Source organism: Gossypium raimondii, chromosome 8 (assembly GCF_025698545.1).
Source record: "Gossypium raimondii isolate GPD5lz chromosome 8, ASM2569854v1, whole genome shotgun sequence".
Taxonomy (NCBI): Eukaryota; Viridiplantae; Streptophyta; class Magnoliopsida; order Malvales; family Malvaceae; genus Gossypium; species Gossypium raimondii.
Window position 1 is genome coordinate 25,185,927 of NC_068572.1, and position 72,089 is coordinate 25,258,015.

General features: G+C 35.0%; 2 non-coding genes across 2 annotated transcripts; both read left to right on the forward strand.

Moving 5' to 3' along the window:
- Nucleotides 1-25,085: 25,085 nt before the first annotated feature.
- LOC128032303 (small nucleolar RNA R71) lies at nucleotides 25,086-25,193 on the forward strand. Its single transcript, XR_008188430.1, has one exon. It is a non-coding gene; the product is annotated as a small nucleolar RNA R71 (small nucleolar RNA).
- An 18,592-nt stretch (nucleotides 25,194-43,785) lies between these two features.
- Nucleotides 43,786-43,891, forward strand: LOC128032257 (small nucleolar RNA R71). The gene has a single exon (XR_008188385.1). It is a non-coding gene; the product is annotated as a small nucleolar RNA R71 (small nucleolar RNA).
- Nucleotides 43,892-72,089: the final 28,198 nt, after the last annotated feature.

The window sequence follows — 72,089 nt, forward strand, 5'->3', positions numbered from 1 at the left end:
AACTATAGTAAAGATTTCTTTTTAAGTTATCATATAATTGATTTAGGCTTCTGTCAAAGTTCTACTGCATAGTAGAAAGGATGAAACACTTTGTTCCTTCTTTGACCTATCACAACTCCCACGACGAAATCGCTTGCATTACATATCAACTCGAAAGGCATGTTCCAATTAGGTGTAACAATTATTGGGGATAAAATTAACCGATTTTTCAAATTTTCAAAAGCTTCTAAACATGTTTTGTTAAAATAAAAAAAACATATTTTTTTTCTAAAAGCATACATAAAGGTTTAGAAATTTTTGAAAAATCCTTGATAAATCTACTTTAAAAACCGACATGGCCAAAGAAACTTCTAACTCTTTTCACTCTAACTATAGGTGGTAATCTTTTAATTACATCCACCATTGCTTTATCCTCTACAATTCCATTGTTGGAAATTTTCTGCCCTAAGAAAGTTCCCTCTTTAACCATAAAATGGCACTTCTCCAAGTTAAGGACGAGATTCGTCTCCTCACATCTTTTGAGTACCTTAGCTAACTTATTTAAGCAAATATCGTAAGTATTACTATAAACAGAGAGATCATCCATGGAAGCCTCAACATAAGTTTCAAACATATTAGTGAAAATTGCCATCATATATCGCTGAAATGTGACAGTGCATTACATAAGCCGAACGACATTCGCCTAAAAGTAAATGTACCATATGGACAGGTAAAAGTAGTTTTATGTTGATCTTCTAGGTTTACAGCTAGTTGGTTGTATCCAAAATATCCATCTAAAAAGTAATAAAATTCGTTACCTGCCAGTCGATCTAGCATTTGATCCATAAAAGGTAAAGGAAAATGATCCTTACAAGTAGCTTTATTCAATTCTTTGTAGTCAATATAGATTCTCCAACCCGTGATAGTTCTCATCGGGATTAACTCATTTCATTCATTTTTGACAATCTTGAATCCACCTTTCTTCAGTACACATTGTACCGACTTACCCAAGAACTATCTGAGATTGGGTAAATAATTTTTGCATCTAACCACTTAATTACCCTTTCTGAACCACTTCTTTCATGATATCATTAAGCCTCTTTTGCCTATCAATGTTACATATTTCACCTTCCTCTAAAATAAATTTATGCATACAAAAGGAAGGACTTATACCTTATATATCAGCTATGGTCCAACCAATTGCTTTTTTAAATTTCTTTAAAACAACAATCAATTGCTCCTCTTTATGCTCTGTCAAGTCCGTTGAAATAATCACAAGTAAAGTAGAACTATTATTGAGATAAATGTATTTTAAATGAGATGGAAGTACCGTTAGTTTGAGTTTATGCGATTCCTCGATTGACAATTTGGGTTGTATACATTCTCGAACTTCTAACTCTAGTGGTTTAAACCGCGGTGGTTAAATATAACTCCTCAGATAGGCATCCATCAAAAGCAAACATTGATTACCTTTTCATATTCCAATGGTTCAGAATCTAAAGCATTCTCCAACGGTTCTTTTTCAGAATTTCTTCCCATAGAAACTAAGGTTTCTAATTCCTCCACTACTGAACACTCTTTCAATGAATCAAGAAATTTCATTGCCTTCAAAACGTTGAACATTACCTTATTGTCTTGAACTCGCACCGTGAGTTCGCCTTGTTGCACATCTATCCACATTCTTCCCGTGGCTAGGAAAGGTCTCCCCAGGATGATCGAAACTTCCTTGTCTACTTCAAAAACCAAAACAATGAAATTAGTAAGAAAAATGAATTTATCGACTCTTACCAAAACATACTCGACCTTTCCTTTGGGATATGCTAATGATCGATTCGCAAGTTGAAGTGTCACAATAGTGGCTTTTACTTCACCTATTCCCAAAAACTTGAAAATAGATTTGGGCATCAAGTTGATGTTTGCTCGTAAGTCACACAAAGCTTTACAGCAATATGATTCACCGATTTTGCAAGGTATCGTAAAGCTTTTAGGATCTTTCAATTTTAGAGCTAGCTTGTTCTGTAAAAATGCAGTACATTCTTTTGTCAAAGCGACAGTCTCATACTCACTAAGTCATTCCTTCTTGGACAAGATATTCTTCATAAACTTCACATAGTCGGGCATTTACTCTAAAGCCTCTTCCAATGGATGTTGATATCTAATTGTTTTAAAACATCCAAGAAATTTTGGAATTCTACCTCTTGTTTCCACTTATTCTACTGAAGTCTTTGAGGATATGGAACTCTAAGTTGATATGGACAACTTTTCTAAGGAGGTAAATCTGTAAAAGTAGATGTTAGCTTTTTAGAATTCACTAGTTTAGGGTTTACCTTATCAGATTTTTCAACCTCTGATTTTTTTGTTGTAGGAACTACAACTATTGGTTGACTTTCCTCCTTTTCAAGAGGCTCATCTTCAACCACAACCTCCATAGGCTCTAAAATCTTACCACTAGTAATCCTATCACTTTACAATGCTCCTTACCCAAAGTTCTCGAAATTTGTATATCGCTTATGTAACACCTCTAACACGTATCCGTTGTTGGAATAAGGTTACGGAGCATTACGGGATTTTGCATTTCAAAACCATCAAAAATATAAATCACTTCACAACATTAGTCATAGCAAATTCCATCAATAACATACACATTGTCCCTTATACGAGCCCTTGAGGCCCTAAAAACACATTAGAAACAATTCGGGACTAAATTGGAAATATTTAGAATTTTTCGAGAAACGATGGAAATTATAAAACTACAAGGGTCACACGGCCGAGAGACACGACCGTGTCTTAGGCCATGAGGACATTCAAAGTAGGGACACATGGCCGTGTCCCAGCCAATGTAACTCACAGACTTGGGTCACACGGCTAAGCCACACGCCCATGTGCTAGGTCGTGTACAATTTGAAATTACCTCACACGCCCTTGTGCCAGGCTGTGTGCTAGGCCGTGTAACGGCCTGACTTGCAAACCTTTGAAAGCTACAGGGGACACACAGTCTTGTCGCCTAGTTGTGTCACAAACGACTGAGACAGACACCCGTGTCTCTGCCCGTTTGGATAAAAATAGGTCACTGTCAAGACATTTTTCTCATCCAAACATGCATCCACCTACAAAAAAATTTCCACACATAATCAAGCACTGAAAAGTGCACCAAACCATGTTATAACAAGGTATCCAATTAAGGTACATAAGCATACAACCAATGTTCCCAGAAGGCACCTCAATCACAACCATTAAACAAGTATATCCATATGCATAAATTGGCCTAAAGTTCAACTAACTTATAACTAAACTTATGTCATAACTTACCACTTTGTTTACTTATCAAATTTCACACCAAAAGTACCAGATATGCCATTTAACATTTAGCATCATAAGTCATAAATACTAACTACATTTTTTAATACCAAAATGACCATATTCAACTTCCATCATCTAAGCATCATAAAGACTATAAAGACATCCATCAAAAGGCCACATGCATATATCCACACATCAACCAAAACACCTATACATGTGCAAATTTAACCAATTATCACTTAACTTGTTTCCATACCAAAACATAACATAATTAATACATAACCAACATACCATATTAGATTCATGCCATATCTCGTTCAAATACTTTCCAAAGCATACCGTATCTTGTCCATGTTGAGGTCAATTCATCATATATATCACTTTGGCCATTCAAACATGCTTTAACACATTTCAAATTAACACATATCAACAAGGCACCAAATGTACCCAGGCTACATCACCAATAACAACAAATACATGCCAAACACATCAACTAACATTTACCTAATCATCAACCATAAGCTTATCTATACATGCCATTATAACTGTTGGATAGTGTGATAGATCTACGACGAGATTCCATCCCGATCAAGCTTCTGATAATCTGAAAAAGTAAAGGAAAAACAACTACGTAAGCAATGAATGCTTAGTAAGCTCGTATAAACTTTAGTCATATCAATCCATTTCAAATATGAAATTTATACATATCAAGAATAATCCTATACCGATATCACAAGATTCATGAAACCATATTCAATAACTCACAAAGTGATTAAATCCACAGCATCACATATACATATCATCCCTAACAAAGTAGGATTTTAAATAACTGTAAACCCTTACAATTTTTCTTATTTTCATTTGCATTTCATTACTTCTCATTGCATTTACTTTCTTTAGCTTAAATAACAACATCAATTCAACTCATCATTCCTTTTTTCATCATTTTACACTTTAATCATGAACTTACTATTTCATTACATTTCCACACCCGTTTCATATGCATAACACACAAGACATAAGCATATCATCAACCATAGCCATAAGCTAGTGCATTTACACATAGCTCTTTTGGAATTAATCGCATGATAAACCATTTTGTAAGAAATTACATAATTTAAACCTTACCACTCTTTCATGAACTCAAGCATATTTCCATTTGGGCACATACCATTACAATGCATAACCTATAAATTATCAAGGCATGATCCAACGAAAGCTTTGCCAAAGCCTAAGCATTCACACCAACCATGTTAGCATACAAGATATAAATCATAGGCACATTAACATGAATAGCTGTTTAATCTCAACATGTATCACTTGAATCTATTACTCATCTTCACTTACATAATTTCCATGTATCACCATATCAAGGATATTCATATAGTTTCATGTCTTAATTCATATCGTTTCCTTTACCATTTCATTTGCATAACACATAAGCCATAAACATAGCATCACTTAAATCATACTTTTCATAATCATGAATGTTGTTACATGAATCATCGAATAATTGTCGTAGTGAAATCAATCAGAATCCTTACCGGTTCATCCCTTTTCAAGCCCGTAGAACCACTTAGAATAATATTGGATACACAGGAAAGCTTACACAAAGTGTACTAAAGATATAGTCGTAGCTCACAAGAGCTGTAAAATATGTCTGCTCACACAAGTTGTTGATCGGAATGTAAGCTACACGATGCTACTCACATAGGTTGTCGAGTATTCATAACTAATGCCAGACCTCAGCCATTCGTAAAAAATTCAAGACCGGCATCTGAAACATGGTAACCTGGGTCTACTCACACAAGCTTCTAGTCGGAACGTAGCTACACGGTGCTGCTCACACAAGCTATCAAGTAGCCGTAACACATGTTAAAAAATTAGCCACCAGTAGGACATTTAGGACCAGCACCCGAATCATGGTAACCCTAATGACATGTGATTTGTATCCTATATAGTCCTAAGGTTCAAACGAGACTTGATAGCTGTCGTACGTCATTGAATTTCCCTCGTTTCATTGTAAGATAAATTGCATAATAACATATATATATCAATTCATTTTCAATAAAATTCATATAATAACATTCAATTTAATCAACAATATACATTGTATAGTTCGTACGAACATACCTGGCTAAATTACAGAAATACCAAAGTTTAGGGGCATTTTGGTAATTTTCCATATATCTCAATTTTCCACTCGATCTTGATCTAAATTAATAATTTCATCAAATCTATTAATTTAGTCAATAAAAAATTCATTTTATGAAATTTAGTAATTTTTGACATTTTTACAAAATTGGGCCTAAAGTTTTACTTTTATTCAATTTAGTCCTTAAGCCCAAAACATGCAAATTAACCATTTTTACACAAATTTGAGCTTATCCAAATGTTCATGGTATCCAAAAAAAACCTATTGACTGGCAATTTAACGTCACAGTAATAATGTGCAAGCGTACACTATCGATGCAAGTATATTAGACAAATGTAAGTCTGTCGGATATCGATCCCACAATGATGGTAGTCTTTTATCTATTAATATTGGTGCAATAACTAGATATAAATAATATAAATTGTGAGGATAGTTTTCGATGCAATAACTTGAAAACAATAAAATAAAATATGATATTGATAAACTGGGATCCCCAACATGAATCTTTAGCAGAATACTAAATGCTCACAAGGTATAAAAGTGTAGGTGATTGTCGAGGCAATAAAATTAAATGTAAATCTTACCCAGTGTCACTCATCTATTTAATATGAGACTTAAACATGCATATTAACCTCACCTTCCGATGATGGCAATGCGGCAGTATTAAGAACAAATGGACCAAATTCCTCTAATCCTCGCTGAACTTTCGTTGAAATACTTGTTGGCTCAAACTGTTATTGCACTTTCCAGTGTCAGTGACTGCACTATCACTTCCGTGTTAAAAAAATTCAAACCCTAAGATTAAACAATAAAAGCAAAATTAAATAAGATAACATTTCATCAAGAATTCATTAGTACTTCCATAGAACAGAAATCAGAGAGTAATCACTAGCATTTAGAAAGAATCGAGTGGAGAATTCTATTCCTAGACAACTCGACTAAATCTCTCTATCTCGCACTGAGATCTCCTCATCAAGAGCTAGTCTGCATTTGGTTTTCACGTTGGCTCACCCGTGAGAGGCTTAATTGCCATGACCGCAAGCTTCAAGGTAGGATGATGAAGATGACAATGGAGAAAAACAACTCCTTTGTTTTTCTTCTCACGTCCAATTTTTATGTCCTCCTCCAACAATATTGGTGTCCTTTCAACAAAATTATTTTATCCTTGTACGTACAGGTTGGTTATACCATACTAGACACCTCACACAGTTTTGGTTCTTATCTAGACAACTGTCAGGTGCGGCGACAATTCTGGACGTAATCTGTGATTAACTCATGCAGCGACATTAATGCAATAAGATAGCAAGATTAAGGATAAAATAGACTAGGATTCATTCAGTTATAAAATGCAATTTACTAAACAAAAAATGCTAAAATGTATAAGGATAACTAAATGGGAACAATTTAACCAATAAGTAAGGGGGAAAACCTATGTTCTTTCTAGTGTTATCACACCCTCAAACTTGAGTTTTTACTTGTCCTCACGTAAAACAGAAACTAGCAAGGCTACAAAAATTTTACTAAGGCAAATGGCCATTTTCGCAACTTGAACCCTCTAATTTCCCAATGGGTGAATCACATTCAGATGAAAGAATATTGCATCGACAATTGATAAGTATGAATGAATAAGGTTGTAACTTCATCAAAGCTTGCATCATATTTTAATCCTTAAGTTCTATCTACCATTACAACATTTATTGTACAAAACTAAGTATGTATATACATTTTTTTTGGAATAAGGGATATCGTTGCATTATTGTACCCTTGTTCCTGAAAAGTAACGATGGGGTGTAACAAACCCCTAGGGAGTACGTAATTGCACCGACACACACTCATGTAGTGACAACCATTGGCCAGATTTATTTTTCTAACGCTTGTCTTGGAGTGTTCCCTTTTCAACATTCCATATTACACCTACTTTGGAGTGTCTCTACTTTATAACTATATATACATATATAAGCAACTGCAAAAATCAGATTCATTCAAGATTTAAGGAATGATGGCAGTCATCCATTACTAATGCAACCTAATACATTCATCAAAGAATTGAAGCTATAACCATCTATCAAATTTATCCAACTCATTCATTGTTTAATTTACATGATTTAAGAATTAAGCATCGAATGTAACAAAAATTTTGAACAATTTTCATTAACTATAATTAAACCTTCCATGCTTCATTTCTGAAATATTTTTTTGGAAATGTGGGTGCATTTCTAATCCCCATGTGCATTCCCCTAAACTTATAGTTTGCATTGTCCCTAATGCACTAACATAAAATGTAATGAAAATAAAAATGCAATGACAATATATATTTATCAAAATAAAACTTATAGCTATATGCAATACATGAATACTATAACTAAAATTTAAAATAAATTAACTCAGTTATCCATACCCGTCGATGTGGATGCATGATGTTTCTTTCTCCTATTTTTCTCCTCCTCCTTCTTTCATTTTTTATCCTTAGAGTGCTTCCTTTTCTTTTCTTTGGCCTTTGCATAGTCTTCGGATTGCTCCTCATTACCCGGTTCTACCCTATCATCTTCGGTTGTTGCTTGTGTAGGAGAGGCCACTTTGAGTGGTCTAGTGTAGACCACTATTTCTAATGAATTACATTGCTCCTCACTGGTTACCTCAGCAATTTCTGCCGATCTTGCTCCAGTTCACTCCAAATTATCAATATTTGCACCCACGGATTCGAGTGCAGTGACAATCTTCTCAACAGAATCTCTTACTTCTTTTTCTTTCTCATTTTTAGCAACTTATTCTTCAGCAACAACTTCATCTTTGCAGTAGCAACTTCCTTCTCAACAACAATGTCCTCTTGATTAGCAAAAATACCATCCTCAAACAAGCTATCAATCTTTCTCAGGCATTCTTCAATTTCCATGGATTCCTCTTCTTTCCCAGTATTAGAGACCTGCACAATAAGTAGGGATGCCACTAGTCTATCTCGGTCTTCTAAGTCATCATCCAAGGAAGAGGGGTCATAATTTTGAATGATAGGTGGAAACACAGGGAATTTTGATTGTGGGATGGGCTCAGTTGGCCTAATGTGGATACAATAGAACTGTTCCAGGCTCTGGTATAAGCATAACACAAATTTTAGGATTTCTCCATATCTTCTACTATAGCAACAAGCCTAATCTGCCTATTGTTGATGGAATTTACTATTTTTTCGACATCCTTCAGTTTGCGCCATAATGATGTCTCTACATTCAAGTTTGTTAATTTTCTATCAACTTTGGCTTTACCCTTTCTTGTCTTGCTGGTCTCCGCCTCCTTCAGTATAGGTGTGTCCTTGCCTCGAGTCATTCTTTTTACAAAGGCTTCATTGATTGGGCCCTTATTTTCCAAGACTTTCTCACCAACACGGGGCACGATTTTTCTTTCCTGGCACAATAACATCACTAGTGATGGGAAAACCAAGATCCCGGTCTACCTTATGGCGCAATCAGCTATTTTTGGTGAATTATTGCTCTTACATCAATTTTTCTGCCCTTAACAATAGAATGTATCAGACACATTCTGTCTAGGGTTACTGTGGTGTTATGAGTAGAGGGCTTTAGCCTGCAATTGACAAAATGAGACCAAATTTTTCCTTGCAGTGTCAGGAAGTGACGGTGCATTTGTAATTCTTTTGATGGGAACCCGTTCACACTGCTCCCTCGACATACGAGTCTCTCACCAACAGGTCTCATTTTTCATCTGTGATGTCATCCATGAACTCAGAGTGTTCGTCGACATCGACCTTGGTGTTGTACAGCTCGTTGATTGTTATAGCATCCCATAGTATTAAACCTTCTCAAATGAAAGTGAACTCTAACTCATGATCGTAGAGATTAGCAAAAGGTTTCCTATTTTAACTTTAAGATGGTTTTGGAGACTTGCTTACCCAAGTCTTGTTGTGGCGAAAGGAAAATGCCCTGCTTGGGATGGAAGTTTCGCTTCCATATATTATCGTGAAATCGTTCTTTTTCCGTTTTATTCAAAAAGATTACTGTCTTCTTTGACTGCACTGGCCTAGGGGATTTAAATTCAAAAACTGTGGTAGCAGAGGATGCATGTTCTCTAACTATTTGGTGGCTTTCTTGACCGAGCCTCTTGTTTTGGCCATCTTTTATTGAGGGAGAGTAGTTTAAAGCTAACAAATATGATTTTGAGAATAGAAAAGAAATAAAAATGGTTGCTTGACTACGTTACAGTCAGTACAGTAGGAGGGGATTTATAGTGGGCGAAAGAGGAAGATGGAGAGGCACATTGTTTTGTGGAGAGATATAAGGGTGGCAGGAAGAGTTGTGTCTAATAGAAATTGTATCCGCTCAAAAAGATTAAACGGCTGAGTGAGTTTTGATCCAACATTGCAATCTAAATTTCTTTGAATTCTGATAAGCTATAAGTGGTAGTACAGACTTATGGAATGTGTTGATAGTAAGATTTCAATGCGTCGAAAATGGTACCTAATTATTTTGCAAAAAGGAAGGGAAACAAACTTTAACAAAACATAAATAAAACAAACTAAAATTATGGAGTAGTAATTCAAATTTAAACTTTTCGACCAATTTAATGGTCTCTGCCTACTTTTGATCATTGTTGCCAAAATAGGATTTCAGCCTCTATCCATTCACTTTGAACTGGTGTCCATCACGTAAATCTCGAATTATGAGTGCACCATGAGGTAATACGTAGAAAACTTCAAAAGGTTTAGACCAACATAAACGCAATTTACCTGGGTGCCATTTTAGTCGAGAATTTGAATAATAAAACCTATTGACCCGTGATAAATTGTCGCTATAAAATAATCTTGTCATGCCATCGCTTGGTCTTTTCCTTGTAAATTGTATATTTTTCCTAATCCGCGTTAGTCTGTAGAGGCCACCACGAGCGCTCTCGTGGTCTTGGGATATTCTCGGCCTCGTTGGGCCGAAATGGGTTGTGTGGCGCCACTGGGCTTGTTGGCCACATGGATAAAATGTATGTGATGTGGTAAGTATTGTTGGACTGTGACGTTTGCATAGCTGGGGCTGTGTGGGCCTCGATGGGTCGAAATGGGCCGTGTAGGGCCAATGGGCTTGTGGGCCCACATAGGTAAAATCCTCAGTAAGTGATCATTAATAAGTTGGTTTATGAGGCTCACGATGCCATATGTGAATCTGGACTAAATGGGCCACACGAGCATGTGGGCCCACTTGGGCCCAATAGTGAGTTTTGGGCCTATATGCACTATTCTGGCCGTGTAGGTTATTTGAGTCGCTTGAAGCGACGATAGACCTGTTAGGAGGTCCTAATAAGTACCGAGACCCTAATATTTATAAAATGACTGTAATACCCCTATAGGGTAGAATGACCGAAAAACCCCCATAGGGTAAAATGACCGTAATGCCCTCGTAAGGTAAAATGATCGTAATGCTCTTGTAGGGTAAAATGATCGAAAACCCCCATAGGTTAAATTAATCATAATGCCCTCGTAGGGTAAAATGACTGTAATGCCCCCGTAAGGTAAAATGACCATAATGCCCCTATAGGGTAAAATGACCAAAAAACCCCCATAGGATAAAATGAACGTAATGTCACCGTAGGGTAAAATGATCGTAATGCCCCTTTAAGGTAAAATGACCGTAATACCCTTGTAGGGTAAAATGACCAAAAAACCCCCATAGGGTAAAATGATCGTAATGCTCCTAGAGGGTAAATGATTATTTTTCCCCTCGAGTGTAAATGATTGATTTGTCTGTGATGTAAATGACTAATTTTTCTATGATTTAAATGACTAATTTGTCCGTGATGTAAATGATTGATTTGTCTGTGATTGGTATGACTGGTTTGTCTGTGATTTGTATGACTGATTCTGAGCATGGCATTTTGCATACACGACATACTGCATGGGGTTAGGATACTGTTATGGAGGAAGTACTGTACTGGTGGCTCTGCCACAATCACTGTTACTGGTGGCTTGGCCACATATACTATTACGAGCGACTTTGTTGCGATCATCGTTGTCGGCTTTTTTGTGATGCTACTGATGGCTTTGTGCCGATCATATTATCGTTACTGATGGCTTTGTGCCGATCATATTACCGTTACTGATGGCTATGTACCGATCATATCACTGCTACTGATGGCTTTGTGCCAATCATATTACTGTATTTATGGCTTGTAGCTATTCGGTTTATAGCTTATAGCTATCTTATTTACGGCTCTTAGCCATTCTGGTTACTAGCAGCTTTACTGCGATACTGATTATGGATGCAACCGGTGCTGATATTGGTGTGTTGGCTGGGTGGGTCGATTTTATCCCCACATAGTATGTTGGTTGGTACAGGTGGTGTGTTGGCTAAATTAGGATGAGTTGCATAATTGCATTGTTGCATTTCTATTACTGATTCCGTCACTGTATTGGTCTTAGGCCCACATGTATTCTGTTTCTGATTCTGATACTGTAATTGGCTAAGGCCCACACTACACTTTTACTATTTTGGTCTAAAGCCACATTGTTCTGTTACTAAAAAGGGTTCAGGCCCAGACTATTACTGCTTATATTATTGACTGAATGATAGGGGATTACACATTGAGTTTTTGTAAACTCACCCATTCCTTTTAACTGTACAGGTAATCCTCAGCCATAGGCGATTTGGTGCTGCGAGGGACTCGGAGGTGGCCACACAACTGCAGTTGTTCTACACTTACTTTTATTTAAATTTAAAGTTGTGTTAGGTTTTGTTTATGCAATAAGGCCATTTATGTTTGTTTAAATTTTTAATTGAGCTTTTTTTTACTTATTTTGAACTGCTAGTTTAGGAGAAGACGATTTTTCAAAATAATTACTGTTTTCAAAGACACGAAATTTTAAACATTAGAGTTTTCAAAAGCTTCCACGATTTTAGATCAACCTATTATAACAATAGTAGATAAGAAGGCAAACGTTTTGATTAGTTGATTCGTTAAATAATAACAAAAGGTTTTTTAAACTTAGAAACAAAATTTTTACCAACAAGTCTAATTTTTGAAAGACATTTCAAATGTGACATGCCAGATTCAACCATAACGTCTAGGTCGGGTTTGGGGTGTTACAAAAAATGTGGGCGTCTTTGAATAGTGTCAGCCAGTAGAATCCTGGTTTGAGAACTTTAGCAGCAGTTCTCATACCATCGAAATGACCTCCATAAGGAGCATCATGACAATGCTTCAGGATTGAAAGCATCTCCTCTTCTGGAACACAACGTCGAATAATGTTGTCATTGCATACCTTGAATAAATATGACTCGTTCTAATGATACTTCACTACATCACAAAGAAATCTTTCTTTTTTATGGCCTGTGACACCCAATGGAAGTTTTCTACACACTAGATAATTAACAAAATTCGTAAACTCTTCAGAAAGTACTATGCTTTGGTCATTGAATTCTTCCTCGATTAGATAATCTAGCACATCAATAGTATGGCATTGTTATTTGCTTGAATAGATTTAGAAAAACTGAATGTGACTTGCTTATCATTAAGTTGCATGGTTTTTTCACCTTTGTAAACATCAATCAGAGTTTGGTAGGTGGCTAAAAATGGTCGTCTTAAGATTATGGGAACCTTCTTGTCTCCCTCACAGTCAAGTATGATAAAATCAGCCAAAAAACAAATTTATCCACACGAACTAAGATGTCTTTTAATTTCCCTTTAGGTTAAGCCAATGATCGATTAGCTAGTTGTAATATCACTGCAGTAGATTCCATGTGACCAATTCCCAACTTTCTGAAAGTGGATAGTAACATTAGGTTAATGTTAGCTCCCAAGTCGCATAAAGACTTTCCCAAATAATGATTGCCAATTGAACATGGGATGGTAAAGCTCTCATGATCTTTCAATTTAGGGGGCAACTTGTTTGTCAATACAACACTACAGCCTTCTATGAGTGCAATAGTTTCAATATCAATAAGCTTCTTCTTCTTGGACAAGAAGTTTTCATAAATTTCCCATAACTTGGAATTTGTATCAGGGCATCCACTAAAGGAATGTTGATCTGCAATTGCTTGAGTGTGTCTAGGAGCTATTGATACTACTTGTCATGCTCATTCTTCTTGAATCTTTGCGGGAAGGGTTAAGATAGAGATATATTTGCTTGCACCGACACCTTTGATTGCGTCGACAGTTTTGAAGGTTTGAGATTAGGTATATGAGTGACAATTCGTAGAACTTTATTGTCTGATGCATCGACAAATTCTTCAGATTCAACCTGCTCACAAGTGATCACTCCATTCGTATCTTAAGGTGCTATAGTAGAGTCAATAAACAGTTCGCTAGTTTATTTACCACTCCTAAGAGTGATAGCCTTACAATGTTCTTTCCCTTTTGGACTAGGATTTTTTGTGTCACTAGGTAATGAACCTAGTGGGCATGTGTTCAAATTTGAAGCAAGGTGTCCTAGTTGTGCTTCTAATGCTTGAATGGAAGATGAATTCCCTTGTATGATAGCTTCCGTGCGAGTAATATGCTCCCGCATTAACGCTTCAAGAGTTGCTAACTGGTTAGAAGTAAAAGCTTGAGTGTATGGTTGTTGTTGATGTCCTTGAACATGTTGATTTGGTGGTGAAGAGTGTTGTGTCTGCATCAGATTATGGTGTGGATGTGTTTGGCCTTATTGTGGATGCATCTGAGTGTGCTGATTATAGTTCTGCTATTGTTGATTGTAGTTCCCTTGCCTAGGATTATAATTACTCTGAGTAGATGTATTCTCATATCTGAATGTCGCAGCATTTTTTCCAGCATTATGAGTTCCCCAAAACTGTTGGTTGCTTACAGAGTTGTTGTAAGAATTTCCATAAGAATTGTTGCGGATATTACTAATATAACAGGAATTCTTTGCATGTTGCGGACAATCTTCATAGCTATGGTTGTTACTACAAATCTCACAACAAAAGGTAGGAACATCAACTTGCAGAGCGACTTATATAGGTGCAACACCACTAGTCCCTTGCATATTTTTAATCATGTTTTTGAGAGAAGAAACTTGAGCACTTAGTGCGGTTATTGCATCCAATTCAATAACTCCTGGAGAAGTTTTTGCTTGTCTAGTTTCGGAGATAAGGTATTGATAGTCATTCTGAGTAATTCTCTCAAGAATTCTCACAGCATCATTATAAGTAGAATCCAACAAAGGTCTATTGGTTGATGCATCGACAAGATTCCTTGTATGTGAATTCAACCCATAATAAAAATCTCAATTTGTGTTTCTGGTTGAATGTCGTGCATAGAATAGCGTCGAAGTAAAGATTTATAACGTTCCCATGTGGTGTGAAGATTCTTATCATCCAGCTGATGATAAGCAGTAATATCATTTCGAAGACGAGCATTCATTATCGACATGTTAAATAAAAAAACTGTGTTGCTAATGCATCCCAAGAAGTAATTAATCTGGCAGATAGTCTAAAAAACCAAGTACGGGCTCTACCCTGGAAGGAATAAGGAAATAATTGCATCTTCAAGGCATCATCAGGAACGCCTTGTTAACTAAAAGAAGCACAGTTCAATAAAAAGGATTTAAGATGTTCTATCGCATCTTCGTGTGGTAGTCCAACATATTGTCCATTAGAATTCAGCATTTGAAACATTACTGCCTTGAGTTAAAAATTCCAAGCTTGAATTGCTGGCGTAACTAGTCCTTGTTGTCAATCGTCCGAACCAGGTACTATAAAATCTCGTATAGTCCTATTTTGTATGAGGGCATCTTGCGGCAACAATGGGTTATTAACATTTTGCTGTTGCATTGGGGGTAAGCCTGCATTGTTCCCTGGTAGAGCCATACTTCTTTGTTTTTGATGTTTACTCCGAAGAATCCTTTCAATTTTTGGATTAAAATAAGGAAATCTAAATATTATATAAGGAAAATAAAGTACAAAAACACAAAAAAACAAAAACAGAATTCAAACAAATGCCATCTCCGACAACGGTGCCAAAAACTTAATCGGCTGTTTAACGTCACAGCAATAATGTGCAAGCGTACACTGCCGATGCAAGTATACTAGACAGATGTAGGTCTGTCAGATATCGATCCCACATGGATGGTAGTCTTTTATCTATTAATGTCGGTGCAATAACTAGATATAAATAATATAAATTGTGAGGATAGTTGTCGATGCAATAACTCGAAAACAATAAAATAAAATATGATAGTGATAAAATGGGATCCCCAACATGAATCTTCAGCAGAATACTAAATGCTCACAAGGTATAAAAGTGTAGGTGATTCTCGAGGCAATAAAATTCAATGTAAATCTTACCCAGCGTTACTCATCTATTTAATCTAAGACTTAAACATGCATATTAACCTCACCTTCCGATGATGGCAATACGACACTATTAAGAACAAGTGGACTAAATTCCTCTAATCCTCACTCAACTTTCATTGAAATGGTTGTTGGCTCAAAATATCACTGCACTTTCCAGTGTTAGTGACCGCAATAACTCTTCTGTGTTAAAAAACATTCAAACCCCAAGATTAAACAATAAAAGCAAGATTAAATAATATTACATTTCACCAAGAATTCATCAGTACTTCCATACAATCAGAAATCAGAGAGTAATCACCAGCATTTAGAAAGAATTAAGAAAGAATCGAGTGGAGAATTCCATTCCTAGACAACTCGACTAAATCTCTGTATTCCCTCTTGTCTTGCACTTAGATCTCCTCGTCAGGAGCTAGTTTGCATCCAATTTTCACATTGGCTCACTCGTGAGTGGCTTAAGCTGTCATGATTGCAAGATTCAAGGTAGGATGATGAAGATGATGATGGAGAAAAGAAAACTCTTTTTATTTCTTCTCACGTCCATCTTTTATGTCCTCCTCCAAAAGCAAAGGTGCCATTTCCTCAAAATTATTCTGTCTTTGCACGTACAGGTTGGTTATAAGAGACTGGATAACTTACGCAATTTTGGTTATTATCCTGACAGCTGTTAGGTGTGGTGACAATTCTAAACACAATTTGGGATTAACACATGCAACGACATTAATGCAATAAGATAGCAAAATTAAGGATAAAATAGGCTAGGATTCACTGAGTTATAAAATGCAATTTACTAAACCGAAAATGCTAAAATTTATGCTAAGGATAACTAAATGGGAACAATTTAACCAATAAGTAAGGGGGAAAACCTATGTCCTTTCTAGTGCTATAACCCATTCATGCAACAATTTCACATTAAATCCTTGAAATTTAATTATTTTCACAAATTAGTCCCTAATCGATAAATTCATCAAAAATCACATAACAAAATACTTTTAATTATAAATCAACATTCCAAATCCATCAGCTAACATAAAAAATTATAAGATTCATCAATGGCGACATTCAAAATCTTAAACAGTTTCAAAACCGAAGGTACAGGCTAGCTAGACCAAGTTTCAACGATCTCAAAAATATTAAAATTATTAGAAACGGGTAGCTAAAGGACTTTCATGCACACAACGAAACATGGCCGAACCTCACTTCACCATAGCCTTGGCTTTCAGTTGAAACAAAGAAAGCTTAATGTTTAAGATGGCCACTTTTGAATTATTCATACCTCATTAACCTTTTTAGTTAATTAATAATAATAAATTAACTTACAAAACATAAAAAATTAAAAGTTTCAAAGCATCCAACCATCCCACTATCTTAGGTATGGGTAAATTACCCATTAAGGACATTCAACTATAATTCTTTAAGCAATTAACACTTTTAAACTACTAGCGATTGACTTTTTCAACTTTTACAAGTAAGTCCTTTTTAATTAATTAACCATAGAAACGTTAAAATTTTTCAACCTAACTTTAATACCACCTTAGTGACACTCTGTAAATATTTATAAAAATATTTATGGCTTGGTTTATAGAAACGAGGCCCTAATACCTCCTCTTCTAAAACCACTTGACCTTACAGTCATACCAATTGAACTGAATAAATCGCTTATATAACATTATTTATAAATTCAAAAACCTTTTTAAAACCATATATGACTCGTAAATATTAAATAATAATATTTACGAACCTACTCATCGAATTTGGTGGCCCCGAGACCACTATTTCTGACACCACTGAAAAACAGGCTGTTACAACTCTCCTCCCTTACGAAAATTTTGTCCTCAAAATTTCTCACCTGACACAAGCTATCAAGTAAAGTCTTTCTATCACCATATTAATTGTAACTCATAGATAAGTCAATCATAACTCATTTCGATTCAGAACTCGTATCAGAGTCGGATCAAAACTTGATATTAGGTCTGAACTTAACTGAACATCTATGATGTTCTTCTATCATAACTTATCATTAATAGTATAACTACCGAGAAATTCCCAGCGATCGTTTGTCGAAACATAACCGAGAAACCCATATTATCAAAGTCTGACTAATTCTTTTGACATATTTGTATCTGTAACTTTCAACTGATATCTATTCCCCTTTTTCTAGAAAGCGTCAAGCAATATCATTTACACAAGCGCGACAACTTTAACTATCAATACGACTTTAACTCCTAATAATATTTCTCGATTATAGCTTATCTGATACATATATTTCTATGTTATGTCTTCTAGATTATGAATTTTTCATTTAGGCTGTCCGTCTATTTACTCGTAAATCCCAAACTTTATTCCCGGACCTAAAGATAAACTCAAATATGAACAAATTTCCTAACTTTCCAAATGAATAAACCATTTCTGAATAACACAATTGAGTCGATCTATCAATTGAATAATAACATTTCAGAATAATTCTTTCTTCTTGTTGTCAAGATAATCTAGATATATCGTCTATCATAATTCCGTCAGAATACCAATTGAAGATCACCACAAACTGCATTAACTCAAATGAAACATGACATCCCGTTTCAACTCGTTGACATAAATCGAGATTACCTAAGGAATGAAAACCAATATACAAGTTTGAGCTTGATCTTCCATTGTCTACACTTTTGTTGCTGCCTACCCCTCCATCAAAGCTAGAAAGGGAATATAATAAAGCTATTTCCATTATTAACTTCAAAGCTTTGAACCATATCAAGCCACAACCATCAGATAGATTAAAACCATAGTGCAATAATTAGACCGACATTTCAACCGTATAGATTGAACAATACCTCAACATCAATATTGTATTTCAAAACAAAAGAGAAAAACCGAATGAAGTTCCAGTAACAACCAGTGCAGAAACACAACCTCTAAAAACCTGAGATTTGTATCACCGTGCTCCCATGATCGCACCAGGGATCATAACCGTAACAGATATAATTATCTCCGGCCAATGAATATCCTTTACAGATGAACCATGTTTGGTATATTAAACAATAAGAATGATAAGAAAATTGAGATAATGAAATCCAAAATTTGAAGCTATACTAAAATTCTGAGAATACAACCCATATTGAATGAGAAAGAGCTCGATGATTCCTTAGAGGAAATCCAGAAGAGGAACACTGCTCATACACACTGGAATTAGTTGTGACAGAGACAACATAATTTGCATATATATAAAGAGGAGCAACAACCAGTAGAAACAGAATAATAGCATCATATGAGTTTTATCGTCAAATTTTCTATTAAACATAATGGAATAAAATGCCAAACAAAGATACAGTAATGCCAATCATAAATCAACCAGCCTCAAAATTTTTCCGTCTAACATTATGGTTAGCTAGTGTTCTCATATGATAAGAATCACATCTGAAGATGAACATTTGCATATATTTCTGAAAATAAAAGAACATATAAAATACCCCAAAGAGACCGTCATAAGATATTTGACTATAATCACTGCATTCAAATATCTTTTTGATTCAAACATTATTCCACTGACTACTACAGTCATCAATAATCTCACATTATCCCGTTTCACTAAAGAAATCAATTCAGAGAAAAAAATTTAGTTAAACTATTCTTTAGATACCATATCTAAATGAGTCGATTATTCACGAATAAGTTATTCTTTAATGACAAAGTTACGTATCCTGAATGATCTTCAGAAAAATCTAACATCTCTTCTAGAACTCTCTTTACTTGCTAACCAATTCTTGGCTTTGACCATATTAATATTCATTTAGCCATTGAGCTCTTCGATTTCATACTTGTGGACTTAATCACCACACATCTTGTGAATTTCGTTGTATAAAATTTTGAGGATGAGGGGGTGAAGGTCGTAAAGCCTCTAAATTTGGCTCTCATATAAATACACATAACATAAATATCAACATTAGCATACATTATAAAACATTTATTCATACCTTTATGAGTTCCAACTTATCATAAACAACATTTTTACTTAGATGCTTAAGTATCGCATTCAGCATTATCAAAATTAGCTCGGTTGGAAAACATCTCTATCTAAAAATGAAACAAATCTCATCAGCATCGGGAGATATCACACTATCACAGGGTATATAATGGCATGTATTTCTAGACTTTACACATGCTACATTTAGTCTGAGAACTAACTAAACCGTAACTCTGATACCAATAAATGTAACACCCTTAACCCGTATCTATTGCCAGAATAGGGTTACAGAGCATAACCAGAGTTTACTTTTTAAAAATATCAAAAATATAAATCATTTACTTCAAAAAATAAAACATAGCAACTTCCATCAATATCATACAAATTGTCCCTTATACAAGCCCTCTAGGCCCTAAAAACACATTAGAAACAATTTGAGACTAAATTGGAAATATCTCGAATATTTCCGGAAAAGATCAAAATTTTAAAACTGTAGGGCTTACACTGCCGAGAGACATGCTTGTGTCTCAGGCCGTGTGGATATTCGAAGCAGGGACGCACAGCCGTGTCCCAGCTTGTGTCGATGCCCGTGTAACTCACTGACTTGGGTCACACGGCCAAGCCACACACCCATGTGCTAGGCCGTGTACCCTTCGAAATGGCCTCACACACCCGTGTGACAGGCTGTGTGCAAGGCCGTGTAACAGCCTGACTTCCAACCCTTTAAATGTTACGGGGGACCACGGCTGTGTTGCCTTACCGTGTGTCACACATGACTGAGACACACACCCGTGTCTTTGCCCGTATGGACGAAAAATAGGCAACTTTCAAGCCATTTTTCTCATCCAAACATGCATCCACCTACAACTAATTTTCCACATCTAATCAAGCACTCCAAACTACACCAAACCATGCTATAACAAGCGATCCAATTAAGGTACATAAGCATACAACCAATGTGACCAAAATGAACCACAATCACAACCATTAAACATGTACAGCCATATACATAAATTTGCCTAAAGTTCAACTAACTTATAACTAAACTTATGTTATAAATTACCTCTTTGTTTACCTATAAAATTTCACACCAAAAGTACCAAATATGCCATTTAACATTTAGCGTCAAAAGTGATAAATACTAACTAAATTTATTAATACCAAAATGACCATGTTCAACTTCCATCATCTAAGCATCATAAAGACTATAAAGTCATCCATCAAAAGGCCACATTCATATATCCACATAACAACCAAAACACCATACCTGTCTAAATTTAACCAATTATCACTTAACTTGTTTCCATGCCAAAACATAACATAATTAATGCATAACCACCATACCATATTATATCCGTGCCATATCTAGTTCAAAACCTTTCCAAAGCATACCATATCTTGTCCATGTTGAAGTCAATTCATCATATATATCACTTTGGCCATTCAAACATGCTTTAACACATTTCAAATTAACACATATCAACAAGGCACCAAATGTACCAAGGCTACATCACCCAAAACAACAAATACATGCCAAACACAACAACTAACATTTATCTAATCATCAATAATAAGCTCACCTATACATGTCGTTATAATTGTTGGATAGTGTGATAGATCTGCGACGAGCTTCCAACTAGATCAAGCTTCCAATAATCTAAAAAAGTAAAGGAAAAACAACTACATAAGCAATGAAAGCTTAGTAAGCTTATATAAACTTTAGTCATATCAACCCATTTCAAATATGAGCATACTATTTCAATACCTTTCCACACCCATTTCATATGCATAACACACAAGACATAAGCATATCATCAACCATAGCCACAAGCTAGTGCATTTAAACATAGCTCTTTTGTAATTAATCGCATGATAAACCATTTCACAAGAAATTATATAATCTAAACCTTACCATTCTTTCATGAACTCAAACATATATCCATTTGGGCACATACCATTACAATGCATAACCTATAAATTAACATGGCATGGTCCAACCAAATCTTGGCCAAAGTCTAAGCATTCACACCAAACATGTTAGCATACATGATACAAATCATAAGCACATTAACATGAATAGCCATTTAATATCAACATGTATCATTTGAATCTATTACTCATCTTAACTTACATGATTTCCATATATCACCATATTAAGGATATTCATATAGTTTCATGTCTTAAGTCATATCATTTCTTTTACCATTTCATTTGAATAACACATAAGACATAAACATAGCATCAGTTAAATCATACTTTTCATAATCATAAATGTTCTTACTTGAATCATCGATACATCATACCTTTCTATAATTGTTGTAGTGAAATCAATCGAAACCCTTACCGATTCATCCCTTTTCATGCCTGTTGAACCACTTAGAATAATATCGGGTATGTAAGAAATCTTACAGAAAGTGTGCTAAACATATAGTCATAGCCCACACGAGCTGTAAAATGGGTCTGCTCACACAAGCTGTCGGTTGGAATGTAAGCTACACGATGCTGCTCACACAAGCTATCAAGTATCCGCAACTAATGTCCGACCTCAACCCTTAGTAGGACATTTAATACTAGCACCCGAAACACAGTAACTTGGGTCTGCTCAACCCTTAGTAGGACATTTAATACTAGCACCCGAAACATGGTAACTTGGGTATGCTCAAACAAGCTGTCAGTCGGAACATAGCTACACGGTGTTGCTCACACAAGCTGTCAAGTAACCGCAACACATGCCAGAATCTCAGCCATCGGTAGGACGTTCAGGACTAACACCCGAAACATGGTAACCTTAATGACATGTCATTTGTATCCTATATATTCCTAAGGTTCAAACGGGACTTGGTAGTCGTCGTACGTCGTTGAATTTCCATCGTTTCATTACAAGATAAATTGTATAATAAGATATATATATATCTATCGATTCATTTCCAATAAAATTCATATAATAACATTCAATTTAATCAACAGTATACATAGTACAGTTCATACGAACTTACCTAGCTAAATTGCAGAAATACCAAAGTTCAGGGGCATAATTGCAGAAATACCAAATATTTTCCACCCGATCTTGATCTAAATTAATAAGTTCATTCAATCTATTAATTTAGAAAATAAACAATTAATTTTATGCAAATTAGTTGTTTTTGACATTTTAAAAAAATTTCCCATAAAATTTTACTATTATTCAATTTAGTCCCTAAGTCCAAAACATGCAAATTAACAATTTTTACCCAAAATTGAGCTTAGTCAAATGTTCATGCTATCAAAAAATCCCATTCATGCAAAAATTTCACATTAAATCCTTGAAATTTTATTATTTTAACAAATTAGTCCCTAATCAATAAATTTATCAAAATCACTTATGAAAATACTTTTAATTATAAATCAACATTCCAAATTCATTAACTAACATAAAAAATTACAAGATTCAGTAATGACAACATTCAAAATCTTTAACAATTTCAAAATCGAAGGTACAGTCTAGCTGGACCTAGTTGCAACGATCTCTAAAACATAAAAATATTAGAAACGGGTAGCTAAAGGATTTACATGCACACAACGAAACATGGTCGAACCTCACTTCACCATAGCCATGGCTCTCAGTTGAAACAAAGAAAGCTTAATGTTGAAGATGGCCACTTTTTATTTATTCGTACTTTATTAACTTTTTTACTAAATTAATTATAAATTAACTTATAAAACATATAAAATTAAAAGGTTTTAAAGCATCCAACCGTCCCACTATCCTAGGTATGGGTAAATTACCCATTAAGGCCATTCAACTATAATTCTTTAAGCAATTAACACCATTAAACTAATAGCAATCGACTTTTTTAACTTTTACAATTTAGTCCTTTTTAATTAATTAACCATCGAAACGTTAAAATTTTTCAACGAAACTTTAATACCACCTTAATAACACTCTGTAAATATTTATAAAAATATTTACAGCTCAATTTAAAGAAATGAGGTCCCGATACCTCATTTTCTAAAACCAATTGACCTTAGGGTCATACCATTTAAGCTTAATAAATCACTGATATAACATACTTTATCAAATCAAAAACCTTTTGAAAACCATATACGACTCGTAAATATTATTATTTACTTTATTAACCTTTTATTTATTCATACTTTATTAACCTTTTACTTAATTAATAATAAATTAACTTATAAAACATATAAAATTAAAAGGTTTTAAAGCATCCAACCGTCCCACTATCTTAGGTATGGGTAAATTACCCATTAAGGCCATTCAACTATAATTCTTTAAGCAATTAACACCATTAAACTAGTAACAATCGACTTTTTCAACTTTTACAATTTAGTCCTTTTTAATGAATTAACCATCGAAAAGTTAAAATTTTTCAACGGAACTTTAATACCACCTTAATAACACTCCGTAAATATTTATAAAAAATATTTATAGCTCAATTTATAGAAATGAGGTCCCGATACCTCATTTTCTAAAACCAATTGACCTTATGGTCATACCACTTAAACTTAATAAATCACTGATATAACATACTTTATCAAATCAAAAACCTTTTTAAAACCATGTATGACTCGTAAATATTATTATTTAATATTTACAAACTGGCTCGTCGGATATGGTGGCCCCGAAACCATTGTTTCCAACACCACTGAACAACGGGTTGTTACAACTTGGTAAGGCTCATTGTGGTCTACTACGAAGCTTAGTAGCTAACTGACCCATATGGTTCTCCATATTCTTCAATGTTGTTGTTTGCCTTTGGATCATTGCTGCTTGGCTTTGGATCAAGGCATCATTTTCCCCATGTATGCCTTCAACAAGTCCTCCAAAATGTTCGATGAATAAGCTTGGGGTGGTTTTGGGGCTTGTTGGTTAAACCCTTGGGTTTGGTTGGGTCTATGATGTATTTGATTGTTGTTCGGTCCATTTCCTTAGTTACTTCAAGAAAAGTTTGAATGGTTCCACCATGAAGGATTGTAGAAGTTGTGCTGCGGTTCTTGTCCACTTCTATTTTAATATTGGTTCCTTAAGTAATAAACTAATTCAGGATTTGAAGGGAAATTCTTGAAAGAATGACCATCCCCATAGCGTACATAAGAAATAACATCATACTAACTTGGTGATTGAGCTACAAAATTATGTAAACCATTAGTGGTAAACTATTTTAACATAAAGGAAATAGAATATACCTAAGCAGAGAGTGAAGTTAGTGTGTCAACTTCATGCACTCTGGCTACATGTCTTCCTGAAACTGCTCGATTCATTGGCCATTGGTAGTTATTGCTTGCAATCCTTTCAATGATCTTGTAAGCCTCATTATAAGACTTAAATAAAATCACACCATTCACAGAAGCATCCACCATTAATCTTGTATGTGGGTTGAGACCATTATAAAACGTTTCTAATTGGATACAATGAGGAATCCCATGTTGACGACATTTACGAAGTAATTCCTTCAATCTTTCCAATGCCCCATACAAAGATTCATCATCCATTTCTTGGAAAGTTGTTATCTCATTACGTAACTTTGCGGTCTTACTTGGTGGAAAGTATTTTACCAAAAACCTTTCTGCTAATTCATTCTAATTAGATATTGAACTTGGTGGTAATGAATTCAGCCATGCTCGTGCTCGATCTCACAACAAGTATGAAAATAGTTTAAACCTCAGTGCGTCTTCAATCGCACCAGCTAACTCAAATGGATCACTACGTCTATAAATAATCGAAGGTGTAAGTGTGGATCTTCTGTGTGCATACCCCTGAACTAGCCCACCATTTGGAGCATTTGAAACATCACTGGTTTCAACTCGAATTGGGGTGCCTCAATATCTGACCTTCTAATTCCCGAATTTAACTCATTGAAGAGTGGCTCAGCATATTGCCTGATGGCATGATCCCTATCATAAACAATAAGGATTGGGTTGTGCACTTGATTGACTCCATTACCTTGTCTATTGTTCTAATTTCCATGGTCTATCTCGACTTGTCTTTGAACAGATCTCTCATGTCTTTTTTATCTAAAAGTCCACTCTATTTCAGGGTCAACAGGTAATAGATCAATGATTCAATCTATGCTCATAAAACACCTGATAAATAAATCATAAATAAAGAATAAAGAATAAAGAATAAATTAGTAGAGCTAGAAATAAAACAAAATAAGAAAAAAAATGTAAAAAAAAATTCACAAAGACTGTGTAATACCCTAACCCGAATCTATCACCAGAACAGGGTTATGGAGTATGACAAAAGTTTACAATTTAAACAAACAGAAAAATTCAAACATTTCATAACATATAGCATTCATGTCAAAAACCAATCATAATCATGCGTACAGTTCCTAATACGAGCCGTCGAGGCCCAAAATACACTTTACAAACAAATCGGGACTAAATTGGAAACTCAAAAAATATTTCGAAAGCATTTAAAATTTTCAAAGCTGCAAGGGTCAGAAGGTCGTGTGACTCACACAGCCAAGAGACACGCCCGTGTCTTAGGCCGTGTGTGCATTCTAAATAGGGACACACGGCAGTATGCCAGCCTGTGTCCATACCCGTGTAACTCACTGACTTGTGCCACACGACCAAGCCACTCGTCCGTGTGCTAGGCCGTGTAAGCATACTAACTTGCACTCTATAAAAGATACAGGGGACACATGGCCGTGTCACAGGGCCATGTCTCACACACTGTTGAGACACACGCCCGTGTCTCTGCCAGCGTGGAACAAAATAGACCATTTTACAAGCCACATTTCTCACCCAACTTGGCATCCATTTACACTCAACATTTTGCATATACACAAGTCATAATTAGGCATTCAAAACAAGTCAAAATCAAGCCTTAAACATGTAAATTCATCACATACAACCAATCTACCCTTAGGCACCTAAAATGACAATATGCAAACGTGTAAACCATGTATTCGAATTTACCTAAGTGACCAAAATACATATAATAATTGTACCAAAACCTATCATGTAGGTCACTTATCAAACTCACCCATTTGGTACCCAAAATACCAATTATAGCTAACATCAATTTATCTATAAGTTTTCCATAACAAAGCACTATATCACACTAAGGTATATAACATATATTATATGCATATTAAAGCCACATTTTACTTTTCATCATTCTACCATATCAAACACACATCAAATATGATAAGGTCACATATATATACACATCAAAATATACCAAACACAAGCCATATAAGTGACTAATCTAAACAAAACACTTATATGCCAACATTGGCAAAATTAACCTATACATGCCATTATAACTGAAATTAAATAACCGAAAGTACTAAAAGAGCGATGGATAGTGTGATATAGCTCTAACAAGCTTCCAATCCAAACGAGCTTTCGAATAACTATAAAACACAAAAAATAACACAGAGTAAGCATTTAAGCTTAGTAAGTTCGTATAACATAGAATTAACTTACCATTTAGTCACATTTAAGGTAAGCATACAAAGCATATCCAAACTCAATTTGGCCAAAAGCCTAAAATATCCTCATCAACCATGTTAGTCATGTAGTTCATATCAATATCAAGAAACATGAATGTGCTCAATAATAATAAAACTTCTATGTACGTATAATTTCTGCATCATATATCTATATATCATGTACAAACCATTTTCATATATCTCATCTAAATACCTGTGGCAGTTTGTATTGAACTCATGCAATCTCGTAATAGAACAATGCCCATTGAACCATTTAGGATATCGTTGGATATGTAGGTAGTACACACGAGGTGTATTGAACTGTAATTCGTCAATTCATGTACATGTATGCTCATACGAGCTGTAAACGATAAGCTCCTCCGATCTAAATAAAAGTAAGCTAATCCGAGTTGAATAAAAGTAAGCTCATATGAGCTAAATAACGGTAAGATCATAAGAGCTGAAATCGGTAACCCTAATGACATGCCATTTGTATCCTACAAATTCTTAATGCACAAACGGGGCTCAGTAATCGTTGTACATCGTCGGATATGCGATTGGTATTTATATATGATGATTACACACTTCACAAACATATAACTCAATTTAAAACATATAAATGTACAATTTAATTACACGAACTTACCTCGATGAGTGTACGTAGATACGAAGGCGACTAATCCGAGATTTTCTTTTTGCCACGATCTAACTCCATACGAGGTCTAACCAGATCTATACTAATGAATTTAACTCAATTCAATATAATTCACATTCAATTTAGTCCAACACAAATTTTTGGCAAAATTACCATTTTACCCTATACTTTTAATTCTTTACAATTGAGTCCCTATCTCATAAAAATGGAAATTTGCAAAATTTCATTACAACCCATCATAGCTGAATTATATACATGCTTATAACAACCCACATTTTTTACAAATTCATAATTTTACCACACAATTTATCACATTTTCAATTTAATCCTTAATTGATAATTTCATCAAAATTCCTTTACAAACGTTGTTTATCTAACAAAACCCATTCATTTTATACCATTAAACTTCAAAACCCTAACATGTTCATCAATAGAAAAACTAAAATACTTTAATAGTTTCACAAATTAGTGCCCAGGCTAGCTAGATTAAGCTACAACGATCCTGGAAACATAGAAGTTATCAAAAATGGGACAAACCACATACCTAATTAATGGAAACAAGCTTGTCGAACCCTAAAGAGCAAAAAATGGCTTTCTTCCTTCAATATTTAGTTGGAAAAAAAAGATAGATAAAGATGAGAGCAAATTTGGTTTTATTTATTTTATCATTTATTACTTATTTACAAAATTAACCTTAATTAACTTTAAAAATTACACTAATGCCAAGTCATGTACATCCACTATCACATTTAATAGTCTAATTACCATATAAGAACCTCCGCTTTAAAATTCTATAGCTATTATAACACAACTTTTGCACTTTACGAGATTTAGTCCTTTATATCATATTGAGCATGTAAGCAGTAAAATTTCTTAATGAAATTTTTATATGGTATTTTGATCACGCAATAGAGCATAAAATAATAAAATAATTTTTTCGAATTTCAATTTGTGGTCCCGAAACTACTGTTTTGATTTCACTGAAAATGAGTTGTTACAAAGTGATTAAGGCAACAGTCCCCGACAACGGAGCCAAAAACTTATAACGCAGTTTGTGCAAGTGTACACATTCGTTCAAGTAATAAGTAAGTAAAATGAGTTATTATCTCCACAGGGACTATATAAGCTTAACCAATTTAATTTCAAAATTTATAATTAACAATTTGATGTAAAAATTCAATAAATATTGATGATTAAATTTAATTGAATGCAAATAGTGATCCTTAATGCAATTTAATCTAGATGCAATTTAACTAAATGTACGAATGAAGGCTTTAGAAACAAAAACAATCAACTTTAAATGGGCTAGGATAATTATATTAATCAATTCATTTTACTTTATCATGCTTAATAATGTTCGGAAATACTTCCATGGCAACTCGATCTTTCATGAGTTTGGAAACCAAATTAAGTCCTTTTGGAGTCTTTTACCTAGTTAAATATGCATTTTACTTATCATATTAGCTAAGGGTTTCTTAGCATTAATGTAAGGTCAGAAGTACATTTACGTTTGCAACAGTTTAATTACATAACCCAAAAACTATACAAGGCAATAGAGCTAACTTAAGATAATACGAACCTCAACTTAGTTGGGTTTAAGGATCTAAATTAAACATTGCATGTAACAGCCCGATTCTGGGCCTAGTCGGAATAGTGGTTTCGGGACCACAAATCCGACAAGGGAAAATATGGTTATTATTATATTTTTATGGTCTACAATTTCACGGAAAATTTTTGTAAAAATTTCGTTCGAAAATTTCGACGTTTAGCGATCAATTTAGTCAAAAGGACTAAATTGTAAATAGTCAAAAGTTGAGTTCTACATCTTAGAGGTGTCTAATTGTTATGAAATTTTAAATTGGAGATCTTTATGTGGTAATTAGACCATTAGTTAGTTGATGGACAAAAATAGACATAAGAAATGGGTGAAATAGATTTTTTTTAAATGGGGGCATTTTAGTCATTTGGTTATTAAATAGATTTAAATGGGAAAAAGATGGCAAAATATGCTCATCTTCTTCATGGTGAACGAAATCAGCAAGGAGGAAGCCATATTTAGGGTTTTTAAGCTTTCAAGCTCCATAATCAAGAAAGACGTGAAGAGTATATCAAACGGGGAAAAGAAAAGATAGTGGAGTAAAGTGCAAAATTACGATATTTTGCACCGAGGTAAGTAAACACGTGACTTAATGTATTATTTTGATATTATTTGATATATGTTTAGATTTATTTGGAATTAAAATAAATGTTTGGCAATATCCTAAAAATGTTGTTAAATTGGGAAAGGTGATAAAGGGTTGCAATATATGGTTTATGGGTTGAACACTCGGAATAAGCCGGAGTATGTTGTATATAAAAGGGGTTGTTGTGTGTTGATTCCCGATTCATGGGTGGTGCTATGTGTGATCCACCATATCTTTGAAATGTGAAAGGGGGTTGCTATGTGCTGATTCCCCCGAGGGGTTGCTAAGTGCTGATTCCCCGATTTCATTGGTGGTGCTAAGTGCGATATTCACCATATTTTTGAAATGAAAAGGGGGTTGCTATGTGCTGATCCCCCGAGGGGTTGCTAAGTGCTGATTCCCCGATTCAGTGGTGGTGCTAAGTGCGGGATCCACCAATAACGGTTAACATTCCGAGTGTTCAACGAAAAAGTATGGAAGGTGAATATTGCCATATGGTGGAAAATTTTATGGGGTAAATATTGAGTTGAATACTGAATCGACCCATGTATGAGATGGGAGAAAATATCAAAAACGCGAAAGGAACGATTTAATTATAAACTGTGTTGAACAACAGCAATTGGGTAACTTTGAAAAAAAATCACCATAAATGGTGGAAAATGAATGGGAAGCTGAATAATATATGAAATTGAAGTTGAATGTATCTATTCTCATATGAAAGAAATAGAATAAGCAAAAGAGTTGTATTTTTGGAGATATCTGAATTTTACTGAAACAGGGCTGGATTGATTTCGAGATCCCCTGGTCTAACTTTCGAAAATTACCAAAAATTGTAAAAAAATAATTATGGCATGAAATTTATATCCTTCGAATCCTTATTGAGTCTATTTTTATTAGAAACAAGCGAAACCATTTTTCAAATTTTGTACAGAGAGTTAAGTGAATTTTAGTGAGGAAGGGTCAGAACCGTTGGGCAGTGAAACAGGGGAAGGTTTAATGAATAAACTGTACTAATTGGCCGGGTCAAAAATTCTAAAATTTTTATGGTGAAATGGTATATGAGTCTAGTTTCAGGGAAAATTTATGGAACTCAATTTGGATCCCTGTAGCTCCAGCTAAAAATAAATTAGCGACTATGATGCAGAAAAACAGCTTGCTGGAAATTGCCTAAACAATAAAGTTATTCATGAATAAGTTTATATTTTGGTGTAGTTATGGGAGTAATTACTTATTTATCATGTGTTTACTTACTAAGCTATATGCTTACTCAATTTTATTTTTCTCTTGATTATAGTGACTTCCAACAACTCGGAAATTGGAACGAAGTCAGACAATCATCTACACTATCCTTCACATTTGGGGTATTTTACTACTAGTGTTCCGAAATTTTATGGCATGTATAGACAATTTATGTAATGTGGGATCATCATGTAAATATATGTTATGGTTCCCTTTTAAATGTAGTGTTTATTAATAGTTAATCTGTATGTGTGTTTATACAAATGAAATTGGTTGGTATATTGGAATGTGTTCTAAATTTGCAGGAGGTTTAAGCAAAAATAAGTAGGAATGCTGTCGAAATTTTTTAAAAATTTAGTAATACCTCATACTCTGTTCCGGTAAGGAATACGGGTAAGGGGTGTTACATTTTAGTGGTATCAGAGCTACGGTTTAGTCGGTTCTCGGACCAAGAAAATACGTGTGGAAGTCAGTCTATACATGCCATAAAATTATTGTGATAGTGTGATGATTTCTGACAATTTAAAATTTTGTTTTATATAGTAAATGGATCCTGATCGAGGTGTGGCAGATGATGTTGAAAATGTAACGCACGGCTCTCGTGCAAGTGACCGCAGAGAAGAGAGTAGACATGAGACACATGGACGGGATGAGGCTCGGAAGCCTTCCTCCGGATGATGAGTGATTGGTATCTGAGAATATGTCCGTAAATCCGAATGTTCCTCCTCCTCCACCCTCCTATTCCTCAACCGGTCCCGTAGCTCCACGGAGTGCCAATTAGTGAGATCAAGTAAGCCACTGTTGATAGAATTGAAAGCATGGGGCTGAAGATTTGAGGGCCAATGTTGATGATGATCCGGAAAAAGCCGAGTTTTGGCTTGAAAATACTATTCGGGTATTTGATGAATTATCTTGCACACCTGAAGAATGTTTGAAATGTGCTGTGTCTTTATTGAAGGATTCGGCATACCGTTGGTGGAAAACATTGATATCGGTGGTTCCAAAAGAAAGAGTTACTTGGGACTTCTTTCAGGAAGAATTTAGAAAGAAATACGTAAGCCAACGATTTATTGATCAAAAGCGCAAAGAGTTTCTCGGGTTGAAACAGGGCGAATGTCGATGAGAGAATATGAGCGGGAGTTTGTTCGGCTTAGTAAATATGCCGAGAATGTGTGCCTCGGAGGCTATTATGTGTAAAAGATTTGAAGAGGGCTAAATGAAGACATCAGATTGCATGTTGGGATTTTAGAGTTAAAAGAATTTGTGGTGTTAGTTGATCGGGCTGTAAAGTCAAGAACCGAGTAGAGAAAGAGAAGGCGAGATGGAATCTCGAGATGTAAGGAAGAGGACAATGGGCGAACATTTCAATCTCATCCAAGAAGTTTGGGATGGATCCACGACCAACCGGTTCGATTGGGTATTCACGCAGAGACCGAGGGAGGTCGTATTCTAGAGCTACAACTCGAGCTACCTCTGTAGAAAGTGTGGGCAATGTAGGAAACACCGGCACGAATGTCAACAAGGTGGCAAAGCGACATATTGGTGAGTGTTGGGGATTTAAACGAGCTTGTTTGGTGTGGTTCCCAAGAGCATTATGTAAGAGATTGCCACGAGAGAAGAGAGGAAGAAAATTTGCCAAGAGTGGATCGGGTGATATTGTTAGTAGAGGGAGACCGCAGAAATGTGGGAAGCAAAGTCGATGGTAAAAGTGTGATGAAAGATGCAGTTGGAGGATCAGAAATTAGAGCGCCTGCCAGGACTTATGCCATACGTGCTCGAGAGGATGCCTCATCTCCCGATGTGATTACTGGTACATTTTCTTTTCATGATATTGATGTTATTGCTTTGATTGATCCCGGCTCTACTCATTCATATGTATGCATGAAATTGGTATCTAGTAAGAAATTGCCTGTTGAAAACACTGAATATGTAGTTAAAGTATCAAATCCTTTAGGCAAATATGTCTTAGTTGATAAGATTTGCAAGAATTGTCCCCTGATGATTCAAGGTCACTGTTTCCTGGCTAATTTGATGTTGTTACCATTTGATGAGTTCGATGTTATTTTGGGGATGGATTGGTTGATACTGCATGATGCCAAGGTGAATTGTAGATAGAAAATTCTTGAATTAAAGTGTGAAAATGGTGAAATTCTCCGGATTGAAACAGAGGAGCGAATAAGTTGCCTATGGTGATTTCGCACATGTCTGCCCAGAAATACTTGAGAAAGGGATGTGAAGTTTATCTTGCTTATGTGTTGAATACTGATATAACTGGGTCAAAGCTTAAATCAGTGCCGGTAGTCTGTGAATTTCGAGATGTATTTCGAGAGGAATTGCATGGGTTACCTCCGATTAGAGAAGTTGAGTTTTCTATTGATCATTACACATCGCACCGATTTCTATTGCACCGTGTCGAATGGCTCCGATGAGTTGAAGGAATTAAAAGCTCGATTACAAGAGTTGATGATAAAGGATTTGTGAGACCGAGTTTTTCTCCTTGGGGTGCCCCGTGTTATTTGTGAAAAGAAGGACGGCTCTATGAGACTTTGTATTGACTATCGTCACTCAATAAGGTGACCATAAAGAACAAGTATCCTTTGCCAAGAATTGATGATTTGTTTGATCAATTAAAAGGGCACATGATGTTCTCCAAGATCGATCCGAGGTCCGGTTACTATCGGTTGAGAGTTAAAGAGTCGATGTGTCGAAACCGCTTTTAGAACGAGGTATGGACACTATGAATTTCGTAATGCCTTTTGGGTTGACTAATGCTCCACTATTTTATGGACTTGATGAACCGAATTTTTCGGCTGTACTTAGACAAGTTCGTGGTGGTGTTCATAGATGATATTTTAATCTATTCTCGGGATGAATCGGAACATGCAGAACATTTGAGAACTGTGTTGCAGATTCTGAGAGAAAAGAAATTGTATGCTAAATTCAAAGAAAAGTGAGTTTTGGCTTCGTGAGGTTGGATTCTTGGGACATATAGTTTCAAGTGAAGGTATTCGGGTTGATCCAAGCAAAATTTCAGCAATTGTTGATTGGGAGCCACCAAAGAATGTGACTGAAGTTAGAAGCTTTCTGGGCTTAGCTGGGTATTACAGACGATTTGTCAAGGGATTCTCGATGATTGCTTCTCCTATGACTAAGTTATGCGGAAGAATGTCAAGTTTGAATGGACCGATAAATGTCAACGAGTTTTGAAAAGTTGAAGGCATTATTGGTCGAGGCGCCAGTGTTGGTGCAACTTTGAGTCCGGAAGGAGTTTGTAATTTCTGATGATGCATCGTTGAATGGCCTTGGGTGTGTGTTAATGCAAGAGGGCAAAGTAATAGCTTATGCTTCGAGACAGTTGAAACCGCATGAGAAGAATTATCCGACGCATGATTTAGAATTGGCTGCCATTGTTTTTGCTTTAAAAATTTGGCGTCATTATTTGTATGGTGAAAAGTGCCGAATCTTCACTGATCATAAGAGTTTGAAATATTTGATGAGTCAAAAAGACTTGAATTTGCGGCAACGAAGATGGCTCGAGCTAATCAAAGACTATGAGCTAGTGATTGATTATCACCCCGGGAAAGCTAATGTGGTTGTTGATGCCTTGAGTAGAAAATCTTTATTTGCTTTGAGAGCTATGGGTACGATGTTAACTTTATCTGATGATGGCTCAATGTTGGTTGAATTGAGAGCTAGACCGTTATTTCTTCAGCAAATTCGGGAATCTCAAAAGAATGACAGTAAATTGCAAGCCAAGAGAGCTCGATGTGAAGCGGTGTTGACTCAGATTTTCAAATTGGTTCGGATGATTGGTGATGTTCGGGACGAAATATGTGTACCGAGAAATGATGAGCTAATTCGGACTATTTTAGGTGAGGCACACAGTGGTGGTTTATCATCCATCCGGTAGTGTGAAAATGTACAATGATTTGAAGAAGTTGTATTGGTGGTAGGGCATGAAAAGGATATCTCGAAATTTGTAACAAAGTGTTTAATCATCAACAAGTGAAGGTGAGCATCAAGTGCCATCGGGTTTACTTCAACCGATAACGATTCCGAATGGAAGTGGGACAAGATATCACGATGGATTTCGTGATGAGATTGCTTTAACTCCAAAGAAGAAAGATGCTATTTGGGTAATTGTGGATAGATTGACAAAGTCACCCATTTTATTCCGATACGCATTGATTATTCACTTGACGAGTTGGCGGAATTATATGTTCTTTGAAATAGTGAGATTACATGGGGTGCCTAAATCTATTATATCGGATATAGATCCGAGATTTACTTGAGGTTTTGGATAAAGTTACGGAAGCTTTGGGTGCGAAATTGAATTTCGATCTTGCATTTCATCCGCAAACTGACGGGCAATCAAAAAGGGTGATTCAAGTTCTTGAAGACATGCTCCGGTGTTGTATTTTAGAAATGAAGGACAGTTGGGAGAAATATCTACCACTGGTTGAATTTGCTTATAATAATAGTTATCAGTCAAGTATACAAATGGCACCGTATGAAGCATTATATGGGCGTAAATGTAGAACCCCTTTATATTGGACTGAACTCGGTGAGAATCGGATTCATGGAGTCGACCTGGTGAAAGAAACTGAAGAAAAGGTGAAAATAATCCGTGATTGCCTAAAAGCTGCCTCAGATCGGCAAAAGTCGTATGCGAATTTAAAGAGAAAAGAAATTTAGTTTCAAGTGGGTGATAAAGTGTTCTTGAAAGTATCCCCATGGAAGAAGATTCTGAGATTTGGTTGTAAAGGCAAACTAAGTCCACGTTTTATTGGACCATATGAAGTTACCGAGAGAGTTGGCCCTATAGCATATCGGTTAACTTTACCGCCAGAGTTGGAAAAGATACATAATGTATTTCATGTGTCGATGTTGCGACGTTATCGTTCGGATCCTTCACATATAGTTTCTCCTACAGAGATTGAGGTTCGACCAGATATGACTTATGAGGAAGAACCCATAAAAATTTTGGCTCGGGAGGTCAAACAGTTAAGAAATAAAAGTGTAGCCTTAGTGAAAGTGTTGTGGCAAAAACATGGAATGGAAGAGGCTACGTGGGAACCGGAGGAAATTATGAGGAAACAGACCCAAACCTCTTTTCCCTAAGATTTTCGGGACGAAAATCCCTAAGGGGAGAGTTGTATGACGGATTCTAGGCCTAGTCGGAATAGTGGTTTCGGGACCACAAATCCGACGAGGAAAATATGGTTATTATTATATTTTATGGTCTACAATTTCACGGAAAATTTTTGTAAAAATTTCGTTCGAAAATTTCGACGTTTGGGCACTCAATTTAGTCAAAAGGACTAAATTGTAAATAGTCAAAAGTTGAGTTCTACATCTTAGAGGTGTCTAATTGTTATGAAATTTTAAATTGGAGGTCTTTATGTGGTAATTAGACCATTAGTTAGTTGATGGACAAAAATAGACATAAGAAATGGGTGAAATAGATTTTTTTAAATGGGGCATTTTAGTCATTTGGTTATTAAATAGATTTAAATGGGAAAAAGATGGCAAAATATGCTCATCTTCTTAATGGTGAACGAAATCAGCAAGGAGGAAGCCATATTTAGGGTTTTAAGCTTTCAAGCTCCATAATCAAGAAAGACGTGAAGAGTATATCAAGCGGGAAAAGAAAAGATAGTGGAGTAAAGTGCAAAATTACGATATTTTGCACCGAGGTAAGTAAACACGTGACTTAATGTATTATTTTGATATTATTTGATATATGTTTAGATTTATTTGGAATTAAAATAAATGTTTGGCAATATCCTAAAAATGTTGTTAAATTGGGAAAGGTGATAAAGGGTTGCAATATATGGTTTATGGGTTGAACACTCGGAATAAGCGGAGTATGTTGTATATAAAAGGGGTTCTTGTGTCTTGATTCCCGATTCATGGGTGGTGCTATGTCGTGATCCACCATATCTTTGAAATGTGAAAGGGGTTGCTATGTCTGATTCCCAGGGGTTGCTAAGTCTTGATTCCCGATTTCATTGGTGGTGCTAAGTGCGATATCCACCATATTTTTGAAATGAAAAGGGGTTGCTATGTCTGATTCCCGAGGGTTGCTAAGTCTTGATTCCCGATTCATGGTGGTGCTAAGTCGGGATCCACCAATAACGGTTAACATTCAGTGTTCAACGAAAAAGTATGGAAGGTGAATATTGCCATATGGTGGAAAATTTTATGGGGTAAATATTGAGTTGAATCTTGAATCGACCCATGTATGAGATGGGAGAAAATATCAAAAAGCATAAAGGAACGATTTAATTATAAACTGTGTTGAACAACAGCAATTGGGTAACTTTGAAAAAAAAATCACCATAAATGGTGGAAAATGAATGGGAAGCTGAATAATATATGAAATTGAAGTTGAATGTATCTATTCTCATATGAAAGAAATAGAATAAGCAAAAGAGTTGTATTTTTGGAGATATCTGAATTTTACTGAAACAGGGCTGGATTGATTTCGAGATCCCCTGGTCTAACTTTGGAAAATTACTAAAAATTGTAAAAAAATAATTATGGCATGAAATTTATATCCCTGGAATCCTTATTGAGTCTATTTTTATTAGAAACAAGCGAAACCATTTTTAAAATTTTGTACAGAGAGTTAAGTGAATTTTAGTGAGGAAGGGTCAGAACCGTTAGGCAGTGAAACAGGGGAAGGTTTAATGAATAAACTGTACTAATTGGCCGGGTCAAAAATTCTAAAATTTTTATGGTGAAATGGTATATGAGTCTAGTTTCAGGGAAAATTTACGGAACTCAATTTGGAGCCCAGTAGCTCTAGCTAAAAATAAATTAGCGACTATGACGCAGAAAAACAGCTTGCTGGAAATTGCCTAAACAATAAAGTTATTCATGAATAAGTTTATATTTTGGTGTAGTTATGGGAGTAATTACTTATTTATCATGTGTTTACTTACTAAGCTATATGCTTACTCAATTTTATTTTCTCTTGATTATAGTGACTTCCAACAACTCGGAAATTGGAACGAAGTCAGACAATCATCTACACTATCCTTCACATTTGGGGTATTTTACTACTAGTGTTCAAATTTTATGGCATGTATAGACAATTTATGTAATGTGGGATCATCATGTAAATATATGTTATGGTTCCCTTTTAAATGTAGTGTTTATTAATAGTTAATCTATATGTGTGTTTATACAAATGAAATTGGTTGGTATATTGGAATGTGTTCTAAATTTGCGGAGGTTTAAGCAAAATAAGTAGGAATCTTTGTCGAAATTTTTAAAAATTTAGTAATACCTCATACTCTGTTCCGGTAAGGAATACGGGTAAGGGGTGTTACATTGTACTTTTCAATTATGTGCCTACTAGTCATCGTCTGGTTAGGATCACTCAGCTAATTTGATTGCAGCCAATCATGTATGAATGAAATGTATCATGATATTAATTGAAATCATGATTAAATAAGACCTACACATGTTAAATATGAACAAAATAGATCTTACTGAATTAACATAATCATCCTAGCGAATAGGATTTAAAACTTTATAGTTGATGTCAAAAACAATAAACTCAAATCAAACATGATTAAAATAAATAAAAGGAGGAAAGTGTAAACTCTATTCAGTTCAGCAGCCTTTTGGATCTACTATGACTGACTCAGTTCAGCAGCCTTTCGCATCTATTCTAATTGAGGCGCTCCTCTATTCTTTTTGATGCTTCATTTGCTAAGTGTTTAATAGGTAGTCAGCTAAAGAGTGCTTCTAATAAAGCTTTTGATACTAAATAATGGAGGAGGATTGGACGACTATGCAAGGGAAGAAGAGAAAAATAATTTAGATGAAACTGTGAAGGTGAGAGAGGAATGTTGAGGGATGAGGGATGAATGAGAGATGGCAAGGTATTTAAAAGTGAAGTTAAGGGTTTGAGTTTACTAAAAATAGGCTTAAATTTCCTTCTTTCCCTCTCTCATGCAGCTGACCATGCTTCAAGGAATAAGGGATGACCAAGCCTTCTCCATTTGAATTTCAAATTCAAGCGAAAAATAGCTATAGAGTCGACGATTTCAACAAAGAAGTTGTTGGGCTAAATTTTGATTATTTTCCAACTGTAAGCTTCAATTAATTATCCCAAAACATATTTTGGATAGCCAGATTTAAGTTCTGAATTTGGGCTTTTAGTTCCCCTTGTTGGATGATTCTTTAGTCCATAAACTTAGCAGACATGTCCATCTTTCAACACCTTCTTTATTCGATCAAGTAGTCAACATCATGCCCCAAATTACCTGGTCTTGCCATCCACATAGATAACTTGTACATGTACATATTTTATTTATTTAAATCATGTCTCTAATGGACCTCCTACACAGTGAAAAATACATACATTAATAATTTAACATGAATTACTATAAAATATTCATGTCTAGAATTACTAGTTAAGTAAAATTCACTTATTTCAATAATAACTACTCAAGATAAACACATTTATTAAGTAAAATGGTGGTAAAATTATATAGAATAACCCTATATAATTTTGAGTTTACAGACCTCTCATCATTGATGATAGCTCTAGGAGTTTCGAACCTTGTGAACACATGTTTATGCAAAAACATCATCATTAGTTTGGCATTGTTCGTCGAATATACCTTGGCCTCAATCCACTTAGACATATAATTTACTACTATTAGTATTTCCATGTTACCATAAGAAGGAGGAAAAGGACCAAGAAAGTCAATACCTCAAACATCAAATAATTCTATCTCAATAATGTTTGTTCGTGGAATCTCTTTTTTCTTGGATATGTTTCCACTCCTCTAGCATCGATCACAATTCTTCATCTAGGCATACACATCTTTGAACAGAGTTGGCGAAAAAAATTCTACTTGTAAAGCTTTAGCCATAGTACGTGATCCTCCAAAGTGCTCCCCACTTGGATTTGTATGAAAATGATATAAAATTTCATGTGCCTCCTTTTCTTCCACACATCTCCTGATCATTTCATCTCTGTATTGTTTGACCAAGTATGGATCCTCACAAAAATATTATTTCACATCACGGAGAAAATTTTTCCTTTGTTGATACGTCTTTTCAAGCGCCATCAAACCACAAGCTAAATAGTTGGACACATCAGCAAACCAATGTATGTTTTGGATGTGATATACCTTACATTGTGCTCATCTGGAAATGTCTCTTGAATGGGTAGAAAAGGAGAAGTTCCTTCTTGCGGCTCCAATCTGGATAAGTGATTCGCTACTTGATTTTCTACCCTTTTTCAATCTTGAATTTCTAGATCAAAATCTTAAAGTAGAAGTACCTATCAGATCAATCTTGGCTTAGCATCTTTCTCGACAAGAAAGTATTTAATTGTTGAATGATTTGTATAGATATTCAGTTTGATACCTACAAGATAAGATCAAAACTTGTCAAAAGCAAATACAATAACAAGTAACTCTTTTTCTACTACCATGTAATTCAGTTGAGCTCCCATTAGTGTTCGACTTGTGTAGTAGTTGGGATGAAAAACTTTATTCTTTCATTGCCCCACTACAGCTCCTACCACAAAGTCACTTGCCTCACCAGTGTGACAATAATTGGTGTCGAAACCAACCGATTCTTCAAATCATTAAAATCTTTTGAGCATTTTTCATCAAATTTAAATGGTTTGTCCTTCTCCAATAATTTTCATAAGGATTTAGCAATTTTGGAGAAGTCTTTGATGAATATTTGATAGAATCTGACCTATCACAAAAAGCTCTTAAAACCCTTTATAGATGTTGGAGGTGGGAGCTTCTTAATGACATCTACCGTTACATTATCTACCTTGATCTCTTGTGTCATTATTCGATGCCCCAAAACAATACCTTTTCGTACCATGAAGTGGCACTTTTCCTAGTTGAGCACAAGGTTTGTTTCTTTGCACCCTCAGTACTTTGGCTAGATTTGCTAGGCAATCATTGTAAGTGTCTCTGAACACTGAAAAATTATCCATATAAACTTCCAAAAACTTTTCCACCATGTCATTAAAAATTGCCATCATACATCTTTGAAATATAGTAGGAGCATTACATAAACCAAAAGGCATACCTCTAAAGGCAAATGTACCGTACAAGCATGTGAATGTTGTTTAGTGTTGATCTTTTAATGCTACCATGATTTTGTTGTACCTTGAGTATCCATATAGAAAGTAGTAATTGTCTTGCTCTTTGAGTCTATCAAGTATTTGATCCAAGAATGGCAAAGTACAGTGGTCTTTCCGAGTCACCTTGTTCAATTTCTGGTAATCTATGCAAATTTTCAAACCTGTAACTATTTTGGTTACTACTAGCTCATTATTTTAGTTCTCCACAATCGCAATGCCTCCTTTCTTTGGCACGCACTGGACTGGACTTACCCACGAACTATCTGAGATGGGGTAAATTATACTAGTATCTAATTACTTGATAATTTATTTTTTCACCACATCCTCCATAATGGGGTTTAGTATCCAATATCCATTAATCATTCTTTTTTTCCATTTTCTAAGACAATTTTGTGCATGCATACAGATGGACTAATATTATGGATATCGAATATGGTCCATCCAATAGCCTTCTTAAAATGTTTTAGCACCACAATGAGTTTCTCTTCTTGCCCTTTAGTTAGCTTAACTGAAATAATCACATGCAAAGTAGAGGCGTCACCTAAATAAACATATTCTATGTGTGAAGGAAGTAACTTAATTTCTAATTTAGGTGGCTCCTAGATTGACTCTTTTGGTTGAACATAATCTCGATTCTCTAATTCAAAAGATTCAAAGCGGGATTGAGGAACAAATGCCCTTGAGTTAGCTTCAAGCAAAGCTAAATATTCTTCCCTTTCCTCATCACTTGGGGAGTCTGACATTAAGACTCATTCTAATGGGTCCTTAGTAGAATTGAGTTCCCAACCTGCGACAAATTCCTCTAACTCAGTCACTATAGAACACAAATCAATTGCGTCACGAAATCACATAAATTTAAAAACAATAAACATTACCTGGTTGTCCTAAATACGTATGGTAAGCTTGCCGTTCTTCACATCAATTAAAGTCTTTTCGGTTGCCAAGAAAGGCCTTCCCAAGATGATTGGCTCTTTCTTGTCTACTTCGAAATCTAGAACAACGAAGTCAGCAGGAAAATTTAATACCAATACATCTTCAAGTTTTCCTTCTGGATGTGCTAAGGATAAATCTGCTAACTAAAGCATAACTGTAGTTGGTCAAACTTCCCCTATTCCCAATTTTTGAAACACATACATGGGCATCAAGTTGATGCTTACCCCTGAGTCAAACAATGCCTTACGATAATAAGTTGCTCTGATATTGCAGGGTATGGTAAAACATACTGGATCTATCAATTTTTTGGGTAGCTTATCTTGCAGGAATACATTACACTCCTTTTTCAAAGCTTCTGTCTCAAATTCTACAAGTCTCCGTTTCTTGAACAAGATATCCTTCAAGACTTGGACATAGTTTGGCATCTGCTCAAGAGCTTCTACCAATGGAATGTTGATGTGAAGTTGCTTGAGTACGTCTAGAAACTTTTTAAACTAGACTTCATGTTTCTGCTTCTGAAGTATTTTAGGGTAAGGTGGTGGATGATTCTTTACTTGCACTAGAGAATTTCTCTGTTGCAGCACTTCTGCATTTAACGAAGATGTTAGTTTATTAGATTTGACTAGGTTAGAAGTTTCCTTATCAGAATTTACAGATTATGGTTCTAGTGAAGCTTGATTTACAACACTTGGTTGAATTTTCGCTTTATCTCGAGTGTCAGCTAGCTTCTCTTAAACTTCAAAAGTGTGGGGCTTTATCGTCTTTCTGCTCCTTAGAGTCGATGTTTTACAATGCACTTTCCCCAAATTTTTTTGATTTTCCGTATCATTAGGCAAAGCACCTTGTGGTCGGTCCTAAGTTTAGTAGCAAGTTCACCCACTTGATTCTCCAAACTCCTTAAAGTGGCGTCATTCTTTGCCATATATGACTTCAATAGGCTGTCTAGACTGTTAGAATGTTCTTCTTGTGGTGGTTTCTGAACTTTTTCAGTAAATCCAGGTGGTAGGGTCGGAATGGGTTACACATAGGTGATACTAGGTCCAGCCCTTTAGCTACTCTAGGAAATATTTGGGTGGTGTCACCAAGGTAGGTTATAAAAATTGGATTGCAATTCCTCCCACCTTGGTTACGGTTCTGGTTACCCATGTAATAAATGAATTATGGGTTTGATGGGTAATCTTTGAACAAGTGCACTTCCCCACAATAAACAAGGTTATATTCTCAAATTGATTGGGTGGATGAGCTGCAACATTATTATACCCATTAGTCGTAAAATTTTTAAGCATTAAGGATATCCAAGATACCCGAGCTTAAGTGAAGTGAGGGCGTCCACTTTATGTACTCCTGTGACTCATCTTGAAGTCGCCCAATTGGCTAGCAATTTGTAATTGTTGCTGACAATTTTTTGGATGATTTCATAAGCTTCATTATATGACTTATAAAGGAGAGGACCATTAGCAAAAGCGTCTACAACCATCCTCGTGTAAGCATTGAGACCATTATAGAATGTCGCTAGTTGGATGCAATGTCAGATTCTGTGATGAGGGCATTTTCATAGAAATTCTTTAAATATTTCACACGCTTCATACAATGACTTGTCATTCATCTGTTGGAAGGTAGTGATCTCATTCTGCAACTTAGCATTCTTGCTGGGTACGAAATATTTCATAAGGAAGCATTCTACTAACTCTTGCTATGTGGTAAAGGAATCTGGTGCCAATGAGTTCTATAAGGCTCAAGCTCTATCCCTTAGTGAATATGGGAACAACATTAATCTTATTGGATCTTTGGGTACTCTTGCTAACTTGAAGGAATCCCTAATCTCCATAAACAATTTGAGGTGAAGGTAAGGATCTTCAATAGGCATTCCACTGAACTAGCCCACTCTCTAAAGCATTTGGAACATGAATGGCTATAGCTTGAATTGTTTGTTGGGAACACCGGTACACCCCATGGCACAACGAAAAAATTATTCTGGTGATCCATAACCAAGCATCCATGTACGAAGAATGAATCAGACTGAAATAGGGTTGCACATGTACCTTCTTTAGTGAAAAGATTGAAAGGATGTTTTTGATTCAATGTCTATCCCAAGCCACAATGAAAACGTCTCGGCCTCTACGTAGTGCATCCTATAAAAAAAGAACAACCACTTTCTATTGAACTTTTCAAAGAGAATTAAAAACGGTTGCTAAACCTTTTAAATTATTAAGGTGGTAACCTTAACATCGTAAGAGATTATCATTCTCTTATCCTCTTTGATATCACATATTAAAAAGAAAATCCAAGATTATTCCCTTACTAATAAAGAAGACAAACGGAAAGTTAGAAAAATAAATTATATCCTTTCGAAAAGAATATAGGATTATTCGCTTATTAATTGAGAAGGCAAATGTAAAGTTAGAAAAGAAATTATTTTCTTTCAAAAGAATATTAATTTTTATATACATTATATTTTGATCGAAATTAATTAATATAACTGTTTATATTAATAAATTCGATAAAATATATCCAAGTAATATTTTGTATGAATCAAATTCATATATTAATTATATTATTTCCAAAAGAATATTAATTTTCATATCTTTTATATTTTGACTGAAATTAATTAATATAACTATTTTTATTAATAAATTCGATAAAATATATACAATTAATATTTTGTATGAATCAAATTAATATATTAATGATATCTATGTTCTCTATTTGTGTACAAAAAGTTTTTGCATATAATGTGTTTAATGTTTAAATATCAAATTAATTTAATTCAAAAATTAATTTAATTTATGTGACAACTAAATACAATACAAAATGTATTTGGATTCTGTTTGTTTCAGCTATAGGGTGTGACCTTGTAGGTTATTGTAACGTTGGTAGTCATACTAGAACATTTCTAACATTACAAACAATGAGTGGCATCTAGCAATGCATCATTGGCACCCAAGTTAGAAGAAGTCGTGATTCGACATAACCTTTCTGTGATAATCTTTTCATGTATTATATCCATTTATCCGTAATATTTAGACTGAACGCAAGTCATGGAATAGTCACACTTGTATAGTCCAATCTCATATCTCTTGATTTTCTCAGAAGATTACAATAAAAAAATATATGTGTGATATATCATATTAACTTATTCAAGCATGGTCATGCATTTCTAGTCTCACTCCATCAAGAGGCCTAAGATATTGCTCCCATTATGTAGGAGGGATAAATCCTATCTTGATCAACCATATCCCACTTCATGGATTGTGGTATATCCAACCTTAGTCTTTATAGTACAACATGTTACAATAGACGTTTTGTCTATACCAAAATATACGACTCACGATGTTGTGACAATGATGATCTCAAGTCTGAGGATCATATACATAGTTATCACTATCAGTAATATTTTGACTATTACATAATAATCCAAGAAACATACTCATAACGAGTAAGTCCAATAGGTTGTTCTCTAACACATACTCATCTATTGATTATGACATCCCTATGTCAATGACAATTTTTTGTCATCAATGAACTACACATTAATCTTAATGCATAAATATTGTCCTAGCCCACAATAATACTTGACTAATGATATGTTTAAGAATAATCATATTTTCTTAGGACTTTATTACTATTCAGTTTATTTATATACACAGAAAAAGAAACTAAAATAATAATGGTAATGCCTTATATTAATAAAGAAGGTAAACCGAGTATGTGATTACAATCATATCATGACTGGTCTTAGGTATACTCTAACAATCTCCCACTAGCACTAAGACCAGTCAATCATATATCTAATACCGAGTGACTTAGTGTGAAGGTCGTGCTTATGCTATGTCAGAGGCTTTGTCAATGGATCAACGATGTTGTCATATGTTTGTACTCTGTATATTTCCACATCTCCTCGATAAATGATTTCTCGAAAGAGATAAAAGCACCGAAGTATATGTTTGGATAGTTGGAACGACGAAAATGTGCAAGTGTACAAAATCGCAACAAGTAATAAATTGACAAGTAAATGTTGAGTTATCGTACCCACAAGGACTGTAAAAAGGAATATTTATGAAATTAATGTTAAATCACTTTGGCGGTGAAAAATATTATGGTTTAAAGATGATTAAAAACTAAGGGTTAAAAAGTAAGTAAAAAAATTAAAAATAAAAAGGTTCTAATGCATGATTTCAAATAAGTTTTAATCAAGATGATATAATTGTGTTGGATTAATTACATTCCTTTAACTTAGAATTATTAAACTTATGTTTATACTGCTATGAACAAATTCACGGCAAATCGGTAATTTGCTAACTACTACTTATACATACTTATTAAATTAATCAATCTCTTGAACATTTTCCAATGTCAATCCAAGCGATTAATCAATCTTCACAAGCACATAAAAGATCAAGTGAGGTAACAGAGTATTTCTACCTTGAAACAGTTTAATCACAATAATCTTGCAAGTTATGCAAGGCATATGTATCGCCAAATACAATGCTAAATTAACTTCAGCTACCTTAGAAGAATAAACATGCACTGATTAAGTATTGTGTCGATTAATTACAATATCAATACGATTTAATAATTAATTCATTAGTTATCTAACAATTAATATTTCACGAATAACTTAGGCATGATTTTACTTAATCAAGCATCTTAGCGAGGCTTATAACAGCACAAACACAATTTCAATAATTCAAGTAGGAAAAATATAATCAACCCAACACGGATTAAATTCAAGCTAGATTGACTAAAATAACCATTTCAATAGATTAATATTCATAAACATGTTTGTCAAAACAACAACGAAATTTAAAGAGATAGGGAACAAGAAGCAAATCCAGTGTTTCTTCGTAGCTTGACTGGTTTCTCCGTTCTTCGTTCTCCATTGTCCTTGGCTATCAAGGTGGCTTATAAACACTTTAATTGCTGCTCAAAAATGGCTGATGAGGACTTCTTTCCCAAGAGAAGAAATCGACACTTGAACAAAAGGGAAAATGTGAAGGAAAAGTTGAGAGAAAGTAAGAGAGGAGAAGAGAGAATGAGAGTGTGAGGGATGAGTTGAATAATTAGGAAGGGGTGGCTTTTATAGCTGATTGTGGCTGTTAAAAATACCAAATTTCATCTGCCAAAGAGACCCCCTTGGCCAGCCACCCACATGGCAAAGTTGAGAGATTCAACTTTGCTAAAAATAGCCTGGGGCAAATCCATAAAACCACATTTTTTGGAGGGGTTTGAATGCAAGGTTGAAAGTTCTTCAAGGGATTCTTTGCAAGCTTATTTAGTCAGCTAAAATGCTGATTTGGTTCAGCGTATAGACGTTTCTAGGCAGCCCAATTGGTGGCTAGTTTGGTTCACAAGATTGGGTTCAACCAATGCGGTTCAACTAGACCCTTTTTTTCCATAATAAATTAATAATAATTTATTTAGCCCAAATTAAATTGGGAATAAATTAAAATTAATTATATTATGAATTAACACAAATTTTTGGACCGTCTTAGGCTGGAAATAAATTTTCCTCGATGCTTCAAATTGCTTCTCGGTTTTATTCTTCGAGCATTGTCTGCTGAGCCAATTTTCGCCCTTTGTGCGAATCTATCAAAAATAGTCAAAATTAATCAAAATTAACTATAAAATTAATTAAAATTCATCAAGTTCATATTTTTAACATAATTTAATTATATTATAATATTTAATTATTTTTCGACAAGAATTTAACCAAAATAACATGATTTTAAGTTCAAAAGTGCATGTAAAAACACATAAATTTTCGTGTTTCCACACCCCAAACTTAATTCATTGCTCGTTCCGAGTAATGCACAAATTTCAAAAGAAGTTTCTCAGAAACACTTTTTGAAAAACTCCTTCAGAACAACATTCTTCTCAAAATCATGAAATCAATATACTTATGCTCAAAAACAAGAAATTTGATAATTATGCTACTCAAGTATATATATCATTCAAATTAATCTCAACAATTACTACAATAGAAAAATTAGACTAAATGTTTCTTAATAAAGACATGTTAATCCCTACTAATTTGATTTTAATCCCTTATTCAAAATTAAACTGCAATCATTGAGCTTAACTGATGTCTTCATATGTTGAACAAAGCAATTTCTCTCCACTAATGTAGGTAACACTGGAACTTTGAATCAATAGGTCTTTAACAAGGTTGTAACGTGGCTAGGCTTAGGGGTGGGTAAAAGATAGATAATTTTAGGTTTAAAAAAACCCTAGGCTCAACTTGTATCAGACCTTTCGAAATAATTACCTTCAATACATCAACTTTTCTTTCCTTTTCACATGCTCTTTAGTGCAATTTACTTCAAGTACATATGATCTCTCTCTTTTCGAGTATTTTACTGCATGTACTACAATTTTTACAGCATTTCATACTTCTTTGCAACTCCCCCAAACTTATTTTCAAAGAATACTCTGAAAAGTACCAAGTCTAGTGTTTGGGACATTTTTAAGATAATTAAAAAAAGTGATGGCTAACTTTGTAAGGGTTCAAATAAAATTTGGCCATAAAGTCTAAAAGTTGCGCTTGAAAGGATAAAAATTTCATCATGGTTGGCTTGAAAGGCTCAACGGTCCAAACAACAGTTGCCTAAATAATTTTCAACATTCCATGCTTCCTAGGATCTCGCCTCAAGAAACTACTAAGTCAATTCTAAAGACTTAAACTTTCATGCATGCCTAACTTTCCTAAAGAACTAAAATTTTATGGTATGATTTCCATGCTTTATTAGAAATACATTTCATGTCATTATGAAGCTAACATAACAATTTATTGAAATAATCAAACTTTAGTCATACTTAAATTTAGCATACTTAACAAAATTCAAATTTATTGAACAAAAATATATCATATTCATAATTAAAAGAAAAATTTTATTCTGAGTGGAAATAATTTCAATTTTTGGTCCCCCAACTTAAAATGAACAATGTTTTCATTGTTTAAAGTGAATAGATACTATACACCAGGTAGGATTCCAAAAAAGAGGAGGTGAGTCAATTTGACTGCTTAAGTACCAAGCTCTTCCTAAATCCAATCCTAGACATGTATATACCTATTGTCACACTTTAGACTTTACTACTTGTCCATATTTACTTTTGATTCCCAATTCTAATTTTATTGTGCGAAAATAAAAAATTTCCTAATTAATTCTAATTCTAAGCTAAGTTAATAAAATTAATATATAATAAATAATATAATTATATATTAAAGTTTATCAAATTGTTAATAATATTAAAGATATTTAGTCTAGATACTTTTTGAAAATATTCACAAAGAAAGGTACCTAGTTTTTTTATTATTTACGAAAAGAGTGACTAAATTTTAAAAATAATTCAATTAAGTCCCTAAACTTAATGAAAATTTAAAATTGAGTTGCAAATTAAAACTAGGATCAAAATTGACCCTTTTATTTGAAACTAAAGATATATTTTTCCATTTAGGGGATAATTTCTTGGAAAATTACGTCAACATAAATTCTCAGGAAAGATTAGAGGGGTCACAAATGGTCCCGCTTAAGTTCCATACTCCTAGACAGAATTTATTTAAACATACTTTACCCGAAAATATACCCTAAATCAGTTATTCAAAAAGAAAAACAAAAAATTAAGTATCCGATAAAATGAACAAGATTTTATCTCGTTCAATTTTATCTCCCTAATAATGTTTCAGGCGCTGAGCATTAACTCAAAAATTACCTCCCTTACCTTGGAGTTCAACAACTCCGTATGGATAGACTTGGTGAATCGTAAATAGACCGGACCAACGTGATTTTAGCTTACCTGGAAAGAACTTCAATCTATAATTGAACAACAAGACTTGCTGACCTGCTTCAAATTCTCGAACTCAAATGTGGTTGTCATTCCATTTCTTGAGTATTTCTTTAAGTGATTTGGAATTTTCATATGAGAACATTCTGAACTCTTCAAACTCATTGAGTTGGAACATCTGTTTCTCTTTTGCTAGCTTAGGATCCAAATTAAGCTGTTGAAGAGCCCAGTAAGCTTTGTGCTCTAACTCCAATGGTAGATGGTAGGCTTTCCCAAAGACCAACCTATAGGGTGACATCCCTAACGGTGTCTTGTATGCTGTTCTGTAAGCCCATAAAGCATAATCTAATCTTGTGGACCAATCTCGTCGGTTCGGGTAGACTACCTTCTCAAGTATGCCTTTGATCTCCTTATTTGCCAATTCAACTTGCCCATTTGTGTACGGATGGTAAGCTGTTACAACCTTGTGTTTCACTCTCTGCTTGTCTAATAACCATTTTAACCGGTTGTTCACAAAGTGGGATCCTTCATCACTGATGATAGCTCTTGGGGTTCCAAACCTTGTGAACACACGCTTCCGCAGAAACTTCATCACAACCTTAGCATCGTTTGTAAGATATGCCTCAGCCTCGACCCACTTAGACACATAGTCTACTGCTACTAGTATGTACTTGTGACTGCAAGACAGAGGAAAATGACCAAGAAAGTCAATACCCCATACTTCGAACAAATCTACCTCAATGATGTTTATTCGAGGCATCTCATTTCTGTTGGTGGCATTTCCTACCTTTTGACATTTATTACAGCTCTTTACGTAAGCATATGCATCCTTGAATAGTATTTGCCAAAAGAATCCAGCTTGTAATACTTTGGCTGCTGTACGTGTACCTCCGAAGTGTCCCCCACTTGGAGCTGAGTGACAGTGGTATAAAATCTTCGGTATTTCATCTTCTGCCATGCATCTCCTGATCATCTGATCTGCACACTTTTTAAACACATATGGCTTTTCCCAAAAATAGTACTTCACATCGTGAAGAAAATTTTTCCTTTGTTGATACGTCTTATCAATTGGCATCAAACCACAAAGCTAAATAGTTAGCAATATCAGCAAACCAAGGGGTATTATGTTCGTCTAGAAACGTCTCCTAAATTGTTATAAGAGGAGAATTCCCTTCTTGTGGCTCCAATCTGGACAAGTGATCTGCTACTTGATTTTTGACTCCCTTTCGATCTTCAATTTCTTGATCGAACTCTTGAAGTAGAAGTACCCATCGGATCAGCCTCGGCTTAGCGTACTTAATTGCCGAGTGGTCCGTATAGACAGACACTTTGGTACCTACCAGATAAGATCGAAACTTGTCGAAACCAAACACAATAGCTAGTAACTCTTTTTCTGTTACCATATAATTCAGTTGAGCTCCTGTTAGGGTTCAACTTGCGTAGTAGATGGGATGAAAAACTTTGTTCCTTCGCTGGCCCAAGACAACTCCAATTGCGAAGTCACTTGCGTCACACATCAATTCCAATGGCAAATCCCAGTCTGGTGTGACGATTATGGGTGTCGTGACTACTCGACTCTTCAAATCGTTGAAGGCTTTTAAGCATTCCTCATCAAACTTGAATATAAAGTCCTTCTCCAATAATTTGCATAAGGGTTTAGCAACTTTGGAGAAGTCCTTGATAAATCTTCGATAAAAACTGGCGTGGCCCAAAAAGCTCCTTACACCCTTTACAGATGTTGGAGGTGGGAGTTTTTCAATAATGTCTACCTTTGCTTTCTATATCTCGATCCCATGTCTCGTTATTCGATGCCCTAGAACAACTCCTTCTCCTACAATAAAATGACACTTTTCCCAGTTGAGTACGAGATTTGTTTCTTCATATCGCCTTAGTACCTTAGTTAGATTGGCTAAGCAATCATCGTAAGTATCTCTGAATACTGAAAAATCGTCCATAATAATAGTGTTTAATACGATTAAGTATTGTGTCGATTAATTACAATTTCAATACGATTTAATAATTAATTCATTAGTTATCTAACAATTAATATTTCAAGAATAACTTAGGCATGATTTTACTTCATCATGCATCTTACCGAGGCCTATAACAGCACAAACACAATTTCAATAATTCAAGCAGGCAAAATATAATCAACTCAACACGGATTAAATTCAAGATAGATTGATTAAAATATTCATTTCAATAGATTAATATTCATAAACATGTTTGTCAAAACAACAACGAAATTTAAAGAGATAGGGAACAAGAAGCAAATCCGGTGTTTCTCTGTGGCTTGATTGATTTCTCTATTCTTCATTCTCCGTTGTCCTTGGCTATCAAGGTGGCTTATAAAAACTTTAATTCCTGATCAACAATGGCTGATGAGGAGCTCTTTCCCAAGAGAAGAAATTGACACTTGAACAAAAAGGAAAATGGGAAGGAAAAGTGGAGAGAAAGTGAGAAAGGAGAAGAGAGAATGAGAGTGTGAGAGTGTAAGGGATGAGTTGAATGATCAGCAAGGGGTGGCTTTTATAGCTGATTGTGGCTGTTAAAAATAGAAAATTCCATCAGCCAAATTGACCCCCTTGGCCAGCCACACACATGAACAAGTTGAGAGATTCAACTTTTCTAAAAATAGCCTGGGGCAAATCCATAAAGCCACATTTTTTGGAGGGGTTTGAATGCAAGGTTGAAAGTTCTTCAAGGGCTTCTTTTCAAGCTTATTTAGCCAGCTAAAATGCTGATTTAGGTCAGCATATGGGCGGTTCTGGGCAACCCAATTGGTGGTTGGTTCAGTTCACTAGATTGGGTTTAACTAATGCGGTTCAACTGGACCCTTTTTTTCCATAATTAATTAATAATAATTTATTTAGCCCAAATTAAATTGGGAATAAATTAAAATTAATTATATTATGAATTAACACACATTTTTGGACCATCTTCGGCTGGAAATAAATTTGCCTCAATACTTCAAATTGCTTCTCAGTTTTATTCTTCAAGCATTGTTTGCCGAGCCAATTTTCGCCCTTTTTGTGAATCTGTCGAAAATAGTCAAAATTAATCAAAATTAACTATAAAATTAATTAAAATTCATCATGTTCATATTTTTAACATAATTTAATTATTTTACAATATTTAATTATTTTTCGACAAGAATTTAACCGAAATAACATGATTTTAAGTTAAAATGGGCATGTAAAAACACATAAATTTTCGTGTTTCCAATAGCTGGTCAGATTTGGGTTCCTTTGCTTGTGTAATAGTTCCATTGTTGTCACAACAAAGTCCTATAGCATCTGATATGCTAGGCACAACCCATAGTTCAGATATAAACTTCTTGATCCGAATAGCCTCTTTTGTAGCCTCATTAGCTACAATATACTCGGCCGCAGTTGTACAATCAACTATTGTATCTTTCTTTGACAATTTCAAGCTCACAACGCTACCATTAAGGCAAAACACAAAACCCGATTGCGATCGTGAGTCATCCTTTTCAGTTTGGAAACTAGCATCAAGGTAACCTTTCACATCCAACTCTTCCTCACCTCCATATATAAGGAATGTATCCTTAGTCCTTCTTAAGAACTTAAGGATATTTTTTAACTACGACATAATGACTTTCACCGGGATTTACTTGGTACCGACTCATCATGCTTAAAGCATATGATACATCTGGGTGAGTACATAGCATGACATACATGATAGATCCAATAGTCTAAGCATATGGAATCTTACTCATACATTCCCTCACTTGTGAAGTTGAAGGACACATTTCTTTCGAGATTGAAATACCATGTCTCATAGGTAGAAATTCTCTCGTAGATTCTTTCATACTAAACCTTTTTAGTACTTTATCTATGTATGTACTTTGGCTTAAACCTATAAGTCATCTTGATCTATCTCTACAGATTTTGACTCTTAATATGTATGTAGCCTCGCCCAAGCCCTTCATAGAAAAACAACTTCCTAACCAAGTCTTAACAGACTGTAGGGTAGGTATGTCATTTCCTATGATAAGTATGTCATCTACATATAGTACCAAGAATACAATAGTGCTCCCACTAATTTTCTTGTAAACACAAGACTCATCTTCACTTTTAATAAAACCAAAATCTTTGATCGCATCATTAAAATAAAGATTCCAACTTCGAGAATCTTCCTTTAATCCATAAATTGATCTTTGTAGCTTGCATATCTTACAAGCATCTTTTGGATCAACAAATTCTTCAGGTTGTGTCATGTACACATCCTCTTCCAATTTCCCATTAAAGAAAGTTGTTTTGACGTCCATCTGCCAAATTTCATGAAATACAACTATTGCAAGTAAAATCCGAATGGATTCAAACATAGCAATAGGAGAAAAGGTTTCATCATAGTCAATACCATGAACTTGGCAAAAACCTTTAGCAACTAACCATCCTTTGTATGTTTACATATTACCATCCATGTCAATTTTCTTGTCGAAAACCCACTTGCATGCTATGGGCTTAACCCTTTTAGGTGGGTAGACCAAGATCCTTACATGGTTTTTTGACATGGAATCCATCTCAAACCTCATGGTATCAAGCCATATCTCAAAATCTGTGCTCACCACCCTTCTTGATAAGTCCTAGGCTCATCTTAATCAAGAAGTAGAATGTCACCATGTGTTGTAATGAGAAATCGATATCTTTTTGGTATATGACGTTCTCTTCAGGATCTTCGTGATAATTATGTTTCCAAAATAGTTTATTCTTCTGCAAGAACTTGTGGAACCTGTTGTTGTTCAATCTTTGGTTCAGTGATCTATTGTTGTTCTCAAACTTTTTCGAGTTATATTCTTTTATCACTTCCTTTTCTAGAGACAAACTCTCTTTCAAGGAAGACTCCTATCTGAGCAACAAACACTTTGTTCATGGTAGGATTGAAGACACCGAGGTAATACCGGGATAAAGCTCAATACCGAACTCAACTTCTCTATCTAACGGTATGCTAGGCAACTCCTCAAGAAACACATCCTAAAAAGCACAGACAACCCGAATCTCATCCAACCTTATCTCCTTACTATCAACATTCAGAACATAGGCTAGATAAGCTTCGCAACCTTTCCTGACCAACTTCTCAGCACAAAGCAAAGAAATAACATTCAACAATAACTCAAATTTCTTACCAACAACAACTTTTGAACCGCTAGCACCACATAGAGTCACCAACTTCACCTCGCAATCCACTTTAGCCCGATGCTCAAGCAACCAATCCATGCCCAGAATGATGTTGAAACCCTAAAATGGCAACTCAAGTAGATCAACTAGAAACACTTGTCCCTGAACCATCAGAGGATAACGACGATAAACTTTATCCACCACTACACTATCACTTAAAGGGCTTTTAACCGTAACACTTGCTCTAGATATTTCTACCTACCGCAATCCCTAACTCTCTAGCAACATCTCTCAGGATAAACGACCTCGTCGCACTAGATTCAGCTAAAGCTAGCAAGGGAAAAGACTGTAGCATAAAAGTATCTGCGATAACATCAATGACCTCTTTAGTTCGAGGCTCCCTAACTGCATAAAATCTAGCTAGACAACCATCACCAGCTCAAGAAACACCATGCTGACCAGCACCTCTACAACCATCACATTTGCCACGGCCTCTCCCTCAAGCTGGAGCAAGTGTAGTAGCAACAACAGGCTAATCGCATACAACAATTGCTCTCCTCGGACAATCACTCACACAATGCTCCATCAAACCACAGATAAGACAAGCACTTGTCATCCTTCATCACTCACCATGGTTATGTCAAAAATAATGCTCACATATCGGCCTTGCAGCAATCCCCTAATTAGCAGGACTAGCCTCAGCTCTCTCAGCCTGCGTATCCTGACCATGACCACTAGCAACATGTCATCAAGATCTACCGAAACGACTTCTCTTACCCTTATGACCAGAACCACTAGCATCCTCAATCAACCTCTTACCAGCTCTAGACGAAGAAGCTTTGGGCTTCTCCCCAAAAGTCTCCTCTAACGCACGAGCCTTCTCAACCAATTCGATCAAGACCTTGGTATTTTGAGCAACTAGATCATGCTTAATCTCACAATTCAGCAAGTACCTGAACCTCTTACAATGGTTCACCTCAAAAGACACCAACTCGGGAGCATATTGGCTCAACCGAACAAACTCAACCTTGTACTCATCTATCGATATCGTACCCTAAACAAGATCCATAAACTCTCATCTTCTAGCCTCGAGATACTGCTCACCGATAAACTTCCTCTGAAATGATGCTAAGAAGAAGTCCCAAGTTAGATGATCTGGCACAGTACCCCTCTCGATAGTCATCTACCATCTGTGAGACTCGTTGGACAACAGTGATAGAATACAACCTAACTTATCCTCGTCAGAACAATCCATCTGACCGAGAATATGAATGACACCTTTCAACCAATACTCTATACGTGTTAGATCACTGCCCAAACCACAAAACTCTTTACGTCTAATAGCTCGTAAATGCTCCAGCGAAAAACCCTGACGAACCAGAGTAGCGTTGGCATCAGCGATATGCTATACTACTCTTACCATCTTCGACATGAAGTGCTCGATGCGACCCATTTGAGCATCGTCCTATGGTAACACATCATCATCCATACTACCCCGATGACAACACGGAGGAATAACAACTATCGTACACTAAAGATAAGAGTAAAAAAATGTACCAGGAGTGAGTAGCGGTAAGAGATCCAAGATTTAACTAAGTACAATTCCTATAGGGCACTGTGTTTCCAATCCTACCCTAGAACAACTTATTTCACAAAGATCATACATAGGGAAAAATAAAATTTTTTTATCAACACAAGCAAGCAAACATCACAATTGAAGATAATTAATATTCAAGCAACCTAACAAGTCTATTAGCCAATGAATTTTAACCTAGGGCTCTAATACCACTAAATGTGACACCCCAAACCCAACTGGGATGGATCGACCCGAATTCGAAGCGTTATATTAGCCACCTAATTGACTCTCCAGCTAATGACCACCCAAGACACACACTAACCTTATAACACCTCAATCTTATCTAATTATTAGTTATTTATTAATGTGGAAGAAAATTATGAGCCAATTTTAAACTTTTCTTAGGTATTTTTGTCATTTTACCACCTATGGTAAAACTAACCCAATTTTAGATCTGGATGTTTACCGACCTTCTCTTAGTTAATATTATGGAAGCTTAAAAATTTTGGCTTAAATTGGGTTCGTTTACTATGTCTAATTCAAGTTTTATTATTAGGGACTAAATTGTAATAAATGAAAACTATCAAGACCTATTCGAATTACAAATTAAGTGTGTTTCTATTGAATTTTACCCATTAAAAGACAAATCCTAAAATTTTACCAAGTTTTTTTTATCATCTTGGGCTATAATTAGATTAATCACTTTCCAGAACTAAATTGTAACTTAAATAAATTAGAATACCAACTTAAAAACACAAATTCAAACCCCCAAAAACCCACACGGTTGTGTCCTCCAGACCGTGTGTCATTAAATGCCCGTGTTCATGTCGTGAAGAACTATTTGGCAGATCACACACGCCTGTTTGGATATCCCACACGCCTGTGTGAATGTCCCACAAGCTCGTGTGTGATAGCTTTAGTTTCCACATGCCCGTGTCACTTACCCACATGCTCGTGTTCAACCGCTCACACGCTCGTGTGGACAGGCACATGCCCGTGTGAAAGCAGCTACACCTATTTTTGTGAAAAACTCGTTTTAAAATCTGATCTTGCATATTTTAATGGCAAATTAAACCTGATTTAACTATGATTAATTAACATATATATATATATACATACACCTTCAATTGAATTTATGAACGTCATTTAAGCTTTAATTTAATAGAATTAGAAAATCAATTTTATACACATCAAACACTCAATAAGTAAAAAAAGTGGTGTACCTTAGTCACTGGTAAACCACTCCATGGAAGCTTCATTTAAACAATTGTTTGTATAAATTTCATGCTTCATACACCATGTTATCAATCACCATGTTATCAATGACCATGTTATCAAGCAATAAAACACCGTAAATCATTCAATAATTAGACTCAAACATGCCTTAAAATTATTATGAAACCATCCAAATAAAATGTCCAATGTCCAATGTCCAATTACAACCAAAATCAAACTAATTCCCAGGAGTTCCACAATTCCCGACTACAGTTTAAAAAATGTGTAATTAAGTCTCTACCAAGCCTAAATCACTTTGAACTCTCTTGCCCGACTCTTCAACTCCTCAATCCTGATGATTATCTGCATGAAATGTAAGGCTGTGAGCTTTAAAAAGCTCAGTGAATGTAAATAAAAATGGTAAGTAAATTAAAGTCAAATTCATGCTTAGTTCACAACCAATCAATCACCAATTATCAACTAAAATAATGAAACTTGTCAATTAAATTTTCCATAAGAATTTTCAATACAAAAAAATCAATTATTCATGGCTTTCAATCATTAATTGATGTAGCAAAAATCATACATAAATATATTTGCATACATTTCACATGGCTTAATCGGTTGATCATACATCGGATAAACGGATCTTTGAACTCATACAAATATCAAATACAGTCCATCGAGTTGAGTGGGACGAAGCATGCACTCCTTTATAACGCGTCAAATAACTCATTGAGTGGAGACTCATGCTCAACACTCCTTTATCTACTCCAAACAAATCAGTTCACCTAGACCCATATGCTCACAATGCCACAAATAATGGTCAGTACCAACAAATCTTATGGCAGGCCAACTATATCCAATGGATTCACCATGCATGTTGCCAATATATTCAGTCAAACATAGCATATAAATCAGTCATTATTGTGCTCAATTTAATGTGATACAATAATTATGTATCACTTGTAACATAGCCATTTAAAATCTAATTAAGTCAAGCAATTTATTTCCCAATTTCCCATATTCAATTGCCAATTGTAACACCAACATATCATGATCAAAAATTTCAGTACACATGCTTTAAGTCAACCTTAAAATTAAACTAATTAAATAGCATAACACCACCCAAAAGCTTACTTACCATTTTTTTCAATACAAATTCAATTTTTGCACATTTAATACCAATCTTGCAAAATTAGACATTCAACCATAATTAATTAATTGAAACATTAATTAAGCTACTAATTAAACATAACTAAGAGTCAATTTACCAAATCTCCCTTAGAAACACTCACCACACAATTTTATTCTACCATAACAAGTGATCAACTAAGCAATTTCAAGCTTTAACTTTGGTTATCTCGGTGCTTTTCAAGACTCGGAGCTTCAACAGAGGTAAAGTAAACATTACAACCTTTCCAATGTCATAATAAACATAAATTTTAAATAACTATGCTCATCGAAATTTTCTCACAAAGATACCTTATCGGATTTGTAACATCAAGTCGAACACTCGATTCCTCACAAAATCAATCTCTCCAGCCCTCCTAATCACTTCCAAACATCAATACTAGACCAAATACATATATACTAGCATCAATTTCATATTTAGATCAATTTCAAAAAAATAAAAAAATCGATTCATGAAGATGATGAAATTGATTTCTAAAAATTACCTCACAAATCATGTGTAATCTTGATAAATAAGACCAAAAACCTTTTAATATATCCATTTTCAGTTGGAACATCTATTGATTTATGGATTTCCTCTTAAAGTTGAAGATCCACCATTAAAGCACCTTAAGCTTTTTAAGAAGATGATATTGACAAAAATCATGTAATTATCACTCGAATCATGTAAAATGTTTTAATATTCATAAAAACAAGTTTAGGATTGAATATTACCTTTGATTTGCTCTAAATTTGTTGATTGAAAATCTTGATTTAAGAAGCATGCGAAATTTCAGAATATTTTTGGCTACTTTTAAGAATAATTTTAGGTGAATTGAGAGAGTATTTTGAGAAGAAAATTGGTTGGATCTATTCTTTGACGATAGATCTTTATAACCATGCAAAGAAAATGAAATTTATATCTCTCTAATTTGATGTAAATTGTGTGAAACGTAGGGTAGATGCATTGTGTTTAAAATTAAAATAACCCATTAGAAATTTAAAAGCTGAGAAATTTGCCTAATGGCCACTCCCACATTTCCCTTACTTTACTATTTAATCTTTTCCTCCAAAATTTGAATTTTAAGGTTTATTTGCCAAATAAGTACTCCAAAATTTCTCTTATTTTATAATTAAATCTAATTTATTTAGTATTTCAATTTAACTCAAATTATCCCCAAATAAAACTTATTTTAAAATTCTTTTTGACCCAAATTAATTATTTTCACTAATAATTGTTTAATTACCTTAAAATTAATTTTCCAAAAATATTTTTTTCCGGATATTGTTTAATCGATTGTAGAATAAATTAACCTCCTATATTAAATTAAAATTTACTAAAACCCCATAAATTCCTAGTTTCACACTTAGAACCCAAAAATATCCCAAAACTACTAGACCCATTTTAGGGATATTACAATTCATGAGCACTCTTTTATCTCTTCTCTTTTATTCTTTTATTTATCTTTCGTTAATCTAGCCAATTGATGTTTGTATGAATAATTTGATAGATTATTGTGCTTTATTCATATCTTGCATGGTTCGTTTATTGAATTAAATAATTCATTAAGTTGGTTCATTAACAAAAGAATAAGAGTTCATGAGAAGATTAGTAGGTATAGATTACGCATTCCTAAACAACAGTGACATGATTGAGTACCCGGTAATTCAGTGTATGCTCCATTGTGATTGTCTAGTCAAAGAATTTTGTGACGAGCTAAGCACCTATTACTGGTTAAAAAAATTGATTTTAGATAAAAGACGAGTAAAGTAAATTAGGAGATACTAGCTATAGCCAAAATGTAGACATGAGCACTTAGGAATTTTGTTTTTAGGGTGAGATTTTCTATACTATCTTTGCTAAGCAAACCTTTGAAACTTGAATAACTTTTTAGACATAGAAGATTGTTCTTTAAATGGAATGACAGTACAAGGTGGTTATGTACAATGTTAATTTTTGCGTTCATGCATATTTGCATGAGGAACAACAATGATTCAGGTTTGAGGGTGTGATAAGTCTAGAAAAGAGTTATAATTCATACTTTTAGACTTGGTTAACTGCTTGTACTGAATTAAATTAGTTTTATTTTAGGTAATTGCATGATTATTTTTAGTTAATTCAGTAATGCATGGAAAGACTTGGGATGGTGATTACTTTAGCACTTTTAATTGTTGGTGGAAAGGCTTTGTGGTGGTTGAATGATAAGTTTGAGGAAGAAAGATAGCAAAGGATGGAGATTTTCTTAGGTATTGTGAGCAATTGTAATGGCAATGCTGGGGAAGAAAACAAAAAATACCCAATAATCAATTAGAGCATTTAGTAGTTGGCCCCCTGTATGCACCTGTAATGGAAAATATCCACCTCAAAATTAGGGAAAAATCAATCATTGGCTTATAGATTTTACCCTAGAGGTGGATCCAAGTATAAAAGAAAAAAAGAGAGGTCTACCATGGAAAAGAGCGCAAGGTATGACTGATTGCAAATAAGGAGCTTCGAAAGACGCGCACCAGAGTCCAAGTTGAGGGAATTCGTGTTCTGAACCTAGATTTTTCCTGTGTTATTTGTTCTGAATTTGTTGATTTAAACTGTTATTGGGATGTTGATGATATTAAAATACTTGAATTTCCATAGTTGGGGATTACTTTTGATGATGTTTTAACTTCGATGAATGTTATTGGATGAATATGATTTAGTTTACTGCTTTACCAATTGTGTATTTCTATTTACATGCTTATTAGGGTACTGATAAATGTTTGATTAGACTGAAAGTAACTTAATATTGACAAAGTTTGCTTGCTTGGACCAAAATTGGTAATATAAAAGAGCATTGAGTGAAACGCTTGTGTAAACTCTAGACATAGATATTTACCTTATACGATTTAGAGGATTGTGCTTTACTTATGGTTGCTAATTCTTAGCCTATAGATGTATAGTGTCTTAGGAGTAAGCAGCTTTAGGTCTTGCTTTCTACAGAGGTAGACCACATTAGTACCCAATCGAGCAATAGGTTACCATATTTTTGCAATGGCATTGTTCCTGGGTTATAACTAATTCATTAGTAATCCCCGCCTTTACAATAAATATTCCAATCTTGCTAGAATCCTTAGTGCTTTTATTCAATTTGTTACAATTGCAATCTATGATAGTATATTTTATTACTATCATTTTTAGTGTATTAATATCATTGTTATTTCTGAAAATATCATTTGATTCATATCTTTTCTACTCAATTGTGATAATTTAGACTAAGAATACTAATCCAATCCTCATGGGAACAATACTCACTCATCACTTTATTACTTGATTCGACATGTATACTTGCACAATTCGAACATCATATTCACACGTGACAACGCACTAACAGGAAATGGGCATATTTAGTCAACCGGTCAACAATCACCCAAACAGAGTCTTTCATCGAAGGCGTCAAAGGTAGCCCACTAACAAACTGCATGGTGACATGCTTCCATTTCCACTTAGGAATCTAAATAGGTTGGAGCAAACCAGAAAGAAATTGATGCTTGGCTTGACCTATTGGCATGTCATGCATATTGCCACAATGTCAGTCACATCACTCTTAAGTCCTGGCCACCAATACTTCTCACAAAGATCCTGATACATCTCACTTCCTTCGGGATGCATTGTGTACTGAATGCTATGTGCTTCCCTCAGAATGGACTGTCTCAACTCTAAATCTGAAGGTACACAATATCTCCCCCGATACCACAGAACTCTTTCAGAATTAAAGGCAAAATTTGAAGTCTTACCTTCCTCGATAAGTTCCACATGAGGTGCTAAAGATGTATCCAATGATTGTTTTAACTTAATCTCCTCAAGAAAAGTAGGTCACACTTGCAATTCTGCCAGTAAGCATCCATCCTCAAAAAAACTCAACCTAGCAAACATTGCCCTTAACTAACCCATCGCTTTTCTACTTAATACATCAGCAACAACATTATCTTTACCCAGATGGTATTCAATACTGTGTCCAATGTAGAATGCCCTCAATCTTCTTGGGGTCAACACTGATACCCTGAGAAGATACCACATGGCCCAAAAACATCACTTCTCAGAGCCAAAACTCACACTTACTAAGTTTCGCATACAACTTTTTCTCACGTAAAGTTTGAAGGACTATCCTTAAATGTTCGTCATGCTGTAATTCAGACTTGGAGTAGATCAAAATGTCATCAATGAAGAATACCACAAACTGATTGAGATAAGGCTGGAAGACTCTATTCATGAGGTCCATGAAAGCGGCGGGAGTTTTGTGAGCACGAAGGGCATCACTAAGAATTCATAGTGCCCATACTGAGTCTGGAAAGTTGTTTTTGATATATCCACTTCTCTCACTTGCAACAGATGGTAACCCGACCTCATATCAATCTTAGAGAAAACTATGGCACCCCTAAATTGATCAAAAAATGTCGTCTATCCTTGGTAAAGGGTACGTACTCTTCATAGTCAATTTGTTCAACCGACGATAATTGATACAAAGCCTCATCGACCTATCCTTCTTTTTCACAAATAAGACTTGAGCTCACCACAGTGATACACTTGACCTTATGAAGCCACGATCTAGCAACTCTTGTAACTGCACTTTATGCTCTTTAAGCTCCTTAGGTGCCACGTGACAGGGTGCAATGGACATCAGTGCGATCCCAACAGCTACTCAATTCCAAATTTGACCTAACGTTCAAAAGGTAAACCGGGAAACTCTTCCAGAGAGACGTTTGAAAATTCTTTCACTACACGAATATTCTCTAAGACTATACCATCCACATTCATATACAATATGGACGCTCCCATCCGGAGTCCTTAGGGTAACCCGTTTCGTATCATAGTTAAGACTAACCCGATGCTTAGTCAACCAATTCATGCCCAAAATGAGATCAAATTCTCCAAAAGGAAATTCCATTAGATCTTTATGAAAAACCTCACTTTGTACTTGCAATGGGTATCTCTTATATATTTTGCTCACACGTATAGATTGTCCCAAAAGACTAAGGATAGTTACATACAGTTTCCTCTACCCGAATTCCCAGTTTATCAGCCATTTCACAAGTCACATACTAGTGGTTAGATTCAATATCAACTAATGCAAAGTATGGAATAACATTAATGGTAAAAGTACTTGCTATTACGTCTATTGCATCACGATCCTCTTGACATCTAGTCGCAAACACGAGTGTTGGTTGCCTCACATCTGCTCGATGCACACCCTGACCTAGTGCTCGCTGTCTTTTGCCAGCATTTCCACCTCTGTTCTGACCCTGACCTCTCTATGGCTGCTACCCAGCTCTTTGGTTCGGGGATTGATTCTGTCCCGGTGCTTGCATATGCTCATTAAGTTATGGACAATCTCAAATTTTATGGTTTAGTGACCTATATTCCAAGCATTCACCCATACTCCACCAACAGTCATCTGAATGCCTCCAGCCATAAGTGGCATAGTTTTGAACTCTTTCTGCTACTATATCAAGTTTCTGACGAGGTCAATCATCTCTAGCCATTTTAATTCGATGCCGAGCTTGCACATTAGGGCTCGATTCTCTCATTGCAGGAACTCTTGCTTTCTCGTCTTTTTAGCACTCTATGCGCCTGACTTCATCACAGATTTTGGTTTTATTTGCCAAAGTTTCAAAACCCTCTCTTGAAGGGGAGCGGCTTGCATCATCAATTCTGACCTTAATCGAAATTCAAATTGGGCACAATTATCCTGTTCATTTGCTACCATGGATGGAGCAAAATGGCTAAGCTTCAGGAACTCAGCCTCGTAATCAACCACAGACATGTTACCCTATCTGAGCTTAATGAATTCTAGTCTTTTGGTCTTTACATATCTCGTGCCCACATATTTCTTCTAGAAAGTTGCCAAAAAGTATTCCCACATCAGTCAATTGGCTTGGGTACCTCTCACGATGGACTGCCACCAGCTGTTGGCCTCATCACATAGCAATGACACAATTCCCTTAAGCTTCTATTCAAGAATACACTCAATATCATCTAAGATACTTTCCCTAGCCTCCAACCAGTATTCAGCTACAGTGGGGGTCATCTCAGCAACGCCCTTAAACAGCTCGACCTTACTCAAATAGATTCTTTCAGAAATAGTGCCACGACTATTAGCTCTAGTTTGAGCACCCGCCACTCACTCTAACACTTGTAGCATGGCTTGCTGTATGGGATTTTTTTGCAAGTGTACATAGTCATTCAAGTAATAAGTAAAATGAGTTATCATCTCCATAGAGACTGTGTATGTTAATCGATTAATTGCAAAATTATAAGTTCACAATTTGATATATAAACTTAATAATCCGAATGGTGATGTTTAAACTATGTGAAATTAACTAGATGCAAAATTGATCCCTAATGCACTTTTAATCTAAATGCAAATGATCTAAATGTATGAATGAATGGCTTTAGCAACAAAAATAATAAACATAAAATAGGATAGGATAATTATATTAATCAACTCAATTCATTTTCATTATGCTCAACAATGTTCAGAAATATTCCATGGCAACTCGATCTTTCATGAGTTTGGAAACCAAATTAAGTCCTCTCAGAATCTTTTACTTCGTGAAATATGCATTTTCTAAATCATATTAAACTAAGGGTTTCTTAGTATTTATACGAGGCGACAGGGACATTTACGTTTGAAACAGTTTAATCACATAAACCTAAAAACAATGCAAGATAATAGAGCTAACTAAAGATATTATAAACCTTTAATTTAGTCGAGTTTAATGATCTAAATTGAGCACTACACTTTTCAATTATGTGTCTACTAGCCATCATCTGGTTAGGATCACTCAGCTAATCAGAATGCATCCAATCATGTATGAATGAAATACATCTTGATTTTAATTGAAAACATGATTGACTGAGGCACAAACATGTAAAACATGAATCAATAAATATTATAGAATTAACATAATCATCCTAAAATGTGGAATTAAGCTAACATTGTTGATGTCAAAAATAATAAACGCATAGCAAAAATAATTAAACGAAATAACAAGAAGGAAAGGCTAAACTCTAATTTAGTTCAGCAGCCTTTTGGATCATTTTGACTGATGTGAAGGAAAGGCTAGGCGTGGGGAAAAGGGAACAAGAGAGGAAATGAGTATGCTAGTGAATGAATGAATTAAGGGATGAGAGATGATTTGAGAAGCGGGATTTGTATGGTATTTATAGGTGAAGCTAAGGATGAAGTTTACTAAAAATAGCATTTGAAAATTCTTCCTTTTTCCTCATGCTTGGCCGACAACAACTTGTGGAAAAGAGGATGACTTGGTTGCTTCATTTTGAATTCAGAACTTTGCTATTAATAGCCATAAGGTGGATGGTTTCAAAGGGTGAACTTCTGTGTTGATTCCTGACATCTTTCCAACCGTAGGTGTAACACCTCTAACATGTCTCTGTTGCTGGATTAAGGTTATGGAGCATTACTGAACAATTAGGAACAACTAACATTATAACATTCAAATAGACTAAACATATCATAATTCATCCAATCTGAAGTACTATGCCCCTAAATCGAGCCCTCGAGGCCATAAAAATAGTTTATAAGCAATTCTGGACTAATTTAAACATAGTCAAAAGTTTAAGAAAAATATGCAAAATTTTCAAAACAGGGGTCACACGGCCGTGTGGCCAGGCCGTGTAACTTTAGAACCAAGGACACACAGTCGTGTCCCAGCTCGTGTTCTTACTTGTGTAACTCACTGAGTAGGCTCACACGCCCGTGCACCAAGCCGTGTAACTCTCTAAGTTGCCCTACACGCCCATGTGCTAGGCTGTTAGCTAGGTCATGTAACTCACTGACTTAAACCCTAAGAAATTCTTAAATGATACACGGTCGTGTCGCCAAGCCATGCGCCTCACACGACCGTGTGATAATTATTATCCCAGGCTGTGTGTACCCAAAACTTACCTAAAATTAAGTCATTTTACAACCAACTCATACCAAACCAATCTCACATTTGAGCATACATCCAAGGGACTTAAACAATATTCACAACTACATAAACATGGAATTTTAAACATCCTAAATCAACTAACCAATGTCCCATTAAAAGACACAAAAATTATGTCTAAACATAAACTAACAAAACATGTAAAGAATGCCTCATTTCATGCATGATAACCTAGTTCAAATGTGTATCAAAACATACCACAATTACTCATTTTTCAAACCATTCTAATTACATCAAGAAGAACCTTATTTACAAGCAAATTAAGATAACCAAGAGACATAGTTTGGTAAAGTATCAAAGTGTACCAAACCAACATATTTATCTATATATACATGCCACTACACTAGGCGATACAAAAACTACCAACTTAGGTGGATAGTGTGAGTCGGTTGAATGATCCTTCCAAATTGTCAGCAACGTTTATCTAAAAACAATCCATAAGAACCGGTAATATTACAAATCTTATTAAGGACATAGTATAACATTTAATCTAAATAAAATTAAATAAAGTTCATATGCTATTTGACTCAGAGTTACGACAGTATAAATAGGGGCACGCATGTGCATTTAGGGGTACCGAAGTACAAACAGGGGCACGTATGTGCAGTCAACAGTATCGAAGTACAAATAGGGGCACGTATGTGCAGTCAAGGGTATCGAAGTACAAATAGAGACACGTATGTGCACTCAGGGGTATCGAAGTGAAAACAGGGGCATGTATGTGCAATCAGTGGTACCGAAGTACAAACAGGGGCACGTATGTGGATTCAGGGGTACCGAAGTACAAATTGGGGCACGTATGTGCACTCATAATTTTCTATAAACATATTAATTAAAGAATAATAATATAAGAACAAAAATAGAAATTCATTTACATATTGAAATACTATGAACTTACCTACTATTCGATTAGTACCAACATGCAGGGACTAATCCACTATTTTCCCTTTTCCTCAGTTATTGTCTTTTTTATCCAAGTTTTGATCTATATAATAATTAAATACAATATATTAATTTCATACATTTCTCACAATCCATTCAATGCATATGACCCTTAACTTTTCAATAATTACACATTTTCTCTAAACTTTTACAACTTTTGCAATTTAGTGCTATGACCTAAAAATCATCAAATTAACCATTTTCTAAAAATCAAATTACAGACCAAATATTCTATGCCCTTTAACAGTCCTTAATATATATTTAATTCACCATCAAACCTTGAAATTTTAACATTTTAACAATGTAATCCTTAAATCAAAATCTAACAAAAATCATTTCACAAACAACCAAGATTCATTAATGGTAACTTCCAAAATTTTTAACAGATTAAAAAAGGAAGGTACAGGCTAGATGAACCTAGTTGCAACGATCTCAAAAACATAAAAATTAGAAGAAATGGGTTGGAAATTACTTACATGCATGCAAACAACATAGCCAAACTTCAAGCTTGATAAAAATGGTGTTTTAACACCCTAATTTTCAGTGGTTCTTCATTTAACAGATGATAGTGTTTTTATTTGATTTTTACCTAAGTTTTATTTAACAATTGACAACTTTATCCTTTAAATTATCATGCACTTTAATGAATTCAAACTCCAAAGCCATCCATCTACTTTTACTATGGTCTAATTACCCTATGATTCCTCCCTCATATAATAATTAAACTATTTGATCATCTTAATGCTATAATGAACAAGTTTTACACCTTTTAAAATTTAGTCCTTTTTTCTTAATTAATTATCTAATCATTAAAACTTCTTAACCAAACTTTAAAACGACACTTATGACTCAGTAAATATTCTATAAATAGTATTTACAAATTGACACTATGGAAATTTATGGTCCCGAAACCACTGTTCCGTCACCACTGAAAATGAGTTGTTACATTTCTCTCCTTTAGGAAATTTTATCCTCAAAATTGTTACATGAAAATATATTCGGATATTAAAATTTCATCGATTCCTCGGTTTCCCAGGTAGCTTCCTCAGTAACATGTCGATGCCAAAAGACTTTCACCAATGGTACTCATTTATACCGAAGTTCTTTGACTTCTCTAGCCAAAATTTTCACTGCTTCTTCAGAATACATCAACTCTGGCCATAATTCTATTTCACTATGAGGAATCATGTGTAAAGGATCAAATCAGTACCGTCTTAGCATTGAAACGTGGAGCACATTATGAATTTGCTCTAGTTCAGGAGGTAGAGCTAATCTGTATGCTATAAGACTGATTCATTCTGTAATCTTGTACGGCCCGATTAATCTCAGACTTAACTTTCCTTTCTTTTCGAATCATAGCACTTTCTTCCACAGAAAAAAAATTAAAAATACTTGATCACCTACAGCAAATTCTATATCTTTTCTTTTCAAATCCACATACGATTTTTGACGATCAGATGCAACTTTCAAACAATCCCGAATAATTCGAACTTTGTCTTCAATTTCTCAAATCAAATCAATCCCTACCATTTTGGATTCACTTAGCTCGAACCAATACAATGGTGTTTTACATTTTCTTCCATATAAAACTTCAAACGGTGCCATTTTAATACTGGATTGATAACAGTTATTATAAGCGAACTCAGCTAAAGGTAAATATTTTTTCAAACTACCCTCAAACTCGAGAATACAACATTGTATAATGTCTTCTAAAATCTGAATTACTCGTTCTGATTGCACGTCTATTTGAGGATGAAATGTTGTTCTGAAATTGAGTTTAGTGCCCAAAGTTTCGTGAAGTTTACTCAAAAATCTCGATGTAAACCGTGGATCACAATAAAAAATAATAGATGTCAAAACTCCGTGTAATCTGACAATCTCCGTCACATATAATTCTACCAACCTCTCAAGTGAGTATTTTGTTCTAACTGGAATAAAGTATGCCGACCTAGTTAATCTGTCAACTATCACCCAGATCGAATCTTTCTTTCTTAGTGCTATAGGAAAACCCAATACGAAATCCATCATGACTCACTCCACTTCCACTCAAGAATCATAACAGGCTGTAACAATCCCGATGGCATGTGATACTCTGCTTTTGCTTGCTGACAAATCAAACATTTGGCTATGAACTCACAAATCTCACATTTCATACCCAGCCACCAATACATCTATTTCAAATTACAATAGATCTTTGTGCTACCCGGATGAATGAAATATGTACTACCGTGAGCCCCTAATAGAATATCATGTCTCAAATTTAAATTATTCGGAACACAAATTGTATCGCGGTAATGCAATGTACCATCATCATCAATACTATATTTAGTAGTGAACTTATCTCATACCAAGTTTCATTTTATTATCAACTTCGAATCGTCATCTTACAAATCTCGAATTTATTGTAGAAACAAAGGTTTAGTCCTCAATTCCGTCAATACAGAACCATCGACATTCAAAGCCAAATGAGCGTTCAACATTCGAAGTGTAAATAATGATGACTTTCTGTTGAGTGCATCCGTAACCACATTAGCCTTTCCTGGAAGATAATCAATAACCAAATCATAATCTTCAGTAGCTTTAACCAACGCCACTGTCTTAGATTCAGTTCCTTCTAGGTCATTAAATATTTTAAGCTTTTGTGATCAGTATACACGTGACATTTCTCACCGTATAAATAATACCTCCATATTTTCAAAGCGAAGACAATTGCGGCCAGCTCAAGATCGTGAGCAGGATAATTCATCTCATACGACTTTAACTGCCGAGAAGCATAAGCTACCACTTTCCCTGACTACATTAAAACACAACCTAAACCAATGAGAGATGCGTCACTGTAGACAACATATGTCGTCCCAGACTTAGGCTGAGTCAAAACTGGAGCTTCTGGTAACGTGTTTTTCAACTGATCAAAACTCTGTTGACATTTATCAAACCAAACAAATTCGACGTTTTTCTGAAGTAACCTGGTCATAGGTGAAACAATGATCAAGAAATTTTTAGCAAATCGCTAATAGTATCCGGCTAATCCCAAGAAACTTCGAACTACAGAAACATTCTTCTGAATTTTCCACTCGAAATTGTAGATACTTTATTCAGATCAACTCTGATTCCATCAGTAGATATAACATGTCTCAAAAAATTAATCTCTCATAGCCAAAATTTGCATGTACTGAATTTCACATATAGTTGTTTTTCTTGTAAAGTTTGCATCACCACTCTTAAATGCTTGGCATGATCTGACTCGTTCAATGAATAAACCAGGATATCATCAATGAATACTACAACAAACCGGACTAAATATGGCTGAAATACCCGATTCATCAAATCCATGAATGCCTCATGAGCATTGGTCAAACCAAATGGCATCACCAAAAATTCATAGTGACCATTTCTAGTTCTGAAAGCAGTTTTCGATACATCTTGCTCTTTAACTCGTAACTTATAATATCTAGGTCTCAAGTCGATCTTTGAAAACACTTTACCTTCTTTTAACTGATAAAAAAATCATCAATATGGGGTAAAGGGTATTTATTCTTAATGGTGACTCTATTCAGTTCACGATAATCTATACATAGTCTCATTGACCCACTTTTTTCTTCACGAACAAAAATGGAGCACCCCAAGGTGGTAAGTTCGGTCAAATAAATCTGCGTTCTAACAACTCCTGCAATTGCACTTTTAACTATTTCAGTTCTGTAGGGGTCATCCTGTATGGTGTTATCAAATTTGAAGTTGTTCCTGGCACAAGCTCAATCACAAATTCCACTTCTCGAGTTGGTGGCAACCTAGATAGTTCTTCAGGAAAAACATCAGCATACTATTTTACTATTGGCACTTGCTTAAATTTTGATTTGGCCACTTTCAAATCAAGAATGTGGGCTAAATAAGCTTCACATCCCTTTTTAATCAATTTTAGAGCTGATAGTGCTGAAACTACCTTGTAATAAAATAGACTAAATCTGCCCTAACACAAATAAATTCACCATTTGAACGCTTCAACTAAATTGCTTCCTTCAGCAAC